General features: G+C 37.9%; 1 protein-coding gene across 1 annotated transcript; it reads left to right on the top strand.

Moving 5' to 3' along the window:
• The first annotated feature begins 38,618 nt into the window (after nucleotides 1–38,618).
• On the top strand, nucleotides 38,619–63,997 carry LOC117409597 (macrophage scavenger receptor types I and II-like). The gene is made up of 12 exons (XM_058997775.1): nucleotides 38,619–38,708; nucleotides 40,316–40,436; nucleotides 54,123–54,239; nucleotides 54,449–54,876; nucleotides 55,411–55,597; nucleotides 57,017–57,088; nucleotides 57,204–57,272; nucleotides 59,693–59,719; nucleotides 59,920–59,973; nucleotides 60,118–60,135; nucleotides 60,532–60,720; nucleotides 62,866–63,997. The coding sequence occupies exons 2-12, from the start codon at nucleotides 40,337–40,339 to the stop codon at nucleotides 62,997–62,999; spliced, it is 1,395 nt and encodes a 464-aa protein (XP_058853758.1). The 5' UTR covers nucleotides 38,619–38,708; nucleotides 40,316–40,336; the 3' UTR covers nucleotides 63,000–63,997.
• Nucleotides 63,998–72,089: the final 8,092 nt, after the last annotated feature.

Below are 72,089 nucleotides of genomic sequence, written 5' to 3'. Positions count from 1 at the left end.
TTTATCTCTACTAAGAATAGTGTGCAATGCATCAAACTGTGTGATTGATATCTGTGTTAAGACTGCAAGATTGATACAGCAAGGCCGTGGGATCAGTAATATCTTACTATTATCTCCTGTGTGTTCTGAATTTATATATAAGCTTAAAAATAAGGCTTTATTTGGTGCTGTGTCTGCATGCCACAGGTGCAGATTGCATTGCTTTAAAAGTTGCCTGTTTCTCCGGTGTTGGTAATTTTGTTATCGTATGATTTATAATAAATATAGGAAATAATCACAGAAAATGCTCCCGTAATAAGCTGATTTTTAAGTTTTTATCTGCAAAAAAACCAAGAACTTCCAGCCCCGCTTAAAGTTGCCCCCCCCCCTACTGAAATCGGAAATGGCGCCCCTGATTGTAGTCTTTTTCCCCACAGTATTCTTGTACTGTACTGTTCGCAAGTCTATCTGACACAACTACATGAATGACACAAACATGATCACAGATGGACTTTGATTAATATTAGCATGAACCACTAACAGAAGTACCTATATTAATTTATTTTTTATATTAATTTGTATAGCCTAATCATGAAAACAAAAAACATCATAAAGTAATAACATAACAATTACTAACAAGTAATCATTTTAAAGTAATAGGTTTAAATATTTTGTTCTCTACACGTGCATAAGTACAATTTTAAATAATTAAAGTTAGGTTTGAAGTTTGTTTAATAAGTGAACACACATGTGCTTCTGAACATGTGTAAATGTATTGTCATGTTTATTTTTCAAACGTTGTTCCGTGTGATTGTTTTTACACCTTTCTTTACTATTTAAGGGATTTGTCATTTCTAGTTATTTTTGAAAAGAAGATTCTGTAGCTTTTTCTCATTAGTCATTAGTATGTGGATGACGTTTTCTCAGTCGAACAAAAAACGAAGGTCAAATTCGACATACAAAAGCCTTTAAGCATGACTAAAATTATGATAAATCACTTCAAACTACCTTATTGTAGTACTTGGGAGGAAATCTATCAGGGAGAACAGTCTTGCTCATTTATTAATTGACATTAATACATGAAAATGGCTTGAGGGAAGAATAGGTTTGGGCAATAGAAAGGTTGGATATGAAGGCTAAATCACATCTTTGAATTAAAGCTGCAACACACTCAATTGTATACAAAACAACATTGTAGTAGGTTAAGTTACAGACATACTGTACAACACAGCCATTCAAACTGAACTGCTAAAAACAAGGGTGTATATCATCTGTAAGCTTGCTTGTTAATTTCATTGTGAATCAAAAAAATTCAATAAAAAAGGAGGATCTAATTTTTCCTGGTATCAACATCCCAGCCTGGGAAGTATCTGTGGGCGCTGTTGGTGCCTGAGAGAAGGGTTGTTGACGAATGAAGAGGCAAACTGTTCCTGGTCAATGCAGCTCTGTACTATAGGTGTATGTTTTCATTCTTATAAATAACTGAACCTTTTTTTCTAAATGAAGAATTCTGGGATCTTCTTTGCCCTGTGATTTAATCATACTGTACAGTTGCTACTCATGTATCCAATTTATGTCACTATCTGTATGAAGTAACATTTACCAAAACCATATTCTTAATTCGTGGGCAATAATAATGTAACCAACACTGTCTGTTGCCAGTTGCCAGGTAGCTGTTGCTAAAATGTTTTAATATAAAAATGTCACGGAATTGATCACTGTACAGTTAGATCTCTGTTGCAAGAAGTCACTGCTGTATCTCCATTGTTGAGTACATGGCTATGGCTGCACTACTGGCAGCATCTTTTTTACTGTGGACGAGAGCTTCTTGCTGGGCTCTCCCACTGGCTTTATGACAAAAGACGCTTTTGGTAGTAGCTGACTCCAATGGAAAGTCTGCAGAGTGTGTAATATAGGGAATTACATAATCGTCCCCCATACATGATCGACTGTTGCTTGATTGCAAAAACACTGGGTTCCTCACAGATGTAACTGAGTCATTTAGGGTGTACAATTATCCCATTTGAGCTCCTAATAAAGTGTCATTAGTCTTCAATTAATTAGTCAAAAAGAAACCTCATTTTCCTATTGTTCCTTTTAATTAATTACAGCATACAATACTATACTGTATGTAACATCTGGTTCTATGATCTTAACAAAAACAATAAAAACACAGGGCTGTTTGGAACAAGAAGGTTCAATTTCATACAGTCAGAACTGTCACTGCAAACAATTTACAGTTAAGGACAAAATATACAGTGGCTCTCAAAAGTATTCACCCCCTTTGGACTTTTCCACTGATCAACACAAAAAAGTCCATAATGTCAAAATGAAAAATAAAATCTACAAATTGTTTTAAATTAATTACAAATATAAATCAGAAAATAATTGATTGCATAAGTATTCACCCCTTTTGCTATGACACACCTAAATTAGCTCTGGTGCAACCAATTGTCTTTAGAAGTCACATAATTAGTTGAATGGAGTCCACCTTTGTGCAATTAAGGTGTTTCACATGATTTCAGGTTAAATACACCTCTCTGGGAGGTCCCACAGTTGATTAGTACATTTCCTGACAAAAACTACATTATGAAGATGAAGGAACATTCAAAGCAAATCCGGAATAAGGTTCTTCAAAAGCACCAATCAGGGGTAGGATATAAGGACATTTCCAAGGCATTGAATATTCCCCGGAGCACAGTAAAGTCCATTATTAAGAAATGGAGAGAATATGGCACAACTGTGAATCTGTCTAGAACAGGCCGTCCTCAAAAACGGAGTATCCGGGCGAGAAGGGCACTAGTCAGGGAGGCCACCAAGAGGCCTATGGCAACTGTAAAGGAGTTACAGTCTTCCTCAGCTGAGCTGGGAGACACTGTGCATATGGCAACAATAGCCCGGGTGCTTCACAAAACTGGCCTTTATGGGAGAGTGGCAAAAAGAAAGCCATTGTTGAAAGAAACTCACATCAAATCTCAGCTAGAGTTTGCCAGAAGGCATGTGGGAGACTCTGAGACCAAGTGGAAGAAGATTCTATGGTCTGATGAGACCAAAATAGAGCTTTTTGGCCTCAACGCTAATTGCTATGTTTGGCGCAAGCCTAACACCGCACATCATACTGAGAACACCATCCCTACCGTGAAGCATGGTTGTGGCAGCATCATGCTATGGGGATGCTTCTCTGCGTCAGGGCCTGGAAATTGCTGTTCACCAAAGGTCCCCATCCAACTTGACTGAGCTTGAGCAATTTTGCAAAGAAGAATGGGCATAAATTGCAGTGTCCAGATGTGCAAAGCTGGTAGAGACTTATCCAAATAGACTCATGGCTGTAATTGCTGCCAAAGGTGCCTCTACCAAATATTGACTAAAGGGGGTGAATACTTATGCAATCAATTATTTTCTGTTTTGTATTTGTAAATAATTTAGAACAATTTGTAGATTTTATTTTTCACTTTGACATTATGGACTTTGTTTGTGTTGATCAGTGGCAAACACTCCTAATTAAATCCATTTTGATTCCATGTTGTAACACGATAAAATGTGGAAAAGTCCAAGGGGGATGAATACTTTTGAGAGCCGCTGTACATAAAACCTCAAGTACTTGTCAATGACATCCTTGAGATTTTTGCAGGGTTATTCATTCATGTAATTTAAACATACTTGTTTTATCAAGTACTTACCACAATATCATTACATTTAAGAAGTATTTGTCAGGAGGTGTTAAACAAATTGAAACAGAACTACATTGTATTTATTAATGGGTAGATTTCAAAACAAGAAATGTTGCCCTTCCCTCACCTTTACAGTTGAGTATCAATCAATGGCAGTACACTTCTACATTAAGCGTTTTCAAAGGCGATTGGAAGTGAATTTTCCTCTCATCCAGGCCGCTGATATTTTTACTGCTGTGCTGCTGTACCGAGGCTGTAAACTGATAATGAAAATATGTTGCAAAACCAGCAAATGCAACTGACTCGCCACTTAAACGTTACCTTTTGTTGAACCTAAGTGGGATATGAATTTCTTTGTCGAGTTTAATCAGAAATAACATCTTGCCCAGGACACAATCCCACAATTCATTTCAGAGATTACGCATTTGTAAGGAAACTAACGACAGTGAAAAAAAATGGTTTCATATCAAAACAATAAAAGTAAGGAATATAATCATTCTATTCCATTTAATTATTACCTAACAGCGTCAAATTTCTAAAGGTTTTGTAATTACTCAGAGTTTCAGTGCACCTACACAATATAGCAAAAAAACAGAAAACATCTGCACACTAAGTATCAAACTGGTTAGATAAAGTATATTTTTGTACCTTGAGTTTTCTCAGCACTGCTAGGTTGTCATTTCTGAAAGAAAAATAGCATCCCAAAGACACTACTGAGGTGAAAGACCTTGGAACTTAAACAGTAACAGACTTACTGAGAGTAAGAAGCAAACTGAGAATGTCCTTCAACCTACCCTTGGATTAATACAAAATGATAACTTTGTGCAAGTGTTTTAGGATAACACTTACAGTATTTGGTACCTGTTAAAATCAGCAATAAGGAAGGTGGAGCCTTCATCAAAACTGAATATATTTGTTTCGGCCTTGTATATACAAAACTATAAAAACGACTTTTTTTTTTTAACGTTATTTATAAAAAAGAAAATAACTCAAGTCTATTATTACATTAGTTATCAATGCGCATTTGGAGTGTGTTTGCAGAGATGCATTTAAAATGAGCAAAAATATTTTTTTATCATTTTAACACCTTGAGCCCTATTTAGCAAACATGTGTGCAGCCGCTTCTGCTCGGGCAAAAAATGACAACGTTAGCGAAGCACCGCGATGCCGCACGAAAACGTGATTTAGAAGTCGGGTCTCATGCGTGGGCTAACTCACATCAAATAGCGAATCATACGCCCAGCCAATCAAAGCACAGTGGGGGGAGTAAGGTTACAACCAATAAAGATTCAACATTCCCTTTAAGAGCACCTGTGCATCTGCGATAGCGAACAGAGGGCATTTTGAAACTAAAAAAAGAGGAAGGAGACAAAAGTGCAAAGAAATAAAAAAATGTCCAGCAGCCCAAGTGAGGAGGATGGCCCAGCCCTTCAAACAAGGCTAATCTATAAGGCTTTGTCTGACCTGCCTGGCACTTGCATCATCTGCAACCTCCACCACTGGGGCTTCAAATTCAGCATCTGCATCCCTCAAACCCTGTAATCTTTCCTCTGTAAGTTCAACATCACATCCATTACGGAAACAAGCCAGGATGATATTGCTAACCTTCTGAGGAGTGTATTGTAGTGTTCCCCCGAGACATCCAAACATCAGAATCACATTTTTAGGATTTCAAATGTTCACTCAATTACAGTACGAGCATATTTAAAGGTACGGTGTGGCAGTGTGCCCGGCCCCTGTGTGTATTTTATGTTTATCTGTTGTATGTAGTGTGTTATTGTTGGTGTATGTATAAGTGCACAGGATATAATGTGGGGTTATGTAGCACAAGTGTTTTAAATTATGTAGTTGTATTTAGGCACAGGGATTGCACAATCACTTCATGTGCAGATAAAATGTGTATTAGTATGTGAGCACGGGGAATGCACAAATTAGTTCACGTGCTGGGATTCAAGTGGATAATGAATTAGTAATTGAATCCCGGCACAACTGTATATATAAGGGCACGTTTCAGTCACTCTGGGTTGTGTGTTCGAAAGTGGAGAACGGGTGTGGAGAGGACAGAATGAATTAAGAAAAATAAATAACAATTGCTAAGCGTGCTGGCTTTTAAACCAGCACGATACTTGTTATTGTTTGTTGTATATTTGTTTCGGCCTTCGCACTGTTTTGTTTGTTCAGTCAGTGTTTGTTCAACCTTTTATTTTGCAATAAACCAGCGCAACAACGCAATTCACAATTCACTCACCACTCTGTGTGTTTCTGTTCCGGGTCTGTTGTCACCACTGAAGCCATCCTGTGACATACGGTTATACATCTGTTCTGCAGGGGTCGTGGGGTTGAACAGCGGTGTCAGTTGCCACCGTTTCACTGGACACCTGTTGTCCCCTATCAAACAGCCTCTCAGACTGTCATCCCGCTGAAACACAGCTGCCAACTGCAAATTAGCGAGGATAAGCGAGTCATGAGCGGAGCCAGGAGAGTTTGCATACGCATTTGTGATGTAGTTGCTGGCATCACACACTACTTGCACATTGACGTAATAGGTCCCCTTACGATTTATGTAGAGGTGCCTATTCTGTGTTGGTGTGCGTAGCTGCACATGTGTGCAATCAATGGCTCCCAGGACACCAGGAAACCCACACCTCCCAAGAAAATCCTATTTGTATTTTGTTGCAGCTCGTGAGAGATGGATTAATTCTCCTGCCTGCTTTACTAAAGCTGAGGTTACATCTCGCACTGCACATGATACAGCCAACTGGCTCATGCCTGCAGTATAACCCACAGTGGAACGAGCCAGTGGCATAAAATGTTAGTGCAGCGGGTACCCTTAGTGCTACAGGCACACAGTGTGCTCTCCGCATGTCTCCTTCCAGGTCACCCTGAAGCAGTTGGCAGATGTCAGTGATTGTTTGCCTGTTGATGTGAAATTAATGCATTGTGTCAGACAGGCTCAGAAAAGACAGATGACTTCTAAATATTTGGGGATGTCTCCTCCACCTCCTCTCTTTGTCTGGCCATGTAAAAATCCAGTGCACACTCCATATTTCTTTTATTTCTCTTTTTCTTCTCTTTTCTTTGCCTGCTTCCCTGGTAATTTCAGCAGTATTTATAGTCGACCATGTAGTTTGCGCAGTTTAGAACTGGTTTTCACAAGTATTTGGTGAGTGAGGGGTTTGCAAAAGTTGCTAAATAGGGCCCCTTGTTTTGTAATTAAATGCAACAAATATAGATACATTTACTAAGGTCTTTACACCAAAAACAGTAGCTCACTTTTATTATTTTATTCTACGGTTGTGTTTAACACTGTACACTAATCAAAAGCAAAAACACATTTTCTTCATAAAGCGTAATTATGTCACTGCTGTTCCAAGAAGAACTGACACCAGAAGATTTATTAGTTTATGCGTTTTGTAATTAATATTGATGATTTGATTGAGCAAATGTTCTTTTTTTTTTTTTTTTTTTACAATTGTTAATCTGTCATTGGGTACTTCTGAACTTGATAATGATTTTCTGTAAATACTGCATTACCATTCTGTGTGTATGCTGTCCATAGCTTCTGTAATACACAGACACACGTTTGAAGTTTCAACTCAAAGTATATTTTAGAAATTGCATACTGTATCTTGGTTGCCGTTGTTCTTGAGGAATGCTGAGCAATGCAGAACTTCATTTTTTCTTGATTATCAGTTTTATACCTCCAGTCTGTTTCCTTCAAATAAAGAAATACATTGAAACATATAATGTGGGAAACTGTATGAGTATACATAACATTTAGCAGATTTAGCAGATGCTTTTATCCAAAGCGACTTACAGAGACTAGGGGGTGAACTAACATATTATTAGTATCTCGATTCAGAACAAATCCTATTGATTAGTGTGGAATTCTTAAAGTCATACATGCAGACAAGTCTACTGAGTTTCTGTAGTCTTGGGTGTGTGTATCTCTTTGAGAATCAAGCCTATTGTATGAGGCAGCAGGATGTCCCATAATTACATTATGTATAGAAAGAAGAGTACAGTGGTACAATTGCCTTTTATTATAATGACGGTGCCAAGGAAATTATACAGTGTTGACAGTTCTTGCGTTGAATCCACTTTCTCTAACTAAATTACTTCAAGAACATTTATGGAGTATTCTGTATTTATACAACAAGCGTTGATACATCTAGCATTAAATAACTTTTTTCATATTTGGTGGTCCTGAGTGAATATCTTTCTTACCAGATCTAATTTTGGAATCTCTTTTAGATTCATTCAAATCCCACACAAGAATGACCAGGTAAATTGCACTGTTCCAAATTATGCCATGTTGCTAAGCAGATGTGGAGCCTGAGTAAAGGAAAGTTTCATCCAATGGTGGATGAAACAGAATACTCCATGAATATTTATAGAGTGATGTGGTTATTTCATACATGAGGATAGCAGAAACAGCAACATTATTTCAGGGGCTCGTGGGTTAATCAGCTATCCTCATTTATGGAATAACTACATTACTCTATAAACGTTCATGGTGTATCCTATATATATATATATATATATATATATATATATATATATATATATATATATATATATATATATTCACCTTAAGCCAAGAAGATCCACTAGGTCAAATGGCCAAGTAACTACCAGGGGCCGTATTCTTAGGATAAAACTTAAGAGTTTGTAAGAAAATAGTTAAGATCTTCCTAGGATTTTTCTTAAGTTTAATTCTTCTTACGATCTTCCTAAATTTGTTCTTAATAACTTCTTAAGAAAGAAAAAAAATCCTGAGTAATATAGGCCTAAGGCTGCTAAATTGTGTTTAAAATACATGTATTGTGATTTAGCTAAACACATCACACTTTACATTTTAATTAATTCATTATTTATTTATTCCTGCATATGTATTACATAGCGTGTTACTAAAATAAATAAATAAACCACACAAATCAAGCCTTGTTTGCATAAATATTAACATGAACGCAGGCTTCTGTTAGTTCCATCTGAGCAATTTATTTTGATCCTCTTATACATTCGGGCAAATCTAAACAGAAATAAAACTATAATAAAATGACTATATCAATAATTGTTAGTGACAGGCTTTTTAACTAGATGGGAATGCTGTGATTTGTGCTGTTAACTCAATTTAATAGAAATATAGCCGTAAAAAAAAACTATCATGGTACAACTCCCAGCAGCAGCATGGAGCTCTATTTTTTTAATTGACCGAAAATCGTGCTTCTACCTGGGGAATCTCTTTGCAGATCTGTTCTTAGGACTACGGCTTTGGAAAACGGAAATAGCCCCGGTGACTAGATTGTAGTGCGGTGAATAGATCATTGTCTTCTTCTTAATGGTAAAAACAGTTACAGTTATAGGCTGTAGTTATAAGCAAAGAGTTTAATAAGTTCATCCCTCCTTGCACCGACCATCGGCTGCCGTGGGTGTTTATCAGGGACATGCAAGGCCTACCTACAAAAATAAATAACAGTAATATATATATATATATGTTTATTATTATTATTATGCATTTTCCTTTTTTGTGACTGCCTGTAAAAGCAAAACAAAGGTAATACGTAAATTGTGATTAGCTAGCTGCAGTGACCTGTCAATCACTGACTAAAAACGCGAGGTAATTTCACTGCATTTTTAAATCCCTGAAGTGATGCTGACACCTCACTCTCACTCAACAGGTAATAGAAATAAATGGAAGATAAAAAAATTAACAGACATTTTTCAAAACATGAATTGGAGGTTGTCGTTGAGGAGGTCACAGCAAGGAAAACTAAATTAATAGGGAAATTAGATTTACACAGTAATTATAGTTAGTTATAGCATGATTTAGGTCTATATTAACTGATTATGAAACATACCCATAATGAAAAACAACTGCATTTGGGAATTCATAAGATTCACAATAATATAAACAAATATGTAAACATACTTCAAATATATATATGTATATATTTACATGTCGTTATTAAACTATTAAAACATTTTAATATGTATTTCTCCTGCATACCTGCCAGGAGCTACTAATTTTAAGACAAGGGTTTAGTTATCTTAAAGTTCAGAAACATTTTAAGAAACAAATTGAGATTCCTAAGGATTTTTCTTTTGAGAATAGCTGTTCTTCTAAACTTTTTTTGTAAGTCCAAAGTTAAGAAAAAAAGTTTGATTTAAGAAGAATTTTTTTCTTAAGAACGTTTCAAGAATATGGCCCCAGGATAGAAACTGTAATGCTGATTAAAAGAAACTCAGCATTTTCCAGGAAACAGACAAGTGTCTTTATCATTTCAACACTTTTTAGTCAGCATTAATTTTTCGTAAGTAAGCAACATTTTATTTATACACATGCTAAATAAAATTAGGTTTAAGGTTAAGAAATATTAGATTTGTTTTTAAGAATTTTAAAAAGGGGAAGTTAATTACTTCCTGTGACAGGGTAATGTTGTGGCCAAGGCTAGTTACCAGCAGGAAGCAGACACAGAGTCGGAAAGCTGCAGTTTTAGTGCTTATGCACACTTCTATTAGCAATACAGAAACACAAAACAAACAAAAGATTTAAAGAAACAAATCAAACTGCACCCAAGCTGAGCTACCACAGTGCCTGAGAGCACAACCTACTACTCCCATCCTTTCCTCTAAATTAACACTCCGAACAAAGTGGATTTCTCCCCTTATATACGTTGTCATTCCCCAGTTAGCACCCAATTACTTAATTGGGGAATGGCCACACCTGTGATTGTTGGCAGAGATGCTTGGCACCCAGCCTCACTTTCATAATGTTATCATTGCATATGTGTGCTTCAACAATAATTTAACATTGTAAATGTAAGGCATACATGTCTAGAAATCAAATGCTCAAGAAAATGCCATTTGTCCCAGCATGCCTGTGCAGTTTTGGTTGGTGTGATCACCACATTGTCATAAGCTTGTTAATGCCTGGCATACCTATTGTATTAGAATGATTGTAATGCTATTCCATCATCTTAGAATAAATACAATATTTTTTGAGAATGCGAATTCCCAAATTTGCAACCATACCAAATTGTTTTCTATACAGTACATATTTCAAAGGCCCTGGTAAAGCAACTGTAGTTAATTATTGGTTCATTTTTCCATTTAGAGTGATAAATAACTGTGTGCTTTAAAGAGTAGAGTAACTAATGCTTTTGAATTGCTACTTATAATTTTATGGGAAGTTGGTGCTTTATAAATTATTCAAATACTTATTATTGTTATTTATAAACTGAACATGCAGATATAGTAGAGCAGTGCTGTCCAAACGTGTTGCAAAACAATAAACTACAAATGCTAGAATAAGAGTCAGAAAAACACACATAAACACCATACATATTTTAGTATACCGTCAATGAGAGTGCTCTGTAAAATCAATACATACTCAAGGCTATTTTCTAAATCTTGACAAGATGAATAAACATGTTCCATTAATAGTGTCAGTTCCAGGGTGATATGTGCAACTTTATGAGAGCTATTAAAAATCTCATTTCAGCATAAACAACTCTTCTGTGTTTTTAGTAAGTGTTACTATACATGATAGAACTTTGTTACTCGCTTGACATTTTTCTCTTTTTGTCTCTGTAATATGGCACCTGCTTTATCCTGCTACCATATATATGCCTTGAGCTTACTTAATGCCAGCATCTTGCAGAGTGCAGGGGTTTCTAATGTAGTAACATTTCTATGGAGCCTTATTCACAACCAAGTGCATGGAGGGAGAACCTGGAAGGCTTAACTATTACCACCATGACTACTAAAACTATACTAATCTTTATATAATTGTGACGGGGTGCCCACCCCTAGTGTGTATTTTATTTATGTATGATTGTTGTTGTTGTTGTTGTTGTGTTTGTGTGCAGACAGACGAAAGCCGTCCAACAGTAATATTTATTATTTAAGACCGGAGAAAAGCCAGTCTTGTAAAATGTGGTTGGCATGGATGAGGTTGAATCCCCCATCCTAAGTAGCTCGTGGGAATGTGGCTGGAGCCTTAATATGGTGATTTAATGGGTAATTAAGGCTCCAGCCACAGTATAAAAGACCTACTCCAGGCTCAGACAAAGAGAGAGTTATGAGGAGAGTTAAAGAGATTAAGAATGAATGCTAGCAGCCAGCAAACAAGGTACTCGTTGTTATAGAATAGCCTTACAGTTTTGTGTTTGTTTTACTTTGGCCCATGTGCCCTTTTGTTTGTTGTGTGTATTGTTTAAATCTTTGTTTTATTATTTAATAAAGATACGGCTGCGGCCGTTTTAGCCCGTACCGTCAGTTTGTTTTGTGCTGCTTCCTGTACCTGACGTCACCACCCACACACACCAATCAGGCCATCGGTGACAACAATATATTAAATATATTAAAATATATTAAGTGCAGCATATACTTGAAACTAATGTAATAAAAAGCAAAGTGGATAATAATGTATTTTATAATATAGTCTACACAAGGTTCCCTACTTACAAGACTTTAACTCACATTATATTTAGTCTATTTTTATTAATGCAAATAAGGCAGGCAGTAACATAGCTACATTATTAATATACTTTGTTCCACATATAGGGAGGTATTAGTTTATCAGTCCAGTTTCACCGCAGAAGTAAAGTATACTAACAGAGAGACAGATCAATCAGGGTGCCTGAGCAAGTTTCATCAATGAAAAAAATGCACTTGTGACCTACAGACTGGCAGTCAGACAGTTGCAATAAGCTGTAAAATGTCTTTAGCAAGTTTTGTAATTCATAACTCACAACTAGAGAAACAAATAGTTTTCCCACAAACACTTAGGCGTCTGAAGACTTTGCTGTGCTAGATTAACATGAAAAAAATTATAAACATTGAACTGACAGGCCAAAGAGGAATAAACAAAGGACAAATACGATATTTCAGTAATGATCTGGAAGCCATACTGTCCAATTTTGGCTTTATTTTTAAACTATTTTTAATGAACTTATGCTAGCAAATATAGCAAGTCTATTAATGGTGTGTGTTTGCACAAATACATCTAAAATGAGCACAATTGTTTTTAAGATTTGCATCCCTTTGACATTGCCAGTTTCTAATGCTATTGTATGGCAAAACTCTTAGGATTCTTTTAACTATGTGCTACCACTAGAACTGTCAGGCTTCATTGTTTATAACGCAGCCTGACATTTCTAAGGGTAGACCATTTGTTATGTTATACAATGATTTAGTTACTCGAAGCTGTAAAAAAATGTAACAGCTGGAGTTGGCATGAGGGCTTAGCACAAGGAATGCACCTGAGCTAATCCAAAAGGTTGAAATGTCACAAGTGAAGAATGAGTAGGATGTTATAAATGACAGAACTGGGTACATTCAGGAGATAGAAGGCATAGGTGAAAGCTGTTTCTGCAAAATGTATCTCAACAGTGACACAAACATCCTAGAATTAAAGCAATTTAGCAATTGTTTTACATTAATGGATTTTTAGCATGTCTTTACTTCTATTTACATTCACAACCTTTTCACTTTGTACAGATTAACATAAGCATTGATCTCTATAGAATTAATTTACTACTGCTGGATCGGGTCAATGAAAGTGGAGAATTATTGGCAGGGATTCCAAAAAGTGGTCCACAGGGCCGCATAACCCAAAATTAAGAAATGCAGACTTCGTAACATAGATTGTGAACACAAATGCAGAATTACACAGTACCGAAACTGTTCTGCTCCGGATTGTAAATGATCGCCTGCTTAATGCTGATGCTGCTGCTCCCCCTGTGCTTGTCCTCCGTGACCTAACTGCTGCTTTTGAGACCATAGATCATAGCATTCTTCTTGACCACCTTCAGAAGTATGCTGGGATCTCTGGAACCTGTCTCTCCTGGTTGTCCTCTTACCTATCTGGAGGCATGCAGTCTGTTTTCTATGATGGAAGCAGTGCTGACACAAACCAGGCCACTTGCGGTGTCCCCCAAGGGTCTGTGTCGTCAGGTGCAAGTGGTGTGGGGAACAGAGTAAATGTCCAGAAATTATTTCTCCCAAAAGAATGGTCCGTGTTTATTATAACACAAAAGAAAGAGTCCGCCCCTCTACCAGCAATGGTATTGGGGGGTACATGGCGGGCTTGCAAACCCCAAAATAATAATAACAATAATAATCCAAGGGACTATGCCCTTTCAGTGTCCTCTGTGCACGAAAGCGTGTGTGCTCAATTCCGGGGGGATCGTGATGCGAGTGTATGTGGTGCTGTGCAGGGAAGTGCTCAGGGTTACCTGCTGACTCTGTAGCTACAGCTCCGGGGTGCTCACTCCTCCTCTGCAACACAAAACACACGTAACAAAAAACAACAAACAATACTGGCTCCGGCCATCTGTTTACGTTTGTCAGCGCAAGGCGGTGTACTGACGTAGTTGCTTCCCCTTTGTACCCACAAACTCCTCCCTGAAATCAACCCATCACCATGGTTTCTCCAATAGAGGGTCGTCCTGCAGCGGATTGCAATGGAGTCTTTCCGGGTATGTGCAACTACGCGCTCCTCCTAATATGGTCACCTTCCGGTTTCCACCTACCGTAAAGGCGGCCCATCTAGGAGGCAGCAAACCACAGCGCCCTTTCTGGTCGGGAGGGAGATTTACAACATTGATCCTTTCTCTCTTTATCACAGTCTGTTCTTGGGCCTCTTCTCTTCAACATGTACATGCTTCCCTTGGGTCACCTCATTCACCAACATAGCCTCACCTCATTCACCAACATAGCCTCATGTTTCACTCCTATGCAGATGACACCCAGCTCTACCTAAAACTAGACCCTAGATGTCCCTCTGCCATGGTTGGGCTCTCAGCTTGCATCCAAGACATCGAGGCCTGGATGTCTGCCAATTTTCTCCAGCTGAACAATAACAATAACTTCTTCTAGTAGGATCGAAAAATATTGCTGCCTTGAACCTCGGAAACTGTCTGCTGCTGCCCTCCCCCACTGTAAGAAGCCTTGGTGTACTGGATAGTAGTCAAATTCTCCTTCTACACCCTCGAAACTTCTCAAAGGTCCGTCCCTACCTTTCCCTCCCGGATGCAGAGATACTCTGTCACGCATTCTTCTCCTCTCGACTCGACTACTGTAACTCTCTCTATGGTGGTCTTCCGTCATGTGCCATAAACCGATTGCAGCTGGTTCAAAATGCCACTGCTAGGATCCTTACCAGATGTAAAAAACATGATCACATCACCCCCTGTCTTGCCCAGCTGCACTGGCTACCTGTAAAATTCAGGATTACTTTCAAAATTCTCCTGCTTGCTTACAAGGCCCTTCATCACACAGGTCCAGAGTATCTCTCCAACCTGCAGACCCGCTATGTCCCTGCACGCAAGCTGAGGTCCTCTGACTCTGGCTTGCTTGTTATACCCAAGCAAAAGTGCACCATACTCGGAGAACGCTCTTAGCTTCATTGCCCCGACTCTCTGGAACTCTCTCCCAGCTTTAGTGCTTGTAGCTCCCACAGTCGCTCGCTTCAAATCAACTCTCAAGACCCACTTGTTCTTGCTTGCTTTCAATGCTCTTTAAGCCTGATATCTGTTGGGCTCCCGAGTGGCGCACTATAGATCTGGTGGCTACGCTGTGGATCCGTTGTGCGAAAAATGACAGATTGGCAGGAACATAGGATAAAAACAATAATTGGGCATTCCAATTGGGGAGAAAACCGGGGAAAAACCATTGGCGACCACTAAAAAAATAATATAAAAAGCCTGATATCTTATTTGTATGATTCTGCATGACACACGCATCCACAATGTTTAGAATTCACACCCTAGCCTTGTATTTAATGTATTATGGCTGTATTTAATGTATTTGCATTTTTTTAAACTGTTGGTATTTAATGTACTATGCCCTGTATTTCACTGTATTTAATGTATTATGCATTGTTCCTCACTATCCTGTAAAGCGCTTTGTGATGGTGGTCCTCTATGAAAGGCGCTTTTTAAAACAAATATTGATTGATTGATTGTGTGTGTTTTCTTTCTCCTGCCTTTGCAGCTAAACATTAAAAAAAAGAAACAAAAAAAAAAGAAAAGAGAGCGTGATTTCCTTTATATAAAAAATAAAGACCTTTAACTTGCTAATATGTGATGTGATCTAAGATAATTTAAAACGTGTTTTGGACACATTTTAAGTTTTGTGCACTACAGTATATATAGTCAAACCCATTTACAATGTAACTGGGATATAACGTACACACTGATATAAAAAACCAGTATCATGGAACTGAATAAAATCGTATTAAATCCTGTTTAAATTCTCCTTTTAGTACGTACTCTGATAGTGCATACTTCCTGTTATTACGCACGTACCGCGATGGTATGCATATTGCGTACTTGTAGGCCTACCTTGCTCTCTATTACTGTAATTTATGCAGAATTATCATGGCCACCGCTAAAAGATCGTCAATTTCACTTAAGGACAAACTGTACATTATTGCAGAAATCTTAAAGGGATGAAAGCAGTCAGAATTATGTTGTCAAAGAGCTCAAGTTTAAAAAGCAGCAGTCGCTGAGGCTTTCATCTAAGGCCTTGTCCACATTAGAGGAAAAAAAGAGTTCAAAAGCAATTTACCTGAACCCAAGCCCAACAGTGTTAGAGCGTCCAGATTGCCGTAATGAAACCAAATTAGTTTAACCCAGCTGTTGTTGAAAAAAACACTTCGCTGGATGACTGTATCCCAGAAACCACTGTAATGTATACAAGTTCTTTCTTTTTTCTCTCCTCATAAACAAATTTTGTTTATTTTCATTGAAGGGGAATAATTCGTATGGGGGAAAAAATGCCCACGCCATAGTAAATAAATTAGATGGGCATTTGCACAAAGGGAAAATCTGGGGCGGATAAGACGTTCTTTTATTTAATTAAAAGTCGAAAGACCTTTAACTTGCTAATATGTGATGTGATCTAAGATAATTTAAGCAACATAGAATTACTGTATTAAATAATTAAAATACATAATGTTACATACTGTATAGTAATGTACAGTACAAATTGCATGTTACATTGTTTTATATTGTTTCTTCTGTAATAAACCTTTATACTGCATTGTATATGTACATTAATCAATTAGTACATACAGTACTAGGTTTTGATTTTTGTGCTGATTTGGCAGGTATGTGCATGTATCTGGTTATTACATACATTACGGCAGTACGTTGTATTAGAGTTTCACTGTGTATATATATATATATATATATATATACACACACACTACCGGTCAAAAGTTTTAGAACACCCCCATTTTTCCAGTTTTTATTGAAATTTAAGCAGTTCAAGTCCAGTGAATAACCTGAAATAGTACAAAGGTAAGCGTTTACCGCTTACCTTTGTACTATTTCTGGTTATTCACTGCCAGAGGTTAAAAAAAAAAGTTTAGGTTACCAAAAACTGAAAAATAATGTACATTTCAGAGTTATACAAAAAGGCCTTTTTCAGGGAACAAGTAATGGGTTAACAACTTACAGATGTTCTGCAGCAATGGAAGTAAATTAAGCCTTAAATGTTGATGCTAACAATTCCTACAGGTGTCCCAACTTTTGTTGATTACTTACAAACCCTCTGTCTGTATAAAAGCAGTGTTGGAACAGACTGTGTTACTACACCCTCTTAAGCATTATTTGGACAGTATTGTACTGCAGGAAGTAGTATATTGCTCTCATAATGGCGAGAAAAAGGCAATTAACAAAGGAAGAGAGACAGACCAGTATAACCCTTAAAAGTGTAGGTCTTTCCTTTAGAGAAATTGCAAAGAAAGCCAAGGTGTCAGTGAGTACAGTTTCCTACACCATCAAAAGGCACTTGGAAACTGGAGGAAACTCTGACAGGAAGAGGTCTGGCAGACCCAAAGCCACAACAGAATCAGAAGACAAGTTTCTGAGAGTCAACAGCTTGCGTGATAGGCAGCTCACAGGACAACAGCTTCAAGCACAGCTTAACACTGGTCGAAGTAAGCAAGTCTCAGTTTCAACTGTGAAGAGAAGACTTCGAGCTGCAGGTTTGACAGGTCGAGTGGCAGTACGAAAGCCATTGCTAAGATGGCAAAATAAGAAAAAGAGGCTTGCCTGGGCCATGAAGCACCGCCAGTGGACTACTGAAGACTGGAAGAAGGTTTTATGGACCGATGAATCAAAATTTGAAATCTTCGGTTCATCACGCAGGGTTTTTGTACGCCGTCGAGTAGGCGAAAGGATGGTTCCTCGGTGTGTGACACCAACTGTCAAACATGGAGGAGGAAGCGTGATGGTCTGGGGCTCTTTTGCTGGATCCAGAGTCGGCGACTTGCACAGAGTGAGTGGCACCCTGAACCAAAACTGCTACCACAGCATTTTGCAGCGCCATGCAATACCCTCTGGTATATGCCTAGTTGGTCAGGGGTTCATCCTACAGCAAGATAATGACCCAAAACATACCTCCAGGCTATGTCAGAACTACCTTAGAAGAAAAGATCAAGATGGTAGGCTTCAAATCATGGAATGGCCAGCACAGTCTCCAGACTTAAACCCCATCGAGCTGGTTTGGGATGAACTGGACAGAAGGGTGAAAGCAAAGCAACCTACAAGTGCAACACATTTGTGGGAACTTCTGCAACAGTGTTGGGAAGAACTTTCCAAACAATATTTGATTTCCATTGTAGAAAGAATGCCACGAGTGTGTTCGGCTGTTATATCTGCAAAAGGTGGCTACTTTGATGAGTCAAAAATTTAGATTAAATTTTGTTAAACAAAACGATTCCATGATTTCTTTTTTATCTCCAATTTTTTATTTGTTCTATGCTTTAATTTCAGAGTACATTGAGACATTAAACTGCGTAAATTTCAATAAAAACTGGAAAAATGGAGGTGTTCTAAAACTTTTGACCGGTAGTAATATATATATATATATATATATATATATGCATGCTGGCATGTTAGTTAGGTCATACAATAGTTGATCAAATGCACACAGATCAGGGGAACTGAATAAAGTTGCCTAACCTTGTGTACTGCATACATTGTTATTCATTCAGTTATTTGCTCATGCAATATATCATTCGACAGGCTGAAGTCTTTAGATTTCAACAACATAGATATTATTTGTATATGACAGCTTTACAAAACATCAGTGACATCTAACGAGGGTCCCTCCATTTGCTTAACTGTATAGGCTAGGACTTCATACTGTATAATATTATGCCATCTCCACATAGCCCTACAAAAGACCGTTAACGCCTAACAGAGAGTAACCCTTGGTTTGCCAAAATTGCTGACTGATAAGGGAAATCCTGTAGTGCAGGTATAGTACATTTTTTGGTTTGTTTTTGTATCTTTATGTTCTTGTGACCAATGGTTGTTAATTCCAAAGAGGTTTAGATAAAAACCACATTTCTCCAATTGAGCTTTTTAAGTCTCCAAAGTGACACTGGACAGGCAGAATTACATAGGCCTAATGGCTTCATACATTTTACTGCTGCTCTGAAAGATTCAGAGAAACAAATGTTTTTATAAACAGTATAAGGCTCATACCTGTATGAGATAATGTATTACAGATCTTGTATTTTTTTAAGAGAACCTTTTCTTCGTGCGTTGGGTTGGGTTAGTCCTAAAGACTACACATAGCTAATGATTATGCTGCAACTTTATGTATGGATGTATGTGTGTATGTTTATATGTATGTAGGTTTTTATTTTGGCACACATTACCCTTCATAGTACATTGTCAATGGATCATCTTAAAAGTTGTGCAGGCAACTTTTAACACAATGTGTACAACAAAAATATAAGAAGCTGTCTTTAAAAACCCAAATGGCTGCAATTTTGCAGGAAAGACCCACTGGTGTACTTAGAAATCAAATTCCAAATATGTCAGTCAAGTTTATTCCATATAGTTGGACCTCAGTTTATTCCATGCCAGTTATAACTGTGACAAATGCAGTTTCGACTGCACTAGTAATTTATAATTACTTTTCTGACTGCCGATTCCCATTTCTGTGTTCAATATTTTTGCTTACATTAAAAAATATTCCCTGATCACTTATTTTATATTCAACACTACTACTGTTTTTAATTAATCCTTTCAATGCCTCATAAGGTGACTGCAGATCACACATAGGTTTTACTTCTCTGCAATTGAAAACTAAACCTTGGCAGCAGAAGCATTGAAGAAGTTTTTTTTCCTTGCTGTTTTTATAGATAATATATAATTCTGCCTGTTATCTTCATGTACTTGTGAGACTAGATAAGGGCACAGCATAAAAAACAGTAAATTGCTTGAGTGTTTGGGAATTCTTTTTATTTAAGCAATAATGTCCCTGAAGGCTCCATCTTCTGTTACTGGAGAGCGATGACAGTTAAGAGCTTTCTAATTATGAATAGCAAGGGATTTTCTACTCTCCTTTTAAATGTAATTAATTTGTTGCTAATCAGTCATGCTCAGTGTTTATCTACAGCCACCACAACAGGGAACAGTATACTAAAATGATGCTTTCCATCTATACATTCCTTCAAACTGTGTAGGTTAAAGAGGTCATTGTCACATGGGTTAACTAAGGTATTTATAAGGATTGTGGGAAAGCTTTGACCTCTGAACTCCAGTTCTTAGGTCACAAAATACCAAGCACATTTTTGACTCTCTCACAATAGGAATAATACAGATGTCCCAATTTGGATATAACTATATATGGAGTTAAACAGTTAGGTATGAACTTGGTTTTAAAGTAAATCTGGCAAGTACAGGTAGGTCAAAATAGTTACTGACAAACTAATGATTCTTAAAGCGGATACAACCACATTGTGGGTGGTCTATGAATCGATATCAGAAATATTGGGGGGGAGAGGGGCTCTTCACCCACAAACAGACCATATTGATTATTTTTTTTAAATGGTAGCATTCAATTTGACAGACTCCTGATTGTTGAATGTAGCCATGTTTTACTGTTATACCACAGTGCTAGCTAATTAAATTAAATTTGTAACTGTTCTGTAGACCATTCATTGTTGTCTGTGTATCACTTAAAATAAACAACAAAAAGGCCTGTCCATAGTTATTTAACATAAAATGTCAAGCATCAGTTAGCAAGCTTTGAAAACCAAAAACAGAAATTGAAGCTGAACAGATCTGTATCTCAAACTGTTCAAAATGATATCTGTTATAAGTGACACATGACGTATTGACTTCTTATAAAAAACGGTACTCATTAACTACTATTAAACATAAACACTTGTTGGTTTTTTAAATGTAAAACTACGCCAAATATTCTTTGTATAGTTAATGTTGACTATGCTTGAGGATAAACCATATCTTGAGGCAGAGTTGCTACAAGGAACTAATACAGGCCAAAATTAGGAGTGATGATAAAATATTCTAAACACCTCTTGGTCAATTGCAACAAACTTGAGAATGCAGTATTTAGTTCTGTACTAAGTTGAGTACTAGCTCGTACAGTACTATCTGCGGATCATTCCCAGCAATATAAAACACAGGGAACAAAGTTTGGGATCAGCTGATCCCCAATTTTAGAACAGACCACAGGGTTAAACTGACCATTTCTTTTTTGTGAATGGAAACGTGGCAGTGAGCAGGATAGGCGACAGGAGAGTAAGAGGAGTGCTGCATTCTGGTACTGTATATTCCATTAATGTATTATTTGAGGTGTTTGCTTACATTTTGTTAATTTGTATACAATTGTATTCAGGGGCAGCCGGCTAACAGTGCTTATTTGCTCGCCGAACCCCAAGTCTCTTATTAATGAATTGCGCTTCACTTCTTCTGGGTGATGTGCGTTTCATTTCCCCTCTCACGTGACAAATCAACCGTTCATCCCATCTGTTTAATAGGCTGAAGTCAGGCTGTTCTTGCTCAGAAATGTTAGCACCCAAATCTGCCGTGCACATGTGCAGTAGAAGCCAGCTGTCACCCAGGACTGGCTATAATTGGCTTATAAATGTCTGGCTGGAGCGCAGCTGGTTAGCGAACATGGAGATCAGGCGATCAGCACGCATGTGCCAAGATAAGAAAGGCTATAAATATGAGCAGCACGACTTTGTCTCTTCTCAGTCTTGCATGATGTGTTACTTTGCGGAAAGGCAGAAAACGTTTAAGCTGTTTAAATATTAAAATAAAATTCACAAGTCTAATTATCTTTGTCTAATTTTAAATTAATGTTTATGAATATTCTTATTTGTTCAACTTTGTTCTTTTCACAGTTTTAATCTGCCTTTATTTTAAGCCGTCTGTCCCTTTTTTATCCAGAGGCTGCTGCTCTTCAGCAGTGTTTTAACTTAAGCTCAGTAATACCTTGCTGTGTTCAGCAATTGTTCTTTGTTTTATTTTTTTGGTTAATTTACTGACCACTACTGCCTGTTTGGGGTAGTCGGTTATTAAATATACCGTACCGTATTTGTATTTTAATATTATTTATATAATATTTAACATTATTTTTTTTTACTCGTTGATAGCCATGCCAGGCTTTTTTTTCTAAGTGTTTTAAATTAGTATTTTGTTTTTTTCACTGTTTGTTTGAAGCTGATCAGTCTTTTATTAGGTCTATATAAATTATCTGCTGGTTCCTGAAAATAAAATAAAAATGTACTTCATTGTTAATTACAGTGTTTTTTTTTTTTCCTTTGGCCTTAACTGTGACTTCCATTTAAGGTATTTTTTGTCCTGTTCTTGGTCTTGAACTTGGGATTGATTTAGATTCAGGGACAACTTAAATTTAAATAAAACACATTTAAATTTCAGAGTACATTCAGTGTGTTTAATATATTTGTCTTTTTTCAACATCTCACTTTATATATATATATATATATATATATATATATATATATATATATATATATATATATATATATATATATTTAACGTATGAAAACCAAACAATTAAATGATTTAGCCATATCAATTGAAAAAAGACATGATGGCTGGCACTTCTGACTTTAATAATGAAGTAATCAAAAATGTTGCCATGATAAGACATCACAGAGCAAACTTTTTGTATCACTTCCAACAAGAAACAGATCCACTGGACAGTGCTTCTACCACTGAGGTTGGCCCTCTGGACCGCCCTGTCCGATGCTCCGAGGTAGGTTGGAATTTGAGAGACAGGCTTGATACAGATTGAGCTGAAAAGATGTCCTAAAGTAGCAAAACATGGGAGTGCAAATGCGGCGTTTGGAAAGACTGGCTTGCAAAGTATGAATGTTACGTTGTGATCCTGGGTTACGATAACGATGATGAAACAATTATTTTCTTTTTCCTGTGATCCTGTTGTGTGTGATTGCTCTCGCATTTGGCTATGCCCATGGCATTGATGCGTACTTGACAGTGCATTAGAAATGCATCAAAGGTCTGTGTCTATTGCACTAACAAGTAACTACGAAAATTCAAAGGGCATAATAATAGGGGCATGCTATAGATCGCCAAATTCAGGCACAGAGCAAAATAATCTGTTATACAGTGAAATTAGACATGCATGCAGCAAAGGAGAAGCCATATTAATGGGAGATTTCAACTTCACCCATATAAAATGGGAAAACCCAATGGGGGGCACGACGGACGAAATTGAAATGGTGGAAATGACAAATGACTGCTTCCTACCACAATTTGTCAAGGCACCGACTAGAGGGGAGGCATGCCTTGATTTAGTCTTTTCAAATAACAAAGACAGAATAACTAAAACAGAGGTCAGAGAACCATTGGCAAACTCAGACCACAACATGGTCTCATTTGAAGTGCTTTTTAAAACCCAAAAAGTAATGACTAAAGCTAAGGTTTACAATTTTAGAAAGGCAAACTATGTAGGTATGAAACAGAGACTAACAGAAGTAAAATAGAGAAAAAATCCATCGAAAAAGGATGGCTGTTTTTAAAAAAATGTAGTACTAGAGGCACAAAACAATTACATCCCACAAGAAGACAAATCTAAATCTAAAACAAAATTGCCAAAATGGTTTAATAGAGACCATGCTGACTGGGAGACAGTGAGCATGGTTTTAGGAAAGGGAGATCGTGTCTAACTAACCTGCTTGATTTTTTTTGAGGATGCAACATCGACAATGGATAATTGCAAAACATATGACATGGTTTTAGATTTCCAGAAAGCTTTTGACAAACTCCCGCATAAAAGATTAATTCTCAAACTGAACGCAGTAGGGATTCAAGGAAATGCATGCACATGGATTAGGGAGTGGTTAACATGTAGAAAACACAAAGTACTGATTACAGGAGAAACCTCAAAATGGAGTGAGGTAACCAGTGGTGTAACACAGGGTTCAGTATTAGGTCCTCTGCTATTCCTAATCTACATTAATGACTTTCTGGTAAGTAAGAAAACGTGTTAAATTTGCATACGACACAAAAATAGGAGGAGTAGGGGCTCCCGAGTGGCGCATCCAGTAAAGGCACTCCACGTGGAGTGCAAGATGCGCCCTATAGTCTTGACGTCGCGAGTTCGAGTCTAGGCTATTCCTTTGCCGACCGAGGACGGGAGCTTCCAGGGGGCAGCGCTCAATTGGGTTAGGTCAGCCAGGGTGCCCTCAGCTCACCGCGTACCAGCGACCCCTGTAGTCTGGCTGGGCGCCTGCGGGCTTGCCTGTAAGCTGCCTGAGAGATGCGTTGTCCTCTGACACTGTAGCTCTTGGGTGGCTGCATGGTGAGTCCGCAGTGTGAAAAAAGCGGTCGACTGACGACACACGTTTCGGAGGACAGCGTGTGTTCGTCTTCGCCCTCCCGAGTCAGCGCAGGGGTGGTAGCGGTGAGCTGAGCCTAAAAATAATTGGCCATTTCCAAACTGGGGAGAAAATAATAAAAATAATTGGCAACGACTAAATTAAAATAAATAAATAAATAAATAAATAAAGAACAAAACCAAAGAAAGAAAGAAAGAAAGAAAGAAAGAAAGAAAGACGAGCGGCCCGTTTGCACGGAGCCGCTATTTCTAAGCGACAGCGAGAACCACACAGAGTCTCACCTGACAGAGTTTGTACAACAGGGAACGCCGCCACCGCTGCCTCTGTGAGACCCAAGCCGGGAAGCAACTGAGAGGAGACTGCTGAGCACACTGTTCAAGGTGCATTGAGCATTTAAAGGGGAAGAGGCTGATATACCTCCCCCCTCGCTAAGTTAAGTGTTCAGTCTTTCCCTCTTTTTACTGTGGTTGCTGCTAAATTGCCCTGCTTCTTTTATAACTCGGATTGCCTAGCCGAAGTTTTGATTTGTTTCACTTTCTTAGACTCTGTCTCCAGTTGACGCCCCTACCTAACCACTAGAGCTGCTGTAGCCTACCCAGGTCTGAACTGCTTTGAATCACTGAGAAGACAGCTTCGGGACTTATTATTTTGAACTATTGATATTGCTATTGATATAGCTGAATCACTTATATTGCTATAGCGATTTCTTATATTGCTACAATTATGATTTCTAATACTATTGATATAGCTATTTGTTTATTATTGTTGCTACTGATACAGCTGTATTACTTATTTCTAGTGCTATAGTCATTGCCAATGCTGTTGCTGTTGATTTAACTATTGCTGTCATTGCTGCTATCAATGTTTTATTATTTTAGTGTTATATATATGTGCTTGGCCATTATTGGTACATATTTTAACTCGATTGTTTTTAATAGTTTTAGATTTCGATCAATAAATCTCCTTGTTAATTATTGTCTGGCTTCCTTGTCTGCAATGCCAAGGTGTTACTACCCCGGTATCCCGAACTTAGAACTTGTCCGTGTGAGGCACCTGTAACAAGTGAACCGGTGCAAATAGCAAATGCTTTCAACCATTATTTTACTAATTTGAGTGAATATACAGGTATATTAAAAACTCCTGATGTAACTCCTATTGACCATGACAAAGAGTTATGTTTTAAATTTAAACTGTTAAGCGAGGGTGAAGTATAGAACCATTTAACGCAAACTGATGTTACTAAAACAACAGGTGCAGATGGGATAGAACCACAACTCCTTATGTTTGCTGCTTACAATATGAAAAGTCCACTCACTATGTTAATTAATATACCACTGATGTCTGGTGAAATGCCTCATCATTTGAAACAAGCTATAGTATACTGTCCCTGGCAATTACAGGCCAATATCTGTCTTACCAGTCCTGTCAAAGATCATTGAAAGAATTGTCCAAATTCAACTGACTGATTATTTAACAAATAATTTATTAACTAATTATCAATCTGGTTTTAGAAAACCTCATTTCGACAACGACAGCATTGCTGAAATTAACAAATGATATATACTGGGCTATAGAGGAAAAGAAAATAACTGATGCGATCTTTATTGACTGTTCTAAGGCCTTTGTTTTAGTTAATCATAAAATACTTTTTAATAAGTTAATAAATCTTGGAGTTACAGATACTACACTGTTGTGGTTTAAATCATATTTATCAGAACATTCCCAAGCTGTTGTCTGACAGAAATAAATCTGATTTTATGCCTGTATCCGTAGGTGTACCTCAGAGGTCAATTCTTGGACCTCTTATTTTCTATTTTTATTAATGAAATACCTATTGTCTGCAGAAAACGTTCCGTACATATGTATGCGGATGACACTGTGGTTTATTACAGCTCTGACAATGTCCATGATTTATTTAAGACACTACAGAATTACTTTTTTGAACTTCAAGATTGGTTTGATAAAAATGGTTTGATTTTAAATGAAAAAAAATTCATGTTATTTGGTTCAGAGAAAATAATACAAAACAATATTTTTTTTTATTATTGTTACTTGTAATAATCCACCTTTGGAGAGAGTTTATACTTTTAAATACTTAGGTGTCAATATCTATACAACTCTTAAATTTGAAAAACACATAAAGGAAATATGTAGTAAAACTGGGAGAAAACTCAGATTTTTGAATGGCCAACGTCATTGCTTAAATTTTACATCAAGGTTTAAATTAGCTAAGCAACTTTTGTTTCCTATTCTGGACTATAATGATATGATTTACATGACTGCTAGTAAGGAGTCGCTGAAGAAGACTGATAGAGTGTTTAACAGGATTTGTAGATTTGTTCTTCAGTGTACTCCTTTAGAACATCACTGTACCTTGAATTACAGATTAAACTTGTTGTCACCTGATAATAGAAGGATCTTTCACTGGAATCAGATTCTTTTTAAAGGGGTGTTTAACAAACTGCCTGTTTATTTGAGTAATCTATTCCAGGAGTTTACCTGTGATTACAGCTTACGAAATGTTTGTGGAACCACATATTTTAAAATACAGACGGTAAAAAGTGCTACTGGAAGGTAATCTTTTGCTCTTGCTGTAGTTTCAGATTGGAATTTTTTGCCAATGGGACTTATTGGACAATTCCTTCTCAGGATGTTTTCCTGCCGAATCCTGGAACTGGGCCTACGATTGGAAAAGTTGAATCCATAATGCGAAGGTAAGGGGCAACATTGATATGAACTGGCGGGGATATGTAACCAAAATAAACGACTAATAGAAATTTGAAAGCACAGCAGGACTCTTGTTTGCGACGTAGGTTTATATACCATATAGGATGATGGAAACTTGCTGGTAACTGACTTATAGATTTGACCAATGTTTGAATTCGATGCTGTAGGAGCTTGAATTAATGGTACTATAGATTTCCTGCCTGAAAACCTTGCTAGCTTTATATTCTTTTTTTAGTACTCAATGAAATTCATCAGACAGGCTTTTTGCAAAAAATAATTTAATTGTAAGTGCAAAGTGTACCTGTAACATGTTTATTTTCTTTAATTTTTTTAAGTATCAACAGTTATAATGGCCATAATTTAAAATAATGGCAATATACTTTATTTGATTTACATGTTAAACTGCTTTATTAATTTACCAAAAATAACTGCTTTGTAATACATTGAAGATCTATTCATATGAGTAACAAGTTAGTACAGCTCTTAGTTTAAAGAACCACTGGACTAACTTAATACCTTGTGTGACAGGGAGTATCCTGTCGCTGGTTCTTGAGTGCATGTGCGCCTTTATGGAAGCAGCTGAGACGCACAACAGGAGACGCGTTGCTAGGCAACTAATTGAGCAGGTAGCCTCGCCCGGTGCCGAATTGATGAGGAGGTCCTGATTGACTGGAGGGGCGTGTCCAGGGAGCCTGCACGCAGCTCAAAAAGTGTCTTCGCCACAGCTCGAGGCGACTGCACCGCAATGCTACACAGAGTTTGTTCATATTCAGGAGGAGAGCGTCCGATCGGCAGGATAACTACTATGAAACACTGCAACTGCAAGACGTTGCCTGTGAAGGCTCTGCTCAGCCAGGACCGTCACAATAACCCGGAGTCGATGGGAGGCCCAGTCTTTGGGAGCAACAGCAGTAGGTTAGTTTTGGGGATGTTGATCCCAAACAGTATAGAGAAGGTTTCATAGCGTAGTAGGTTCCTGTAGCGGGACATCTCTTTTAATGAGGCTAGCGCTCGTCTTGTGTGGCAAACTTTTATTTTTAGCTTTGTTTTGTTTTCTTTTTCTTTATTAAATCCGACACTAGGATTACCATTGTTGGTACCCTGGCGTCAGGGCCTGTGGTGTGATTAAATCTACCTGTGCGTCGTGTCAGCACCCACTGATCTGTGTCTGATTCAGCAGTATTATTCAGAGACAACCCATGTATGTAACATCGCCCTGGTAAACTTTGTTTTACACCTACACGAAGACTATCTGTAGGCGCTCCATTCGTTGCATTAGAAACGATCCTACAGTCTTATCATTAGTAACCACAGGATCATCCCCAGTTAGTATACTACTTTTAGTTTGTTGCAGTTGACCATCTGTGACTAAATAACTACAGTATTAATTGTTTGCTATTACTTTACAAAGCATCTGCACATTGCCTTTCAAAATGGGCATGACTTTCCTTGATTCTACTATTTTGTGAATGGTGAAGATAAAGAAAGGACCTATGTTGGATGACAGTCATGGCATATTTTAATTTCATAGATTTTCTTCAAACCCAGTTGGAAACCAAGTTTGTACTTAAGTCTGTAACTGGACTATCCATATTAGTTAAATTGGTGTATTGTGAGAACATTGATAGAAGACGATTCATCCTTGTGGATATTAATTTACCTGTGTGGCAATGACTTCCATGACTTAGTTTGTGAGGTATGGAGCATGAATGATGGAAATAAAACATTTGTTATACAGCCCCCCTTTATAACGCCACCCTCCCATACGACCAGCTATTCTCTTTGAACAAATGTCACCAATATAAAAACAGTGCTATTTTTACCCGTTATATCGCAACCCCGCTGTCCACCATCCGCCAAATTCCCAAGCAAACGTAAATATAAGCATTGTAGTTTCCCCTCATTGTAGCGCCAGCGAAATAATCATGGCCAATTAAAACAAAGTTATGCAGGTAACCTTTGACTCGCTTTCCTAATACGTTGTTAACTGAATGTCATCAACACTCCTGCTCCCAAAGCAAAACAGAAAGTAACAAATGGTGAGTCGACCCTACATTTAACACCAGAGCAAAAGAAAAAAAATCTGCATGTATGCATCTGAAAATAAGAAAGCAAGACATCGCAAATGTTTTCTTGCCTAAGTGAGGCATACTGTTAATTGAAGGACAATTGGAGACATTTTAATAGATAAAAACAAATGGCTTACCTTGATGGAACAGGTCGATTTGTTTAACCTGAAAAAGACTAAAATAAGTGACTTTTAAAAACCACAGAAGAAAAAAAAAAATCATACGCCTTGTTTTTATGGAATTGTTGTTTGGGTGATTTGACACTAAATATATATAACAGGTAGGGTGACAGCGATAACCAGTATACTAAAAGAACTTTAATAGAAGTAGTCAACTACGCCAACTTGGGTTTCAGAAGGGCAAGGACCTTCATGGACGAAGAAATCTTTTATTTAACCCTACACAGGTAACCCGGCGTTCCGCACACACAACAACGGTAACAAGTTTAAAATTAATAAAACAAACTATATTAATTCTCCACAGGGTTAGGTCCACTTTAAAAAAAGACACACAAGAAAGATCCCACTAAACAAACAAAATACAAAATCTAAAAATACTACTTGGAGCTACCCTCCCGCGGGTAAAAACAGTCAATTACTAATCACAGCAAATCCAACAAAATGCAACACTAATGCAGTTCGTAATTAGTAGTCCAGAATCCTGCAAAGGAATAGAAAAATACGAAAAGTCCAAGGGACTTCAGATCGTCGTCCTCCAGGATGCGCTACACCTGCCGGTACTGTCCTCCAATCTGCCGCCGACTCTAGGGAGGGGAGATCCCAGAAAACCTGGGAAAGGTCAAAAGTAGCTTTCAGGAAGAGGAAATACAGGTAAGCAGGTTCACAATTCCTCCTAAATCCAGCAAAGCTGGTTACTTCCCTTTAGCTGGACTTGCGCCCTTGCGTGTCTCCACTCTTTGTCTCCCCAGCCCGGATGGAACCCACGTAGCTGCTACTCTCTCCTGGGCTCTGTAACCGGTAAGTATTGCCGTCGTCAACTGCCCCCAGTGGTGCCTCGGAACAATGCACACGGTAAGTAGCTGCTAGACTCCTCCCAGTTGTATACGTTAAATATGAAATCGCCCAATGAATGTAATCAAAAATACTACCCCCCTTGTTTGTGTCTTTTCAGTTTCCCAGTACTGTATCGCCCCAACCGAGCCTGCTGCATTTGTCCCGATAAGTAGTCCACCACCACCGCACAATACTGTGTCACTATCTCTTTCCTTCCTCCTCCCAGGTGGCAGCCCCGTCCCACCAATCTCGGAGAGCAGCACGAAGAGGAAACGCACACAACAAGAAAATATCGGGGCTACCACGACATAACATGTGGTGTAGCCTCCAAATAGTTTTCACACTTGTATCCAATCAGTAAAAGTTCTGTTAAAAACAACCCTTTTTCATAAAATCGTCCGTCTCTTCCTTCTGTATATAATAATAGTTATGTGCCAGGTAGAGTTAAATAAGGTGCAATTTATAAACTGGGAGAGAGGTATTACAGCCAAAAAAGAAACAAAAAAAAAGAAACAATTTTGACAAAGATAAACAATCCAACCATAAAAAAAAACAAAGTCCCGAAACAAATGGCCATATTACCTGTGCTCCGATGAAGTCCCAATATCCAAATTGATCCAAAAGTTACAAAGCTCCCATTCATATTCCACACCGCCACTCTTAGATCCTTCTTCTTCCAAATACCATTTCCTCAGACAACCGTCCTTCCATGCCTCCAAGGCTCTCCCTGGTGCTTCCCCTTCCTGGTTCTCTAGCCACCCCCTTTATACAACCCCTTCCTCTTGCTCACCCAATCACCGGTCATGCAGTATGCTTAAGACGGGACCTACTCAACAGTGTGAAAGTGCAGTGGGGTAGCACAGATAGTGCAGTCAACAAAAACAGTCCACAGTGCACACAGTGAAAAAACAAAAATTACAAAAACACAAACACCGCGGTTCATCACCTGTGACAAATATATATATAAGTATAAACTGTACCTCAAAAGTAACCATGTATGTTTCATACAGATGGAAAAAGATGATAAATGTCATGAGAGACCTACTGTTGTGTTAAGAACTAGTAGTTTTAAAAAAGATTGATGTTTTATTTAAAATGGCCTGGAGATACTGTAATTGTAAAACTAACAAAATAAAAAGTTAGAATTTATTGCAAACATAGAAGGTTGTGTGTGGGGTTTTTTTTGCTTGTTTTTTTGACCCTCACTATAACGCCACCCTCGCTTATTGCCTGTTTTTGCCCATGGCCCTTACCAGGCTGTATAAAGAGGGTTGACTGTATTACACATTGCTTTGCATTTGGGACTGCTTTGCTTTGGGATAAACAGAGACTCAAATTATTATGCTCAAATATACAAACAGTTTCTAATCCTGACCACTTCTTCCAAAACAAAGAGGAACGATTTAAAAGTTATTGCTCCAGTTTCAGGAAGTAAATGGAAACTGCTGATGCCCATGATTAAGTAGTTATCGTGAGAATGAACTAAATGTCTCTTCACTGGGGAAATTTAAACTGAAACTAGGGATGCCTGGATAATATTCAAGTGTATGTTATGTATCTTACGGTTTATGACACTGATTCTTTAAATACTGTAAAAAAAATGGAAAGACTTTAATTCATATATCCCTATCCCTGTATGCATTTCACTGACTTTAAATACTGTCTGGTTTAACTTTCTCTTTTGTATTTTTTCAGTACAGTATATAAATGTGAGGCAGTTATTCTCTCAAGCCCGGTGTTTAACCAAACTACTAAAATAATTAAGGGTTTGGGGTGAATTACAACAAATTGTACTGTAGTAATTTGGCCAACTCACAAAAATTACAACATACAGATAGCTGTTAAAGTGGGCCCCTTTGCAGTGCTGTTGTAGAAAAAAAAAGAAATATCCACTGCACAGAAATAAATGTGGCAAGTGTGTTTTTAAAATCCCCTTTATGATGTTTTATGTGTCTGAACTAGCATTCATTTGCATAGTGGACATACCCCTTTTCTAGTGTACACACACAAATATCTTCATCTCATCTTGTTTCATTGACAAGCTATTTTTACCACAATAATTATTATGTGTGCTGTTATTTGCAGATCCAAGATAAGAAAAAAACAATGTAATGCTACATCGCCTACATAATTGAGAATCATTGAGCGGCTGACACACCTTTGCAAAATGGTAATGTAGATTATTTGCACATGCTATGCAGCTTTACATCTTCTGACTTCCCCTGGTTATTCAGTAATACACTGAACTTCTCTATCAGCATGAAAACTTGCACTGCACATAAAAACACACATGTTGTTGTGTTTTACAGACCATCTGCAGTGAATGAATTCAGTGAACAAGGACATGGCCCTCTCTCCCTTGAGAGCCATCTTCATCTGCTCAAGTGAGCTTTGTTATGGTTATATTCTCATTCACATTTTAGACCAGATGCTTTTTAATTCACAGGGAAAGAAAATGACAATGCAATGTTTTCCGGGTTGAATTAGCTGCATAGTGACTTACAGAAACTACTAGATGTTAACCATAGGTACTATCAGAAGAGGTTGTTTCACAGTTTCATATTGTTAAGAATTATATTGGAGTAACAGGCATCTGATTTGTTGCCCATCATTGTGAGACACTGTGTCCCATATGCATAAAACTTACCTGCTCCTTTACTGTGCCAGTAATAGTGTTTAACACGATAGTATTTCATCTGTGATTCATAAAAGCCGTCAAAAAACACCACTCATCTCAACGTTAGAATAACGTGCCCTTGGAGACCAATTTTCTCATTAACATATTATCAGTCTGATTAATAAAGCTGTATTATGCCATTAATTGACACTTACCGGCATCATAATTACCACGTGCCTCAGACGAGGCGGAGAATAAGATGGGTTTTATCGGTCTAGTTTCCTAGCATAATTTATGTGTTTAGGAACATGTATTTAACCCAGTAGTAATAATAAAAAAAATGTTTAATTATAAAATAATTAGGTAATGTAAGTATTTTGTTATTTGTAATGCAAACATTAAATTGCATTGTTAACTTGTATGAACAGGATAGGCTACTTACTATTTGGAAAACATATAAATCAGGTAAGCACCCTATTCATTGCTCTACGTGGAGAAAATGGCAGGGTCCGGTGTGCTTGTGTGGGCTGTACATCAAGAGTAGGGAGATATCCTGGAAGATTATCCTCCCAGAAGAGTAAGGCGACACCTATTTTTTTTTTTTTTTTTTTTTTTACAATCAGATGTTCATCTTGCCAGTGCTTCTGGCAGTCTATGATCTCTTTTTTTACAATACCAACGGCATTAACCCAATCAGCTATTTCCTCTTACAGGAGAAAGTAGAAAGTACAAACTATTCCTGTAAAGTCTAGATGGCAGCAGGCAATTGAGTGCTTAGTTAGAGAAAGGAGGCAGCTGAGGAAGCAATGGAGGAGAGCAGAACAAAGTCAGAAAGAGGCACTCAATCTATTACAAAGGGTCATAAAAGATAAGCTTGCAACATTGCACTGAACACCTACGGAAACACTACAAAAAGGAGTGTGTAAGAACTAACTTTTATAAAGACCCATTCAAATTTGCAAAGAAGTTATTCACCAAGGAGAAAAATGGCACACTAAAAGCAACTAAGTCTGAACTGGAGAGATATCTAGAGGAAACACACACAGATTCAAAAAGGCAGGAGCCTATGTTAATTCCTTCAGACATCCCACCTATCAATCCACCAGAATACCAAATGGAGGACTGTGCACCTAAGTGAAATGAAGTAGAGCAAGCTGTGAAAAAGGCAAGGGTGTCATCATCTCCTGAGCCTAATGGAGTTCTGTACAGAGTGTACAAGAGTGCCCCTGGTGTTCTACGAATCCTGTGGAAATTGATGAAAGTAGCATGAGAAAAACAGATTGTACCAAGAGCATGGCACTGAGCAGGTGGGATCTTTATACACAAAGAAAAAGATTCTGTGAGTATCAGTAAGTTTCGCCCTATTTCACTGTTAAAGGGGAGCAGTGTGGAGTAGTGGTTAGGGCTCTGGACTCTTTACCGGAGGGTCGTGGGTTCAATCCCAGGTGGGGGACACTGCTGCTGTACCCTTGAGAAAGGTACTTTACCTAGATTGCTCCAGTAAAAACCCAACTGTATAAATTGTATGTAAAAATAATGTGTAAAAAAGAATGTAATTGTATGTAAAAATAATGTGATATCTTGTAACAATTGTAAGTCGCCCTGGATAAGGGCATCTGCTAAGAAATAAATAATAATAATAATAAAGATGGAAGGCAAGATTTTCTTCAGCATTGTTGCTCAGAGATTGTGAACTTACAGATTGAAGAACTGCTTCATTGACACTTCACTACAGAAAGCCGGTATTCCAGGTTTCCTAGGATGCAAATTCAAACAGCTAAGAAGGAGCTCCATGTGACATTCCAGGCTTTAGCTGATTCATACAGTTCAGTACCACATGAACTTCTTTGGACAGCATTGGATTTTTTTCAGCGTACCGAGGACAATAACAAACTTAGTGAAAGCCTACTTCGGAGATTTTCAATTTTGTTTTTCAACTTCAGAATTCACCACTACATGGCAATGTCTAGAAATTGGAATAATGGCAGGATGCACCATTTCTCCACTGGCTTTTACCATGGCAATGGAAGTAATCATTAGGGCATCAAAATGGGTAGTAGGAGGAGAGCGCTTGGCTTCTGAAATGCGACTACCACCAATTAGAGCATATATGGATGACATGACAATCATGACTACAACAGTAGCCTGCACTAATCAGTTATTGGGAAAACTAATCAATAACATTGAATGGACACAAATGCAATCCAAGCCCACTAAGTCAAGCAGCATCTCTATAATTAAAGGTATATTAGTAGATAAAATGTTCTACATTAATGGTGAAGCAATACCAACAGTGTCTGAGAAGCCAGTGAAAAGTCTTGGGAGATTGTACGATGGGGATCTAAAGGACACAGTTTGTGTGGGAGAAGTTAGACGACAAGCAGTGGAAGCGCTTTACCAGGCAAACTTTCAGTTTGGTGCTTTCAGTTTGGTCTACTGCCAAGACTTCTGTGGCCACTCACTGTGTATGAGGTTTCCATGACAACAGTAGAGAAGCTGGAAGCATTAATCAGTTCATACGTCAGGAAATGGTTAGGAGTTCCACGCTGCCTCAGCAGAGTGGGACTGTATGGTAAAGGAATACTGCAGCTGCCACTTTCAGCTATAACCGAGGATTTTAAGTGTGCCAAGGTTTGAATGGAAATGACATTGGTAGAATCACACAACGAATGTGTGAGGGAGGCAGCACCTGTGTTAAAAACTGGAAGTGGGTGGCAAAAGAAGCTGTGGAAGATGCAAAGGCTGACCTTCATATCAGTGATATCATAGGGAAAGTACAGCATGGAAGAGGAGGCCTTGGTCTCAGTTCAGCTCCTCTTACATGGCACAAAGCAGCCCCAACTCAATGGAGGAAGCTCGGAGTAAACAAGGTGCAAAAGCAAGGAGAGGATGAGGTGCGTAAAGACAGTTTCCCAGGCCAAGTAGGGAGAATAAATGAGATGGGAGAGTGTGGAACAACGCAAGATGGGAATGTTTGGCTGCAATGTTTGGCCTTCGCATTGGAAGACAAACGCCACATGACCAACAGGTTGCCACCAATTCCAGCAATATATGACACATGAAGAACAACATTCTTCCATTCAGGGGAGCAACCACCAAGAAAAGGTATTAAAACCAAAACTCATCAAGGGTCAACTGGAAGCTGCTAGAGACTGGAAAATGCTGGCAGATGTTAGACAACAGCTTATTTTCCCAGCTGAGATTGCCACCACTAACCTTCGACCTGATATTGTCTTGTGGCTGGATCAGAACGCCTTGTTCACCTGGTAGAGTTACCAGTGCCATGGGAGGATGCTGTGGATGAGGGGTATGAAAAGAAGAAACTTTGGTATGCTCAACTAGCTGCTAAAGCGGAACAGCAAGGATGGAGAGTCCAGGTTTACCCAGTGGAGGTGGGTTGTCGAGGATTTGTGGCACACTCCACAACCCGGTTTCTCAGAGACATCGGATTCAGTGGTGAAGAGTTGCGACGCATAGTGAAGAACTTATCTGAAGCAACAGAGAGGAGCAGCAACTGGCTCTGGTTGAGATGAAAGGATTCTGGTTGGGGATCTCAGGTACAGTAGAAAGAAAGCAACGTTGAGGTAAAGGAAGTAAGCTGGGCTTAGTTGAGTGGGGGACGGAGGGGGGTGATCCTGGGACGCCAGAATTACTGTCGAGCCCTCTTAAGGTGTCATTGGCTAGTTGACGAAACACCAAGGATGGAAGGTGCCCACTTGAAGACCCCAGAGAAGTACCCTACTCAGCTCAGTCTAGACGGTTGTCATGCTGATGCGCTAGGGAGGCTGCACTGTAGTTGATCCCTGGAGCCAGCACTGCAGCCGTTGTGTGTGCACCAGGGAGACAAAATCCCTGGAGAAAGCATTACACTTCAGCCATCAACACTAGGCAGAAGGATATCTACATCATCAGATGGAAGGAAACGGAGATGGATCACATTAGTTTACAGTAAAAGGATCTATGTCTTAGTTGGTGCTTATCTTGGCGAGAGCTGGGCCCAATATTAGCATGAAGTTTTAACAACTACTCTCATGTAATGGAAATCATATATATATATATATATATATATATATATATATATATATATATATATATATACGGGGGTCAATATTAACACCAGCCAACCGCCAAATGTGGGTTAATTTCACATACTTATACACCACAGTGGCGGGACGTTTTTGTACACTTAACATCTCTCGACTGGGGATCATCACTGCCATGTCGCTGTGCAGTTTATACTTTCTACCAGCAATCACGCTGCTCAAACAGCAGTCTCTGACAGTTCAAATCAACTGGGCTTTGACCTCATCGCTATGATTATTACAACGCCAAAGTGGATGACCAGTTGTTTGTCGAGGAGGTGCTCAGTGTTTATCCCTGTGTTTATGCAGTTGACAGAGCTGATTATAAAGATCAGATGAAAAGGAGAATGCAAGGGCATTAATTGCTGAACAAATGCAATCCACTTGTGAGTATTTTAACCTCACTGAAAGTGTAACTGGGGAAGTTTTAATTTTAATACAGTGACTGCTGTTATAAACACATTGTATATTACGAAGTGCCCCAGGTCCAACACGTTGTTATTATTATTAATAATATTATTACTGTGCTACAATATTATCTGTTGTTGTTTTGCGTGCTACAAACTCTGAAAAAGGGATTCAAATGATTGCTAGTAAACTATAATACAACCACGTTAAATAAAGTAAACTCTTATTTGGTATTTACGATAAATAAGGATACGATTTTGTCACGGTCACGGAAATCATGAAAATTGTGAATTTGAACAAAAGTCAGTGAAATCTTGGAAATTGATGTAAAAACACATTTGGTTAGGCACTGCCTTTATTTCTTTAAAATGCAGTATGTCATGCACTGAAAATACAAATATGCGAGTGTTTGTATTGTTTGGTTGCGTATGCACACAGCATTTATGTGTAGCTCTGTATGTCGGCGAATGAGATTTGTATTAGCTGAGCGAGCATGTAAATGAACAGATCATATGTTACTGTAAACTCCTGGTTGTATCCTGAATTTACTATTTACTAGAATCATTTTTATCTTGAAATGACTTGTTTAAAGCTTGAAAAAAACAGATAGTTAATGCTTAGCAGATCCTCAGTCAGAAAGTGTGACAATAGAAAATAGCGTTTTTAAAAAATATATTTTTAATAACATAGAGTTGATGAACAGAACAGGCTAAATCTAGGAAGTACTTACAGGAATGACAAATAAGCAAGAGTATTTATGCACTACATTGCTGAGGTAGAAAGAAGGCAGCTGCAAGAAAAAATAAAAGGTGCAAAGTTCCTGTCAGTGATGTCAGATGGTTCAACCGATAGCACTGTCATAGACGAGGAGCTAGAATATCTATGTCTCTGCCCCAAAGTTCTGGTGACTGTGCAGTTTGTGTGCATGCAGTCTGTGGAGAGGACATATGCCCAACCCATCTCAGAAGCTATATCTTCACTCATAAGGCAGGATTTTAACCTATCTACTTTTACCCTATCCAAACTGCAATACATTACCTCAATATAGGTTGAACCGATGAGGGCCAATTGTAACTTGTGTTTTTTATAGAAGTTAGAAGAAACAATTGGGGAAACCTCGGCCCCCATCGGTTTTTGTGCCTATTTCCTTTGTGTTGGGCAAGGCTGCTCCAATGGTTTCTTGAAACTTTTCTTGTATTTTTGATATCTCCACTTTAAATGGCTGTGCACTTTTGACAACTTGGCATTTTTTCACATTTCCAATGTGTTTTTGTTTTAGATAAGCAAATCAATCAAGATATTATATTTAGATTAGGGCAATATGCCTCCTCCCTCAAGAAAAAAGTCACAAGAAAGTTAGTCATTTCCTGAATCCACAGTAGAACAATAGTGATTTTTCAGAATATTCTCTTAGCTCCTTTAAAACTGGAAGTGTTTATAAACCAGGCAGACAACATTTAAAGTGGCAGCTCAGGTAAAAAATGCATAACCTTTATTTAATATATATAAGTATATTTGTGTATGTGTGTGCTAGGGACTTCAATCAAATTCTTTTTTTCTGTACTTATATACAAATTTAGGTTTGTAATATATCATTTACCAAAGTATAATATTTCTTCCTTGTAAAACAGTGTTTTTGTCTTTTGACAACATATTATTTATTTATGTTCTTTTTTATACTTTCCAATCAATTGAGCTGAAATATTCATATTTAGGGCTCTTCGTTTCGTGTTTTATTTTTGGTCACATGATGTCTCTTTAAAGTTATATTGAGGCGACTCTTAAACTCTTGGAAAAGCGTTGATTGTGAAACAAGTTCACTTAAGTTTTGTCTCCTGTAACTTGATTGAGACTATAATTCTGTTTCATTGATAATGTAAAAATCTCCTTATTTTTAAATCAAACCGAACACAAAAAGCCAGTTCAGTTAAATAGTTTTTACCGGATTTAAAATCTTAATGACTTGTTGCAAATGTGTTATAACTGTTTTTCAAATAATAATTTCCTCTTAATTACAAATTAATTAACTCAATTTAACTTCATTTGCTGTTTGCGTTTGGTTTGAATAAAAAATAAGGAGCTGCGTTTTTTTACATTATCAATGAAACAGAATCATAGTCTCAATCAACACGTTTCCAAGAGTTTAATTGAACAGAGTTGGCTAAAAAAAAAAAAGGGAAAATCACGTGATCAAAAGTAAAACCCCAAAACGAAGAGCCCTATTCATATTACAGATACAGTATTAGGTGTAGCAGAACAAATCAAAAAGGGGTAAATATACTGCTTTATGTTTTTCAGGAGACCCTTAAATATAATCTTATGTGGATAAGTTAAACAGTAGTAACAGCAGAGCTACAGTAAAGACACATGTAATAATCTGGCAATAGTGGAAAACGGCATGAGAATAAAAGAGAGTAGTGAATTTGGCCATAGCACCTATAAAGGGTGTTACAAACTGGAAAGAAAACAACTAAATGTATTCAATATGTTTTCATTATGTTCACTGCAACTAATAATATAGTTGGACAACACTTTAACACAGTCGGTGTGCCTTAAGCATTGATTTCATCTAATTATTAAGCAATGTGAACTGTATAGATCATGTAAATTATTGTAGGGTTTAGCAAAATCCTAAAGAAGCCTCCAATTGTAACTGTCTCTGTTGTCCATGATCATGATGTACCCTATAGTGTTCACATTTTCTAGTTCAGATTTTTTGAGTTCATTTAAAAAAAAAAAAAAAAAGATTAATAAAAAATGAATTACAATAAATTAAGCTGCAAAATTACCATAATCTGAATCTGATATGATAGGTAATTAGCTACCATTGCTGGTACATTTTGCCTTCTGATTGGAAAATAAGCATTTATAAATGTTTCTGCAGCATTATCATTTTTCCTTCCACAGAAATCAGCCATGAACAATGCCCTTGAGAACATTAGCATGTTGGAAAATCATAAAAAAAAATCTGTTTGGCAGTTAACATTCACACGTTGTAGCAACACTGTCCAAATATGGACACTATAAAGAGCAATGCATTTTCTGCTCGAACACATAATTAAACTTGTATTTTTTTTTCAGAAAGTGTATTTTATTTGCAAAATGGCAAAGTGGAAGAGATCATCTGAAGATACAGAACAGATCACATTTATGGACAATACACAGGACCAGTTAGATGATTCTGAAGTGTCTTTGTTTACTGGTAAGTATAATGTTAATGTAACTGACACTATCAGTATGGTACAGTACATACAGTATTTGTATACCACAGGCAGTATACAATACTATTGTGTGTTTTTTTGGTTTGCTTTTAACAGGTCAGCTTTTAACTTGTTTATTTCAGCATCAGAACCAGGGTGCCAGCGAACAGTTACAGCTCCATGTGTTTCAGCATTAGCTCTGAAGCGCATGTTAGGGGCATTGCCGACTAACACATAAACATATTCCCCAAATGCTATCAGCACTTTCAGTACATCACACCCCTTCCCCCCAGTTCACATAGTCCCCCAGTCGTTTAGGGCAAACTCTTTGGCAACTGGGTCACAGAGTTGTCGGGCTCAGTGCTTAAAATGAGAGTTTATTTATTTAGCAGACACCCTTATCCAAGGGAACTTACAGAGACTAGGGTATGTGAACTATGCATCAGCTGCAGAGTCACTGACAACTACGTCTCACCTGAAAGACAGAGCACAAGGAGGTTAAGTGACTTGCTCAGGGTCACACAATGAGTCAGTGGCTGAGGTGGGATTTGAACCGGGGACCTCTTGGTTACAAGCCCTTTTTTTCTTAAGCATCAATATAAAAGGGTCTGGGGCTTCCTCTGATTGCATCGACATGGGTGGTGCTGACTCCACAACCGGTGGGCAAACAAATCTCCCTGGCGATGCACGGTTTGAACCCTCAGGTAACTGCTGGGCTGGCAGTGGTGTATCAACAGTTTTATTTGTCCATCTTCTGAGCTGATCCATGTGGCAGCGATGGGCTTGACCATCAGGTCAACCAGCCTTTTAAGACACAAGCCAAAACTAATCGATTTCAAAAACAGATAGTTAATGCCTGATTTACAGCGAATAATGGGACCAAATGTTTGTGGGAGAGAGTGTTTTATCTTTAGTAACTTTTTAACAATACCACAAAGCAGTACAAAGCATAACATATCACTGTAAATGAAGCAATTATATCTCTCATAAGAAACTGTTGCTCAGTGCAATGCATATAGTGTGTGTATATATATATATATATATATATATATATATATATATATATATATGTGTGTGTGTGTGTGTGTGTGTGTGTGTGTGTGTGTGTATTTTGGAACCGAATGAAATAGTAAGAGATATTACAGCAAAGATAAAACAACACCTAAAATAAAAGTAAAGAACAGTGAAATTAAATTGCTGCAGTCTCAATGTCCATCTAGTCAACCAGGAAGATGCTTTGGGTGTATTAAAAGCCCATGGCAAAGCAGGATGATCAGTGACTAGTTCAAAATGAGGACCTTCCAAATAATGCCTCCATTTTTCCACAGCACAGACAACCGCTAGGCATTCCTTCTCAGAAGTAGTTTTTTTCAGCCCTGTTAAGAAGGCGTGATGCATCTGTGTTAGGACAGCACCTAGCCCTACCTCACTGGCATCAATATAAATCCGAAAAGGCAGAGTTAGGTCTGGGTGGGCCAACACATCTGGTGATTGAAGAGCTTTCTTGAGGTCTTCAAAACTAGCTTCACAGGCTGATGTCCATTCCCACAGCTCTCCTTTTCTTTTTAGATTATTTCAGTCGGGCAGCTCTATCGGCGAATTGTGGAATACATTTATGATACCTCCTGGTATCTGCATACCATTGAATGGCACTGACCATGTCAAAATCTACATGGACTCCCTCTTCAGAGACAATGTGTTCTAGGAACGTATGCAATTTCTTAAAGAACTCACAGTTCTCCATGTTAAGAGTAAGATGGTGTGACAGGCTAGCTCTAGTGATGATGTCAGACCAGAAAGGAGTACACAGACAGACAGTAGTGGTGAGTGAAACTGAGACGATGTTGTGCTCAGTGTTTTAATAACACACAGAAAATAAAAAGGTTGAACCAGAAAAAAGGACAAGGCACATGCGGCCAAAATAAATAGACAAACAAAACGGACTAACACTTAACCCTTTGCAGTCCATTTATTAAGTGCGCGTCAGGTCCAATTTATTTTCACACGTGCAGTTAATTTTAGACGCGCTGTTTAAAAGTATTTTTTTTCACAGTCAAATGGGTTTAAAAGGTCCTGCATATCAACAAAGCACTCACTAGGCATCTCCAGCCCCACCCCACCCTTTCGTTCGCTATGGCTTTCACATATGATAATAAATAAATAATAATAATAATAGTCGTACATACCGATCAATCATCTCCTGATCACTCGTTTTATCACCAAACTCCTCAATAATGCAATCCAAGTCATTATTTTATTACTCAAAAAAGCTCAAAAAAGCTCTGCAAATGTCTGTGATAGTCTCTGTGCGCTGATACAGTAACATCCAGCTTGTTTCCTTATGACCACCCATATGGGATGCCAATAGCAAGAATGACTATTCATGAGATACACCATTTTTTTTTTTTTTTTTTTTTTGTAAAATCGGCTTGTCTCGGCTCCTGTCGCTCCCACTCGGCCATTGAATGGTTTTCTCGGCTTTTTCCGGAGAAAAAACGACTAGAAACCCATTTTTTGCGTTTTTTTGATGATGTCGGACAGGGTCCGACAATGGACCGGATAGGAATAATTGCAATGTCGGACCAGGTCCGACAATGGACCGCAAAGGGTTAAACAAACATTGGACGAACAGACAAACAAGTACAGTGCTGGTGTTTCCAGCACGTTGTAGCAATTATTATTTTCTAGTTTCTTTTAGTTTACTTTACCTCCTTCTCCACACCCGTTCTCCTCTCACGAACACACAACCCCGAGTGAGTGCTTTGTGCAGCTATATATACTGTTATGCCGGGATTCAATTACTATTTAATTATTCACTTGAATCCCAGCACGTGAACCAATTCTGTGTAACATATTATTAAATACTTTAAATGCACATGAAGTGAAGTGCAATCCCCGTGCCTAAATACAATTTAAACACTTGTGCTCATTACCCACATTATATCCCGTGTACCAACTAAAATACACCAAGATTAACACACTACATACAACATATAACACAGAAATGCACACAGGGGCGGGGCACATTGCCACAGTTGGGCTTGAAATAATTTTTTTAAAAACACGTTCTTGATTATTTGGTGAATAAATGATAATGTCGTCAATGTAGACAAAACAGCAATTGCCCTTCAATTCTCCCAAAACATGCTCCATTAACCTCTGAAAAGTAGCAGCTGGCATAACCTTGAATTGATAAAGTCCAAATGGAGCAATAAATGCGGTCTTCTGTTTGTTACTTTCAGCCATAGCAACCTGCCAATAACCAGAGCATAAGTCAAGTGTGCTAAAGACTCCAGCGCCACTCAGAGACTCTAGAATGTCATGCACTCGGGGCATGGGATAAGCATCAAACACAGTTTTTGCATTCAAACGCCGATGGTCCACAGAAAACCTGTAAGTGCCATCTTTTTTAGGAACAAGCACTACTGGAGCTGCCCATGCTGAAGATGATGGTTCTATGAGATTTTTCTCCTTCATCTTCAAGTGTTGCTCAATCAATTCTTTCTTGAGTGGCGATGCACGGTAAGCCTTACTATGTATGGGAACTTCATCAGTAGTAATGATAGAATGTTTAGTCACTGTTGTCATTCCCAGATTGGAAGTACACACAGACGGCCACTGTTCTATCAGTTTCTGCACCGGCTCCTGGGACAAGGATTCTTCTCTTACAGTCAGCAACGTAGTTTGAAGTGGTTAGGTGGTATAGAGCTTCGTTGTGCATACCAGACTGCCTCCCACTCTGCCTTCACAAGGAATGGACAATATTTATAGCTGTCTTGCTGTCGAATGTGATAGGATTTTCTGTGTCAATTTTTGTATTAGTTCTCTGAAGGAAATCAAGCCCCAAAACCAAAAAGAAAATTAGATGTTGTTGAAACAGGTGTCAATTTTCCATCTTACACCATGAAAATTATATAGCAGGCAGGTCTTCCCCACAGCACCATAAATGCGTCCATCTGCCAGGACGAAAGCTTGCTCCTCACGTGGTATGAGCGACTCATCAGGTTTCCAAATCTGTTGCCAGAGTTGATTCTTCATTCCCACGCCGATCTGAACGACCAGAAGATTTAAAAAATTCATATTGTCATCTTTTGGAATCTCCACGCTTTGCAACACTCCTTCGTCTCATTGCTTTTTTATAAAACCTTTAGCTCCCCTCTTGTCTGAATGTTCCATTCACTGGCTGTTGACTTTACCCCAATATTCTTTTTGAACCGACCAATCTCTCCACCATCGTTCCAACTCTTACGAGTTCAGCAACAGAAGTGATGGCCCCACGCAGTGAGCTGGCAAGCTTTGGATTGCAATTGTTTAATATCCTGCGTATTACTTCTGTTTCTTCCATATCAGATTTCCACTTTATGCAGAGAGCGCAATAATCATAGGCAAAATCTCATATGTCTTCCCCTGGCGGTTGTACTCTGTCACAGAGCTTGTCTTCAATCATGATTTGAAAATCGTCAGGTAAAAATGCTTTCAAGGATATAGTTTTAAACTGACTCCAGTTCTTTATGTTCTGCCATTCAGCCAACCACCAACTCTTGGCTGGTCCCTTAAGAAATGAAGAGAGGGTAGCACTTATTTCAACATCAGACAATGGACGCAGGGCTAAAAATTCGAATGGGGAGCTTGCCAGTCATCCTACTGGTATTCTCTCTTTGTATTGATGCCGTGGTTTGATGTTCCTCCTCTCTGGCATGTAACACTGCCGGTTGGGTTAGAGGAAATGCTAGCGATGGTCCAAATGACACGCAGGGTGTACTAGCCTCTTTTGTTTCTTCATTTCCTCCCGCCATACTTTTTCTCTACGGAGCAAACATTTCACCACAGACCTCTCCAGCTTAGCAAGGGCAGTTTTTACATAATTTTCTACGTTCTCAAATCTCTGATCAATATAGCCTCTTAATGACTCTTCCCTATTAATCTGGCTTTTCTGGGACTTGGTTTACAGCAACTGATAAATTAAGGGCTTGATCTAACACCCCTTCATCTTCCAGTTGGGACAGGGTATCTTCTGCCTCTTCTCTTTCTGCTTTTTCTAAATTACCTTGTGACAGGGTGGCTGAGTGGTGACGTCACGGCAGGAGCAGGCACGGAAATAAACTAACACCAATACTGCAGTTGCAACAAAAAGGACACGGCGGTGCCATTTTATTTAAATAATACAAAAATAAATAAAATATTCAAACACAAAACACTGTGCTCACAGAGCAAAATAAAAAGGTTTAACAAAAACAGATCACGCACACAAAATAAATAAAACACAGGTCAGGCTGGGCAGATTGCCTTCACTGTTCCAATGTTAATTTTACCCTTGTTTTCTCTCTGTCACTCCTCTCACTCTCTCTCCGCTCCTAAAACACCCACCCGGAACATGGAGAGCTGCAGGCTTTTTATATTCAGGTGACCATCTCCCAATTAGCAACAAAATGAATCACTTAATTAATTTGGGAGATGGCCACCTTCTGCACAAGTTTAATTACTACTGTGGATGGGACTACCCATCCACGCTACAAAACAAATCAGCTACGCCGTCAAAATGCAAAATAATAACAAACCCCGCGGCGCTCGCCGTCATTTAAAATACATAAACAAACACAAAATAACACAGGGGCGGAGGGGGAACCCCCGTTCTAAAATAAAATAAACAAATCAATGTACAGGGCTGCTTGCCCTGTTACATACCTATATAAAGCCCATCCAGTGAATCAATCAACTCTGACACTGGTTCTCGTCTGGTTATAAACGGACCCGCAGCAAAATCAAAATGCTCAACATTTAATGTCACTTCCTAACACTGACATTTAAAAAAAATAAAGCACCACAATAAAAGGTCTATAAACAATAACACACAACTCTTAACGTAACCCAGATCCCCGTATGGGCCACAAATTCTGTAACAACCAGCCTTTTAAGACAAAAGCCAAAACTAACCGATTTCAGAGTTTTTTTTATCATTAGTAACTTTTTAACAATGACAAAAAACTCTAGAGCAGTACAATGCATAACATATCAATGTAAAGGAATTATATCTCTTAAACATAAGTACCCTATAAGAAACTGTAGCTCAATGCAATGCATATAGTGTATACATATATACTGTATGTGTATTTTGGAACTGAGTGAAATAGTAAGATATATCACGGCAAAGATATAACAACACCTAAAATAACCTCATTAACACTGGAGACTGCTAGTAAAATATTGCACACAAACGTATAATTCAAAGCAAAAACAAAAGAGCATTGATATAAAGGAAACCAGTCCATGTAAATTAATGAGCTACAAAGTTCTATTGCAAAAGAAAAAAAGAAAACCAAGCAAAGTCAATCATTCTTCTCCAAAAACAAACAAACTTGCAAAAAATGGATTTCAAGAAAAAATAAAGTATCAAAACAAACACTCATAACTCATAGTACTATGAATAAAAAACAATTATGATCCAGCAATGTCCACCGTAAAAGAAAATATTTAACAGACTCACCGCTCCTCCCATGTGTCTGATGACACCGTGTAACAAATTTTTTTTTTTTTTTGGTTCCTGGGTAGTAAGTGTTATTTCCTAATTGCTTATGCCTCAAAAGTATAGAAAATGGCTATTATTCCCCACAAACTTTGCTTATGTGACCAGGACAGTGATATTTTGAAATTTACCTATTTTCCAGAACATTCCAGATAGATTCAGTGCTGAGTAAACTTGGAGTAACTTCTAGAACTTTCTAGAACTTTCCAGTAATATAAATAGTAGTATAAATACAGGGGCCTTAAGCCCACCAGTTCAGTTTAGTTCCAGCTGCCTAAGTGGATACATATCTGCATTTTTCTGAGATGGCATCAAGAGGCTGCAAGCATCCGGCAGACGCATTTTGAGACTTCAAAATGGTGGCATTCCTGATGGGTCTCCAAGGCGGTTTTACCAAGTTTCCCTGCTATCTTTGCCTTTGGGACAGCAGGGACACCAAGGCGCACTACCACAGGCGGGACTGGCCACAGCGGACCGAGTTCTCTGTGGGGAGCAACAACGTCAAGTGGGAGCCACTGGTGGACACCCGGAAGGTGCTGATGCCACCGCTGCACATCAAATTGGGCCTTATGAAACAATTTGTCAGAGCTCAAGGAGTCGGCAGCCTTCAAGTACCTTCAAGACTTCTTCCCTAAGCTGTCTGAGACAAAGGTCAAAGCCGGTGTCTTCGTCGGACCACAGATAAAGAAGATCCTGGAGTGCAATGAATTCCCCAAGAAGCTCACTAGTAAGGAGAAAGCGGCTTGGAACAGCTTTGTCGCAGTGGTTCGGGGCTTCCTGGGCAATCACAAGGCCGAAAACTATGTGGAGCTGGTTGAGACTCTGGTGAAGAACTACGGCACAATGGGCCGTAGGATGTCCCTCAAAGTCCATATCCTTGATGATCATCTTGATAAATTCAAGGAGAACATGGGAGCGTACTCGGAGGAGCAAGGCGGGCGCTTCCACCAGGATATACTGGACTTTGAACGCCGCTACCAAGGACAGTATAACGAGAACATGATGGGAGACTACATTTGGGGGCTGAATCGTGAAAGTGATTTACAGTATAATCGTAAATCTCGAAAAACTACTCACTTCAAAATCTTTTGTAGTCATTTTTGTATTACTTTAGTATAAATACATGTTAATTTGGATTCATATGTTGTTTTTTTCTGACTTTATGTGAACGAAAAGACACAAATTCGCCCATTTTCTCATTGGAAATAGGTACATTTCAAAATATCACTGTCCTGGTCAAAAAAGCAAAGTTTGTGGGGAATAATAGCCATTTTCTATACTTTTGAGGCATAAGCAATTAGGAAATAACACTTACTACCCAGGAACAAAAATTGTGTTACATCATCAGCTGCATGTTGTTCCTTGGTTGTGAATCGATCTCCGTTTCCCCAGTTTGAAACCATTCAGATAAAAAAAGAAACGAACAGCACCCCAGAATTGTGTTTGTGACAGGTTAGCTCAGCACTGTTCCAGAAAAAATGACATTGTTTCTAAATACGCTTTATTATTTTAAAAGCAAAAAAGAAAGTGGACCACACTTCTCTCTACCTAACTATTGCTTCCTGCGAACACAAATCCGCTCTCCTTCAAAGCCACTCCCCCATTTCTCGTAATACTCTCTTTCATCACCTGAAACCAGGTGGCTTCAATGAAGACAAATGACTGTAACTGGCATAATAGAAGAGCTTTCAAACAGAAATAATAATCATCATAATACAATGAACCCTGAAAAATCCCCCCTCAAGCCTGGGCAACTAAACCAAACAGGAGATGAAAGTTGTAAATACGGCAGAAACGAACAATCTATTTTAAACTGGCCAGATTTAATCCATCTTAATTAAAGAACAGAAAATTATGTATTTTTGACACCATTTATGTGGCAGTTGCCACACTACTTCCAAAATGGTAGCAGGAACCCATCATCTCATTCCCTCCCTTGTCCCTTATTCCATTCCCCTCTGCCCATATCATATTCAAACTCCACCGCTCCTTCCATACCTCACGTCTCCTCCTCCAGCTACACTGGCTCCCTGTCTATTATCGTTGCCTGTTCAAATTCCTTACCCTTGTGTACAAATCTCTCCATGGTCCTCTGGCCCTCTGCTTTCATACTAGCAACTAATCTGTATCTCTCCACCCCAGCCCAATAACTTGCATTCTTTTTTCACCCAGTATTCTTGATTGTACCATTTTGTCTAAATTTGTAAAGCTCCTTGGTTAAAGGTGCTATAAAAAATGTAAATAAATCAATTAAAAAAATTGTGGACTAAATATACGAACAGTGCCCTGATTCTCTGTTGAGCAGCTCCTTCTTGCTTCCGGTGCACGTCAGCCTGGAAATCAGAATGTAAGCGATCCAGGGTCGTTCTTAAACACCTGTTCATTAGCAGCTCCTGAGCTACTGTTGACACATGGACTGTTTCTTCCATCTCAGCCATGGAACGCTGTAGGTCTTTCAGAGTTGTCATTGGCCTCTTGCTGGCTTCTCTGACCAATGCCCTTCTTACCCGGCTGCTCAGTTTGGGAGGACGGCCTGCTCTAGGCAGATTCTGGGTGGTGTCGTATACCTGCCACTTCTTAATAATCGACTTGACTGTGCTCCAAAGGATATTCAATGTCTTTGAAATCTTTTTATACCCCTCCCCTGATCTGTGCCTTTCCACAACTTTATCCCGGAGTTGTTTTGAAAGCTCCTTGGTCTTCGTGGTAGTATCTTTGCTTTGAATGCACTACCCAACTATGGGACCTTACAGAGACAGATGTATTTAATCTGAAATCATGTAAACCACTTTTATTGCACACAGATGGACTATATTTAACTTATTGTGTGCATTCTGAAGACAATTGGTTGCACCTGAGCTTATTTAGGAGTGTCATAGCAAAGGGGGCGAATACTTATCTAATGAAGACTTTTCAGGTTTTTATTTTTAATTGATTTCTTTTTTTTCCTTTGTGTAAATCAAAGGAAAAGAAATCCCATTTAAATGCATCAAGATTTCAGGTTGTAACACAACAAACTGTGAAAACGTCCAAGGGGGGTGAAAACTTACTATAGGCACTGTATATATATATATATATATATATAGCTTGCAGTGATTTGCATAACTCAGTTGATGAATCCCACAGGTAGTATGACTTTTAGCCCTTTGTGGTCTGTTTATTCAGCATGTCTCAGGCGCGTCAGGTCCAATTTATTTTCACATGCGCAGTTTATTTTACAAGCGCTGTTTAACAGTATTTTTTCACAGTAAAACAGGTTTAAAAGGCACTGGACATCAACAGGACACTCAGTACTGCATCTCCAGCCCAGCCCCACCCCTTGTTCGCTGTATTTTTCACATACCTAGTCGTGAATACTGATGAATCATCTCCTGATCACTTGTTTTATCACCAAACTCCTCAATAATGCGATCCAAGTCATTATTTTATTACTATAACATCTCAAAAAGCTCTGAAATTTTTTCAGTTTTCAATTTACTAGGGTCATCTTTTTTATATCTTAGACTGTGCTCTGCTCTGCGTGCTTATGGGGTTCTCTGGGGATCGGAACTTAAAGTGCATAGTATAATAGACTGGGTCTCAGGAACTGCCTCTAGAGGGCTGGTCTCTGTGATATACTCACATCTGCTAAAAGCTTCATATAAGCTACTGGCTTGTATCAAAATATGGGAAAAAAGATCTAACCTCAGAGGATGGGCCAATTGATTAGGATATAATCTGGCATAATATGTTTAATGTGTCAAAAAATCCTAATCATCAGATAATTAATTTCAAATTGTGCCACAGGACATACTGGACGCCTCATAAGAGATACTGGGCAGGATTTTCAAAAACCAGTGTTATTTTATCGAACTCGTGTTATAGTAACGAGAGCTTTAGTAGCAAGTGATTTTCAAACGAAATGTGTTAATTAAATCAATCCGTTAATGCTTTGAAATTGAGTCGATGAAGTCGTTAATGAACACATGTCTCATTAAAAAGCTTAATTATCGCAGGTCACGTACATCACTTCCTGTCTCAATGACTAAATAAGGGGAACTTGTTAATCAAAATGCATGTAACGAGATCAAGAAAAATTAATTGAAGCATAATTTGCTGTTATGGAAACTAGTACTAGCATACAGCGAGACGGCTCTCTCACCTGCTAGCAGCAGCCAAACGGAAATGAAATAAAAAATAATGTGACTATTTTGTGTAGAATTTGTAAACTTAATTTAAAATTGTGCATTTGTCATGCAGAATGTACATTTATTTAGAACACTTCACATATACAATGCTGATTTGCGATTATCTGGTGTGTGGGTAAAAATTGTAGGGCACAGATTTTAAAAATAAATAATAATAAATGGGTCAGGGGGGAAGCTATCTATGTATATTGGTTGAAATGTATTTTGTTATGTTGACATCTACTTTTGTATGTATTTTAGTATGTACGATTGTAGGCTATAAATAAATTAATCCGACAGGTCCATGGCGATATCTTTTGAAAGCAAACCCCATATTGCACTTTTTAACTATTAGACATAATGTTTACATAACACTGACAACTGCTATTAGAACCATGCTGCATGATTTGTTAATCATTAATAGCATTATAATTAAACTATACCAAATCATGTTTTTATTTAAAACAAAGGAAAATATGTTTTTGCTGACTTTATAAGCATTTGGGCGACACAGTGTAAATCAAACGTGATTTGGTATAATTTAATGATAATGCTATTAATAATAAATTAATCATGATTATAGCAGAAATGTTTAAGTATTCTGTAAATATTTTGTCTAATAGTTAAAAAGTACAATGTGGGGGTGTCAGGTCTTGTTTTCATAAAATATCGGCATGGACATAATTTATATACAAACCAATGGAATACCATGTGTGTATGTATGTATGTGTGTATGTGTTTAATAGAGAGAGAGAATACATGCATGTCTCCAGTCATATGTGGTTTTCACGATCACATCGCATTAAGTTCTAGCCAAAATTGTAGATATTTATTACTGCCATAGCCTTATCCTTTAGCCCCATTGCCACTGTACTTTATGCATCCATGCATCCCTTCCTGCGATGTCATCGGGCAGTGTGTTCCGGGCTTAAGGTTACAAATTGTTAAAACAAGTGAACAAATCTCATTCATAACCACAAGTATATAAAAGTCAAAAATATTTTCATAACTACAAATACTGAATTATGTAGGTAGTCTCTGTATCATCTGCATCATAGCCACGGTTTGTTAAATTTCTGTTTCAAGGTGAGTTATAGTCTTTCGTTAATTAAAACCCTCCTTTTCCAAGTGCAAATTAACTCCTGATAAATTATGATAATTAACACAAATTTGCTTTTAAATTCCCACGCAAACAAAAGAAATAGTCGCAAGAAGCACTGCTCGTTAAGATATTAACATTATTTCATAAATCAACATAATTTCGTAAATAACGTTAGCATTATTATTTAATAACTAGATAGGCATAATGGCCTCTTGGAAATCAGTGCTACATAACAATTTGTTGTTATCATTTACACATTTTTGAAAATCCTGCCCACTGGGAATCACATCAGACCCACTTAGTAACCTCTGTTCTCTTAAAACACCTGGCACGTTAGTGCACATACTTTGGGAATGTCCAGAGGTTAGTTCATTTTGGGGCCGAGTGACATCTATACTGTCCAACATAACTGGGGGAGACTTGCCATTAGATCCAGTTGTACTATTACTTATGATGACTTAATGATGTTTTAGCGCCAGTGGAAAATTTGGCTTGCTGGATTGACAGCGGCAAAGAAACTGATAGTACAGCACTGGCTCCCTCCCCATAAAAAATATGTAGGAAGAATGCATACACACATTTCCCAAACATTTATTTATAGACAATATATGCTGTTCCGTAACTTATAGGCTAAAAAAAATGCATATTAAAGGATTTCAATTAATTCCTCTCTCTCTCTCTCTCTCTCTCTCTCTCTCTCTCTCTCTCTCTCTCTCTCTGCCTTGACACACTTTTGTCTGAAACGTTTACCAATTTCAAGTGGTGATGTTTTTCTATAATTTGTATGGGCTACATAGTTTTGTTTAGAGATACATTATTCCAGTTTATTAGAACACCGGCTTTAGCAAGATTTGCACAGGACTAAAAATCAGGTGTTCTCAGAGTTGGTCAAAAAGCGGACACGTTAAAGAAGCTAGCTTGCAATAAGGCTTTCAGCACCCCCACTAAACATTATTCCACTGCTTCCAAATGCAAAACATGGATTATTTACCTTAAATGAAGCAGTCTATAAACTCTCTCCCTTCTCCTTGGATGTTGTTGTTTCACCACAATAATATCAGCTACTACTAACATAGGATCCATGTTGAAAGTCAGGGTGACTCGACCTGAAGTGCTTTCACTCTTTTTATACTGGTATGTATATGTACTGACCATTCTGAAGCAGGCAGAAAGCTAACTGGTTTTCTGCAGCTTTAGAAAATACAAAAACGGTGGGAAAAAGAGGTGCAGAAAAAACGGTCAAAATAATGGCGTATAATGCCTCTTTTCCACTGTACAACCGAGTCGCGCCAGGGCCATAGTTGTATGTATGGTACAGATGTACAGTATTTTGTTCGACTATATTTGTATAAGTTTTTTCTTTATATATATAATAAAGGTCAAGGATGAGAAATTTGGTGGAATTTTGTGTTTTTGAGTGTGTGAGTTAAACCCATAGTTTATGTCCATTTGCTTCAAATCGGCAGAAATTCAGGCATAAGCTTTTTCATTTCTGACACACGACTCCAGATCTTTCTGAACACTTCTATCTGCCCACAGAGAAACTACAGCCTGCACTTCCTCAGGGTCCCAAGGCTGTACTTTTCTCTCATCACACTCGCTGCCTGCCATGTTTGTTGTTTTTCTTTCTGGAGTGTACTGACTGATGCAGTGTAATGATGAAAAGCCTTAACCCCACCACCGGCATGGCTCGCAGGCGGATTCAGATGTCTTGTAAGGCCAGAGTTTCAAGGGTTGGTTCTCACTCGGCTTGACAAATAGCCAGTGGAGAACCACCCATACCCGTACCGTACCGAGCCCTCCAGGATCAGATGTGCCAGTGGAAAATGGGTATAAGACTACCCTCCAGCGGATATCCTTTGAAAATAACCCCTGTGTGTTTTTGTGTATATTTTAGATCTTGGAAAGGACACCGCTGTTGAGATTAGAAAAAAGCTGAATTCCATGAAAATTGCTATAATTGCACTCTATGTGATCGTTCTCTGCATCCTGGCAGGGACTGTCTATGTAACAGGTAAAAAAATATATATACAGTATATATAAGTGTTTAGAAATAAAAGACTGTTCTGTTGATAGTACTTACATAAAGTAATGTATACTGAAGAAGTAAAGTGGAATTACTTACAGTGGTGTAAAATTGCATGTTGTTTGTTTTTATTAAGTTTATCTACACACTGGTAACTGTTGTTGTTGTTGTTGTTGTTTTCTTGTTTTAATGTACAGTGCAACTGTATGAAAGTCAGACGAGCATTTCCGATATGGAGGCCAGAGGCAGTGTATCTAAACAAATTGGAGAAAATAGTGTTGGTGAAAGAGTCTGGCAGGATGAAACCAACTCTGACTCCCTGAAAGTACTTGCCCAGAATATTCAAACTCTAACTGACAACGTTACCCTCTTAGAGGACTCAATAAACAGTTCCTTATCTCTCATGGAGGGTAAAATCCAACAACTGAATATGAAGAGTGAACAGCTGACATATATAATAGAGCACAACATGAACCCTCTGATTTCTCAGATAAAAATGAATGAACAAAATCTTCAGGATTTATCAAATCGTATTAATATCTTTGAAGATGATATCCGTGGTGTTCTGGACACAGTAAAGTCTGTGAATAGCAGCTGTATGGGGGACATCTTCATTCACCAACAGGTAAAACATAAAACACTGTGAATTACAGTAACTAGAAACTGGTTTTCCACAGTATTAATTGACTGAAGCATATATTTTGATTTAAGTGTAAAACATTTAGCTAAATGTAATTCTGTACATTTTACCTTTTAGGGTGTAAATTGAGCTCTGTGCCCTCTATAAGCTTTCAACATTTCAGCACCTAGGCTGTTGCTAAAAAGATTGATAATTTATAGCCCTACCAAATAATACTAGAAGAAATAATCTTTCTTAATCCAAACCCAGTCTAGTTAAACTATAATCTGAAATGCATACTTATAGTAGCTGCGAAAACCAAACATCAATATCACAGTTCTATGATAAGTGTGTAAAACATTTATAGCTGCTGCTGTTATTCTTATATAAAAAATAGACAAGGAATTTTTATTATGGTACCTGATTACTGTCATTATTCCAAACAAATTACCACAGGGTCTGCTGTAGTTATTTTCTTAGTTTGATGAAACAAAAAAAAATCAACCCTATATATTTATATAATTGCAACTCAATTAACAGGACATTATTCAACTGAATATGGCTTTTCTAAATGTGACCATGGCTGCAAGACACTTGGAAGAAAAACAGATAAATATGGATGCCAATATGAAACAAGAAATAGACATTTTAAATAATGTCACTGAGGACCTGAGACTGAAGGACTGGGAGCATTCACTGGCTCTAAATAATATAACCAAAATTCAAGGTAAATACAATACATTTGGGGTTATTTCCAAAGCTGTTTACTAAAAAAAAACTTAGTAAAAATAAGAAAAGACACCAGTTAAAATTACATTAGAGCTTTACATAATTAATGATTCATTTTGCTTGCATATAATAATTTTCCCAGGAAAGAAAACAAGGGGGTCATGTATCAAGCGTTTGCAACAGCATTAAGGCCATAGCGGCGAGTTTACTCCGGCCTTAAAATTGCCCCGTATGTATCGTGACTCTTTTGGCAAGTTAAGGCCATGTTCACACCACCAAAATACGTTCTGCTGTGCAATGCACTCCGCTGCTCATTAGTCATGCACTTTAATATGTGTCAAGCCTTAATTATATGCATAGGCAAATTATACGTGGGGCGTATTTGTGTCTGTGATATTAAAATTAGATTTATGAAGCGACCGAACAGCTGCGTCGACTCTAAAAGGGTCCACAAATAAGAAAGAGCATCATGGCAGCAGTCATAACGTGCTTCTTGCGATGGAGAGTGCAGGCTCCTAACCTTCCTGAACAACCCAGGAACAGAGGGAGAGTACTGAGAAGAAGGGAGAGTATAAAGAAAAGGGCTTATAACCAGGAGGTCCCCGGTTCAAATCCCACCTCAGCCGCTGACTCATTGCCTGACCCTGAGCAAGTCACTTAACCTCCTTGTGCTCCATCTTTCGGGTGAGATGTAATTGTAAGTGACTCTGCAACTGATGCATAGTTCACACACCCTAGTCTCTGTAAGTCGCCTTGGATAAAGGCGTCTGCTAAATAAACAAATAATAATATTTAGAGTCCGCATTACCCTTTTTGATCTTCCTGAGAATTAAATTATAACTCGATACCAGCTATTTCATTGTGTACAATTGTTTGTATTCATTGTATAATAAAGTTGATTCATTAAGTTATCCTTTTCATTATGTATATTTGCTTTTATGCGTTGTATAATAATAATATAATATAAAGTCAAGACACTTAGTCCACACAGGGTTGTTTCTGCCTCTCTATATGAGCTACCCTGGCTTTAGTGGGTTAAAACCTGTACATTTTATTTAAAACACAGGTTAGCCCATTTTTAACTGTCATTTCTGCCTCTCCAAATGATCTACCTATTGTTCAATTGAGGTAGCCCATTTGGAGTGGAGGCTCCTTTTTTTCAGATTAGTCTGTTAATCTGTGCTATCTGTAGCCCATTTTGAGCACCGGCGTAGCACAGTTAAGCATTTAAATGTGGCAGCTTACTCTGTGCCTTAATTTTGTGCCAGTTAATACATTCGGGATGGGGTCAAATTTGTGCAGCGGCAGAGCAGTACTTTACACTCCGCCAATTTAGCGCTGAGTCGGTCGATGTTGATACATGTCCCCCCAAGTGTTTATTGTGATTATTGGGAAAATTGTATCTTCTTTTCTGCAGGTCCTCCTGGTCCAAGAGGGCAGAAAGGGGACATGGGTGATAGAGGACATAATGGCTATCCAGGACAGCCAGGCAAGTACTATAAACAATATCTTTATTTTCTAATCTGTGACTTAATAATGTACTATCTGTGCTATATTAGGAATAGTGTTTGTGCAATACTGAGCAAAATTGCTTTACTTTTCAGGTTTGCGTGGTATTGCGGGACTCAAAGGGGAAAAGGGCCAAGGACTCCCTGGATCTCCTGGGAACCCAGGTATGACACAAACAGCTCATGTATTCACATTGTAGTTGTATCATTAATAAAACTTAATAAATGTTGGTATGTTTCTTTTGTTTCTTTTTCTTTTAAAGTTAATTTAAATCTATTTTTCACCTACATATGGGTTGTCACACTTTTCTGGGTGAAACTGTTAATTTGCTAATAACAGTTTTTAGAGAGGGGCGGGAGTAACATCAGCCCTAGATGGCCCAGTAACCTCGCACTCTCAGTCACAGTGCGTTCCGACCCCCTTTGACTGGCGTTTGTTACCACTGGAGCATTCTCCCACCAAACCCCAGCCTTGTCTCATTAATGCCCCCTCCCATTTTCGTATCCGTCTCTCTTTATTTGTTTTTCTTGGACGAAAAATGGGGGAAAACATTTCAGTTTGAAAGTGAAAAATATTACCAATTATTTCCCTTTTTCTTCTGTGCCACATTTATGCCATTAATTTGACCAATTCTTTATAATTTTAGCCTTTCTGCCACCCCAACTACTAGGTGGCATTTTATTGGTCCTACTGATAAATATACTTTTAGGGTGGGGTATGTCGCCGTATCTCCATGGACGCAGGAGATCGCCACCTAGCCTCATGGCTGCCACGACACACCGCCCAAGAGAGCTGCCTTAATTAAGGTATACCCACACCGGGTGTCCACAAATGCATGGGCTTTCACCTTACCCAAAACTGCATTATCAATACATTTTCCCCTTGTTTGCCCACTTCAGATGCCCAATTGCACATCGCCATGTCACACTCCATCGTCGATGGGCATGACCTGGCCTGGTGTCCCTGTTAATTACATCTAGAACAGATAGGGGGGAAGGAGGAAACATTGGTTATTTGTCTGTCCCGTTGCTGGTATGGCAATGGTGCCGGGGCAGCAGCTCTAGCCCCACTGGGGGCCAACCTTGACCTCCATGAAGAGGAGGCAAGGTTGCCCATTGGCGCCGGAGATCTAGGAGCTCTGTCCCAGTGTTGTAGGTGGAGCAGAGAGAGGAGGTGGTGTACAGCTGCTCCGATGGACGGGACCTGTGAGCATGCTGGTGTTGGCTGAGACCAGGGAGTCCTCAAAATCCTCAGCCAGTTTTATTGCTGCTTCCAGGGTGGTGGGGTTGTGGCGCCGTATCCACACCTGTGTTTCGGTGCCAACCACATGACAGAATTGCTCCACTGCTATTGCTTCACCCATTTGGAAACCTGTTTTCTGGGCGGGGCTTAGCCAGTGCACCATGTGGTCACACAACTGCTGCACAACCACCCTGGGGCGTGTATCTGGGGATGTTGAGCCGGCGTAGGATGGCTCGCTTTACCAGGTTGTAGTCAGCGGCTTCGGTGTCCGTCATGGCCTGGTAAGCTACCTTAGCCTCCCCGATCAGGCAGGATCCTAGCTGGCTCGCCCAGTGCATTCTGGGCCATGACGCGGTGGTAGCCAGCTGCTCGAAAGTGACCAGGTAAGCCTCAGGGCCATCCTCTGCTGTGCCCTCGCCTTTGGGGCCATCATCACTGGTGCCATTAGTACCGTGGTATGGATCGCCAGACCGACCCTCTCAACCAGCACCGTGTACCACTCCTCTCCATCTTTCCACAGCCTCCTGTCTGCTGTCCAGCGCCCCCAGCAGCGCTGCAAGTCATGCGTGATCCATCCCGTGTTCTGATACCACGTGTGGCAAAGTGGTTAGCAGTATGCAGGTGCAGGTGATCAATAAACAGACAGACAATTATAGTCCAGGTGCAATGTTGTTTAATGGTTTTTTAAATCCAATAGCTTGATGGCAAAACAACAGTAAATAATAACAATGGTAATGAAGCAATACAGCGGCGTGTATTGCTTATTTGTAATCCTCGGGTTGGCCCCGAAATAATAACAGTGTCGTTTTTAGTTCACCCACACGTAACACATACATAAACACAAACACCAGTCCACAGTGCATGCTCTAATGCTCGTGGTGAATACAGTTCTTTAGTGCAAACAAAGTGCAGTGTTGTTGATCCGGGTTTAGTGCTGGCCTTTGGCGACAGCTCTGGATCGTGTTAGCCATCCAAATAATTACAAACAGTATTATTAAAAACAAACAAAACACTCACGTTTCACATTCTCCTTCTGGTCCTTTAAAATAACCATTCACAAAGGAACAGATCACATCACTACGTCCTCTTTTTATAATGTCACCCATGACCCCTTGATCAACGAGCGCATCCACCCCTCCAATCCGCGGATGCCACGCCGTTTCCCGTCCGCGTCATTGAGTTTGTATACCGTAGCTTTGCCCCCTTACTAGATGGCTGACTTCCACCTAACCCTGGGAATAAACTGTCATGCCATTTAGTCCAGGGTATTCTATTCCCAAGAATCATTCGATTTCTGTCACACTACTGTATAAAACCTAATAATTAATTGTGTTTGTTTTAGGAGCTGCTGGTCCAAAAGGGGAGAGAGGTACTTTAGTTACATTATTAAAATCTTTAAACTTTTATGTGGTAAAATAAACCATTTCATTTTTGGGGCAGGGGAGGAGGAGGTGGAGGGGGACAGTAATTAAGAACACATGTCCAAACATGTAGAGTACTTTAAACTTTGCAAACAGTGTATCTTTATTAAAAAATAAAGAATGCAAATAATTGTATTGGATTTTTCAGGTCTTCCTGGTCTTCCTGGATCACAAGGATCAAAGGGGCAGAAAGGGGAACCAGGTAAATTGTATTGATACAGTATATATATATATATATATATATATATATATATATATATATATATATATACTGAACATGTCCAATTAATCAAGTTCTTAATGTCGGAAATGTAACGTTTTGTTATTTTTTCCCTGTTTTCTTAAGGCACAGCAGCACCTGCAGGTAAGAGAAGTCATATAGGACAGCACACAGTATATCTATAGTACCAACAGTAACAAAGCTTTAATGGTATAAATTGCAAGTGGGTGTCAGTACTATGAATTAAAATATACTGTAACTTCCTCATGCAAAGTTTCATAACATATGGGTAAACAACTACCAAGAAATAACCTTCAGTAGCACAGCCAAAATGGAGTATGTACCTTTAAGAATGTATAAGTACTGTTAAGAAGTTACATTTACAGCAAAACATAACTTACAGCTCTACCAGGCAAGTCCCAAAATAGTTCCACAGTAGCCCTAGACCTACGTGGCAGTCCATTTCTTGAATATTTCAGTAATAGGTGGTGCTTTTAGGTTTATGCTCATGGGGAATTATTTTGCATTTGTTTTGTCCAGGGCGCCCAGTTTCTGTACGACTGGTAAATGGATCTACACCAAACCAAGGCAGAGTGGAAGTACTGCATGAAGGGGCATGGGGAACCATTTGTGATGATAGATGGGATGTCCTGGATGGGCTTGTTGTTTGTAAAATGCTTGGATACAGCAAAGTTGTTAAAGTTTTCTTACATGCTGCTTTTGGGCAAGGTAATTATAAATATAGAGTTCATAAATTAGGAGATCTAACTTAATGACAAACCTTACCTTGGGGAATTCAATCAAAATACACCAGTTGTGTTATGTCTTTGTTCCACAGTGACATTCAGTTAAGCTTTACAGTACTAAGGAGCTGTTTAAATTTGTTTGAAATTAGGGGCTTTTTTAATGTCTTGCATTTTTGTTAATGAAAGGGCAGGTTGAGGTCATCTATGAAACCGTTGCTTAAGCTACCAATCTGCATTCAACACAAGCAGTGCAAGTGTGGCAGGGCAGCAGTAGATTTAGACCTTAGACACACCGGTTGCTGCCTCCTTCACTTATGGAACAAACATATATTTTTAATATATGGTAGAAAAGTATGATCCTTATATTTTTCATATATAGAAATTGGCCCCTTTTTTATATATTTAAAATATATGTGATATAATGTAATGCATTTATTTATTTGATATGGATTTGTGACGTCACGGACCAGGAAGTAACTGAAACCAAACAGTGGATGGGCGGTTGAAGCTGAGTGTAATGGCACTCAGCGTATTTATTAATAAACAAAAGATTTAAACAAAACACAAAACAAAAAGGCACAAGGGCCAAACGAATAAACAAACAAACAAGTAAGTGTCGTGCTGGCTAATCCAGCACGTTTTAGCAATTGTTAATTTTCTTATTCTCCTTGCGCTCTTTCTCTCTCCGCTCTCCCGTACTCTCCTCAACACTCCCCCAAGTGCAGAGAGCTGCAGGTTTATATACTCTGGCCGAGGGATTAACTAGTTGTTAATTATCTTATTATCCCTCGGCCAGAGTCTGCACGCGTTTGGTAAGGATGCATGACTGTCAGCTAGTTAAATAATCAGTAGCTGATCAGCCATGCATCCTCACGGGGTTTTTAAATATAATAATAAAAGACGCGGCGCTTTTAACCCGCCCCACAAACAAAAATACAAATAATAATAAATAGGGGCGGGACACTCCACCACAGGATTACAGACTAATGAATATATATATGGTGCACCATATATTTTCAACATATAAAATAAATATATAGATTACAGACTAAAATATATTTTAAATATATCCCGTATATTTTAAATATATAAAAAAGGGGCCAATTTCTATATATGAAACATAAAAGGATCATACTTTTCTACCTTATATTTAAAAATATATGTTTTTTCCATAAGGGTTGTGCCTTGCTTTGTGTTGCCGCTGACCCCTGTTCTCAACAAAGGTGGCAAGGTGGAAAGTAGGCAGGCTTTGTCTATAAACATATATATATATATATATATATATATATATATATATAGACAGAGATATTTTTCCACTTCAGAATCTGTCATGCAAATTCAGGCTAGGTGGAAAATTGGTGCAGGGCAAAACATGTTGTGATACGTATTTTTTAGCAATTGTGTAATTTCTAGAGGACATTTTTTTTTTTTTGTCTTTGAATACATGTAAAAAATGTTCGTTCTGATATTCGGATATTTGTACCACTAGTAGTGTAATCACTTCGCTGCACAACACTAACAATATAAGGGTGGTACAGCTTTGGATTCATGTAGCTAGATGTGTGATTAGTAAACCTGTTCTACTTTATCCGAATAAATGGTCAAGTTCTAACCCTCAAAAGCCATTGCAGCTCTTCTATGCTTTCTCAGTAACTACGGTATTGTATTTTACTGCCACTTCAGAAGTGTAGGACTGAAATAATATAATAAAATGTTTCTTCTCTAACTGGTACAAACAACATATCATTATACAAGCAAATACAGGTTTACCAAGAAGTGGTGGTTTTTCAAATTGGAAATTTGAGACCTACATGTAAATGAATTATTTAATTAATTCTGTGTCTTAAGTAGAAAGTGTTTCTAGATGGAATCATGGGAAAAGGGCCCAAAAGAGTAACAAATGGTAAAGCAAGACCTTTATTTTCCCCTATGGGAAAATTTCAGACTGATCGCCCCTTCCATATTACACGTATTACATAAAGAAATAGCCCAGAGTGGAAAATCAGGCCCCAAGTGTTTCAGTTCCAAATAGTTTGAAATAAATAAAACCCAAGGCTCAATAGGTTTATTTACAAACATTTAAAGTTTCAGGTTGTTGCTTTCTTAAAATGTTCTGTATTTGTTTTAGGTACTGGGAAAATACTGATGGATGATGTTACATGTTCAGGACGAGAGACTTCGATTTTTGATTGTCGATTTCCAGGATGGGAAAAAACTAACTGCAAACATAATGAGGATGCTGGTGTGTCTTGCTCAGCCTAGTCAACAATTAAATGACATGAAACTCTTTGTACACAATTATCAGCATCAGGTCTGTGAAGACTGAATGACCAATTGAAGTTATAATGTAATAATAATGGAAAGTAAGAGTTGCTTAATCAATGATAATTATGTTCTTTGATAATCATTAATAAACTATTGTGATTTTTTTTCTAATATTTTTTTATTAAAAGGTGTATCATTTATTAAAATGTATTGCAACCATATATACAAATAACATTGCAGACTCAATCCGACATGCAGGGGATAAACAGCTGTGACACGAATGGATACAGTATATATATATATATATATATTTATGAAAAATATATTGCTTAAATCACACAAGGCTAAATACAGGGAATCCAGACCATTTGTAAGGACCCTGGTTGTAGAGGAAGAATATAAAGTTGTTGGCTGGTTATTTTATTGTTAAATTGTCTGTCCCCCAAGGATTGAAAAGGAAAACAAAAAGCTCTAGTACAAAATATTAATAAAAAAATGATTCAGTTTTATTAAGCCATGAAAGCAGCATTCTACATCTGCCTGTAGTGGTGGATTAAAGCAAGAAAAGACAAATGTTGATGCATTGCTTTCATTGCTATCTTAGTCTCTGCTGGAGCTATTTACAAATATCACAACCAAAATCTGAGATTTAGAACAAAGAAAGACAGATATGCACATAATCCTGTTTGTTATCCCTTCAAAGCCAATAAGGGAGGAGAGTACTAGGTATGGATACATTTTGGGGTACTACTGCACTTGAATTTATTTGAAGAGCTGATTATCTATTTAGGGAAACCAAGATATTTACTCAAGTTTGTATTTTTTTGGTAGGAATGTTATTTATTAACCAAAACTGCATATTTTTGGAGCGGGATACATAGACTTTTCCATTGTCGTGGCTCCTATGACAGCATGATGAATTTAAACAATTTTCAAACTATTTTGACAGTTCTCTTCACATACTGTATTTAAATTAATAAAATGACTACTCTTGTTGCCTAAATTATTTCTTTCTTCTTAAAAATGTTAACATTTTCTGTGGTTAAGAAAGGGCAATATCATTTTCTAAATTACCTCAATTACAAATGCTAATTAGATCTAATTGGAATCTGTCATTTGTATAATGTTTCTCGCAGAATAATGAATGCACCTATCATCCTAGTCTGAATTGTATAGGGTTATAATTAACAATATCCATGAATTAAAAAAATATGTAATGTTTAGACATTTTCTGTGTAACTATTATAGACAATTTAATAACATTCTTCTGTGAAATATACAAAATAATCTTCCTGCTATTTAGTTCTCCATTTACCTGATTTGGCCACCTATGATTAAGATATACTGTACCAGTACTTCTTTCTAAGTGTTAAAATAGAAATGGTATTATTTAAATGATTGTTAAGTATTTTAGTGATTGGGAATATATAGACTACAGCAAGCATATAAATCCAACACATTTTGACATAACATAACAACATATAATAATAACTGAATTCTGTAGGCTCTGAAATTAAATGGAGAATTAATTATTATGATTATTATTATTTATTTCTTAGCAGATGCCCTTATCCAGGGCGACTTACAATTGTTACAAGATATCACATTATACATTATTTCACATTATACAGATATCACATTATTTTTACATACAATTACCCATTTATACAGTTGGGTTTTTACTGGAGCAATCTAGGTAAAGTACCTTGCTCAAGGGTACAACAGCAGTGTCCCCCACTGGGGATTGAACCCACAACCCTCTGGTCAAGAGTCCAGAGCCCTAACCACTACTCCACACTGCTGCCCATAATGGAATGAGTGTGTAGATTTGTATAGAAACAATATATTTAGTAACAATGTATTAGTAGTTTTTAACACATTATAATATATATATATATATATATATATATATATATATATATAGGATAGGTTGGGAGATATCTGCGTCCTGATTGGCTGATAGGCATTCCAAGCCATTGAATTATACAGTACAACCAACGGGAAAAAAAAGTCCCAGCAACTAAGACTTTTTACAAACAGATATTATTGTGCCAAGCGTTTAAGAACGTTTTAAAAAAATTACTTTGAATTGGTCGCCATTTTTTCCCCAATAAAAACAAAATAATAATACAATGTCAGACTTCCTCCATCTAAATTTGAACTTGTTTGGTGACTCCAATGTCCACACGTTCCTGGAGGATTTAGACCGCAACAGTTTAGTAACAAACTGACAGTAATAATTTTTAAAAAAAGCCAGGAAAAAAATGAAACTGTGAGTACTGGAAGACACCTCTCTCTCAGTACTGCTGAAATGAATACAATTGAAGCCAATAATGAAGAGCGGAATACTAAAAAAAGTAACCGCTTGGGCTGTGTCAGTTTTTAATGATTGGTCAGCACAAACAAAAACAGGAAAACTGCACCTAAGATTGAAATAAACACAGTTTTTAGAAGTTTCTTTGCAGAAGTGAGCTGGTACACAGTATTCAGTTAGCAGCTACACAAGCTTGCGAGCTGGCCTGAATCATTTTTTAAATTCTCCCACAGTGGGACGATCTATAAACCAAATTTCAGATACCAACTTTAAAACAGCAAACAGTGTCTTCATTTCTGTCCTGAATACTTACACGCGACAACAAAAAGACAAGTCACAACATCACCATGGCAATAAAATGTGATTCCATTTGGCATATTAGAATTAGAATAAAACCAGAATAGTTTAGGGCCTAGTCCTATCATATAACACAAAACACTAACATATATCCAAGGACGCATGGATTCCGCTAAAATACAGCTCAATATCTTGAACGTATTTTAACAATTCTTGGAGGGTAGTCCCTGTAGAATTATATGGCAAATGTTAGCTGCAATGAAAGAGAGTTTTACTCTAATGGCCTACCTGCACAGTGGTAAAGTGACCAGTAAAAGTATCCCTGATGAAATGTATGTAAGAAATGTATTTTAAAGCTTTGATTATTTTACAGCTTCTTTTAATGTTATATATGTCTTTGAGGCTGCTGTCATAGCCTATACATTTGCTCCACTTTTTTCCAGTTCAACACATTGTTGTGCATCTATCAGCTTTTCAAGGCCTATAGTATGCAGCATGCTGAAAGGTGTAATGAAATTTCAGTGCTGAAAGGAGTAATTTAATGGGGATATAACTTGCTCCTGAGAGCCCTGCGGAATGCAGTGAATATCACTGGGGACAAGGGAATATTGCATGATGACGGATAAAGATGGCTAACAAGGTTTCATAACATAGTATAGTGAAGCTTATAGCAAATTAATCTAACGTCATTGACATGCCATTTGTCATGGGACGCTAATCATAATTCAAATGGCACTCCTTGACAAGGTCAAGATTTACCATTTTCATCATAGAAACACTGTCAGCAATGTGGTTCCATCACATTCTAAATGAGATTCTATGTAATGCAAAAAAGATAAATATGTAAAATGATGACCTTACTAAATATAAAATGTAACAAAGCTTCCACTACAAAAAGTTACTGTATGTGATGAAACAAATATGATTATCTCTTACAATATCTTTCATGTTGGATAGCATTACTTTGATATTTAAAGTATCACTGTCAATGTGCATGACACCCCTGTAACGCCTATAATTTATGACCTTCATTTATATCATCATGTTTATCTGAGGTGGTCTAAAATTATTTATGCAATTTAAATTAATTTTTGAAGAAGTTTCGGATCATTGAAATTATAATCTTAAAATCACAGGTTTTATTGCCATGTAATCTTTCCTTCTTATGTCATCCACATTACATTCAGGTCATTCTCTTGAAAACGAATGATCCAGAGAAATGAAGTGCTCTGATAAATGTGCTTCAGTCCAGTTTTCAGTGGGGGGTATTGCTAGCCTTAAGTACTGCTTTGACTTTTACTATGGTAGATAAACAGGGTTCATACTGTCATGTAAATCCTGGAAAAGAGGCCTGGAAATGTCCTTGAAAATAAAATAAAAAATCGAAAAGTTTTGGAAAAGAGCAAAAGTTACAATTATTTATAACAAACTACAAAAAACGCAGTAAATACAAAATAACATATTCAAGTAAAAAAGTGATAAAAAAGAGGGAAACAACATTCCAAACATATTGCTATGGTAGACTCCTTTACACATTACTTTCATGACAGTCAACGCATTGCAATGGAGTTTTTTTTCTTGCACAGGGCATAATTTCTTCTTCCTTCAGTTGCTTTCAAAGTGCTATCAACAGACTCAACATCTATGAGAGGTTCAGGAATATGCCGTTTCTGTACAACACCTGAAGGACCAGGTACTGGGATCTCCTCTTCACACAGTTCCAGTAGTGGCGCACGGAGGAAGTCCTTCTGCCTTTCTGGTTTATTTCCATGTAGCTGATCTACTTCTTTGTACAACAGGAAACTGTTGGCAATGGCAATGTCTATAAAATAATAAAAAAGGTCTTGTACCATTTCTGGGTTTTGCCACTTGATAATAGGTGAGCATCTGGTCTGACAAATCCATCCCTTCCATGTACTTATTGTAGTCCTTGATGGCAGTGGGTATTTTTACATTTGTTCTCTGCCAAGCACTAGTACTTTTCTCCTTTATTTGTACTGTGTCTCCAGAAAAGGCCTTGTGATTGGTGGAGGACACGGACACTTCTCTGGCATCCATCCACTTTACAAACAGGAGCTTGTCTTTTCTAATCCACCTGATGCTGCCTCTTTCTGATTTCTTTGTCAGAGCATTGACCTTTGTCTTCGGAAATCCTTTTCTGTTTTCTCTTACTGTTCCGCAGGCAGCAAATTTGTTTTTATCAAGGTCTTCAAAAAGTACTGGGCTTGTGTAAAAATGATCACAATAGAGTTTGTAACCTTTTCCCAGAACAGATGCTTGCATTAGAGACATTACTGAATCGTAACTCAGACCCTTCCCTGTAGGACTTGCGTGTTTTAACGTGTAAATGTTGAACAAGCATGTGAAGCCATTACTGGAGTCAGTGAGGCCACAATGAATACTTTACAAATAAATAAACTGTGGACTGAGTTAGTTAAACAAACAGACACACACCTATCAATAAAATTGATCAGATAGGCTTGCTGACTCCTGTGAGTGCAGCATTCAGGTAATGATGGCAACGTTGCAAAGTATTCCGTTGTACAACACAGAAGCTCAACAAAAATAGAGGATTTTTTTTTTTTTTTACTATATGTAAATACATATATGTGTAATAAATAAATCATGTATTATTTTATTATAATCTTTTTGGGATAAAGGCATCTGCAAAATATCTGCAATAATAATAACAACAATAAGAAGACGAAGGAGAATAAGAATAAAAAATACTTTAACATTTCTATGCGCACGCAGGATATTTAGGACAGAACTCTCCAAATATTATTATTATTTTTTATTATTAGTTTATTTAGCAGATGCCTTTATCCAAGGCGACTTACAGAGACTAGGGTGTGTGAACTATGCATCAGCTGCAGAGTCACTTACAACTACGTCTCACCCGAAAGACGGAGCACAAGGAGGTTAAGTGACTTGCTCAGGGTCACACAATGAGTCTGTGGCTGAGGTGGGATTTGAACCGGGGACCTCCTGGTTACAAGCCCTTTTCGTTAACCACTGGACCACACATATATAATAAACATGAAGTATTACACTATCAGAGTAATATAAGAATATTATATGTTTACAGCATAATTTACATCTACTTGTCAATCACGATATCCAGTCCTTCAGCAAAGTCTTGTTCTTCCCCAGAATCGCAACTGTCCATCTCTGATCCTGAAGTGTCCTCGATATCTTCAAAAAAATCTAACACCTGTTGGGCTGAAGATCTGTTGAAGGACCAGGCTTTTTTTTTTACTATCTGAAGCCATTTTTCTAGTTTTGTTTTGTTTTGTTTTGCAATGTTTTGTTTACTTTCTTCTTCAGTGCATGTGTGCTGCTCTCTGTCGCTTCTTGGACGCGTCACTCACAAACAGCCTGAGGGCTCAGTTGAGTTTTTGGAAACCAAGATTGTTCTGGGGGCAGAGCTGCCTCAGGGGCAGAGCGAATGCTTTGCTTCTGATTGGTTACTCATCTTTTGCCGAAGGCGGGTCTAATATGTTTAATAGAGCATTTGATTTGTCAGATTATTTGACAAAAGACTGGGGAAAGACCGGGAAGAATTCAGATATGTCTTGCTGTTGGAACTACCGTCTTATTTGAATCACCAATTGAAATGTAAATAACTTTCAAGATTAATCAAAAATATTGTATAGAACTAGCAGCTGTCTCAAACTACCAATACAGCATGCAGGTTATTATTAATATTTTGTATTTTGCAAGATTCATAAATATAAAATATTTACAAGACCTGGGGAAAGACCAGGAAGAATTCATATCTGTTTTGCTGTTATGACTAACGTTACCGTCTGAATTGCTGTTTGAACCACCGGCTGACATGAAAGTAACATGCAAGATTAATTTAAAATATTGTATAGAGTTATATAAAATATTGTATCAATCTACCGAGTGAGAAGAGGCCTGAGAGCAGGTCTGTGTCCCTCCTGCCCTGAAAGCAGGTCTGTGCTCTCCTGGCCTGAGAGCAGGTATGTGTCCCTCCTGTTTTGGGCAGGTCTATGCTCTTCTGCCCTGAGGGCAGGTCTGTGTCCCTCCTGCCCTGAGAGCAGGTCTGTGTCCCTCCTGTTTTGAGCAGGTCTGTGCTCTCCTGCCCTGAGAGCAGGTCTGTAACTTTTGTGGACATCTGCCTTTTACACACTGAAATGTTGCTTTATTCTTTGCTGTTCTTCTAGGCCACGTATATCAGTATTGTCGATCAAATGTCTAATGTAACAATCTTTTGGTTTCCAGTCAATGTGGTAAAGAGAAAAAGAAAACAGAACAAAACAAACCGAGGAAGTGATCCTGCGCTGAGGTAAGTTGTGAAGTTTATTTTTTCATATAAAAACAATTGAAAATTAATGCTTAGCCACTGTTATAGGGGTAGCTACATAGAAATTAAATATTTAATGATTTATTCGTTGCCTGCAGTCACATAAATAAATCTGAAAAGACTGGATACCTACATATTATTCAGTTGACCAACACAGCTTAAATATTGTCAGTGGATGTCATTTGCTTTGTTACATTTTTAAAAGGACATTAATTATTATTAATGTGTAAAGCTGGGTGGTTATGTTGATGGTTTGATTATAATCTTATGAATCAACATATTTCTTGTTTATATTTTAGCTCCTCAGACCAAGCAGTTGGCAACAATTGCCAAGAAAATGAAAAAGGTAAGACCAATATACACAAAGATTATTTCTGTTTCCATCATTCAAGGCTACAAGGCAATTCAGTTTCAAGGTTATTCTACAAAGTCCTTGGTTTTTATACCATGGGGTACAACAGATTCAATTGTTAGTTCAAGTTTTTTTTTTTAAAGCAAATGTTCTCCTTCATATCCTCATACTAAATAACCTATGATGTAATGAAGCATGATCCTGTTATTACCTCAATCAACATAGTAATGCACATCATTCATTTGTTTTGTGCATGATAAGTAGACCATATTACATTTTAACCACACAATGCTTTCTCCTTTCAGAATATTAATCATATTCACTTTTTAAAATTGTAAACAGTAGGATATTTAATGCACTAAATGATGTTTAAGCATATTTTTCTTGTAGATGAAGAATGCACTGTCATAAATGGACAGAGTGGAAGCATTGTGGAGAATGGTAAAGTTGTAACCTGTAAAGTTCAAAGTAAAATACAAATCTAAAAGTGCACGTTTGATTATTGACAAAGCTTTTAAACTTTTTTATAGACAACAGCATATGAGAGGACAGCAGTGGATTTATGGTTGAATCTTTATTAAAACCACCTAATTTTAAACAACAGAAAGGGTATGAAAGATGTATCTGATGTAGGATACTTTCAACTAATACAACTTGCAATAGGTTACAAAATTTCATGTGTTTCAGCAGTGTGCAAGCAGCTGTTGGCAATTTTTATTTCTTCGCAGATGCCCTTATCCAGGGCGACTTACAATTGTTTTTACATACCCATTCATGCAATTGTGTTTTTACTGGAGCAATCTAGGTAAAGTACCTGCTTGTTCAAGGGTGCAGCAGCAGTGTACTCCAGTCAGGAGTCCAGAGCCCTAACCACTACTCCACACGGCTGCCCTGTTGTAAAACTGATATTTCAAAAGCTAAAGTTTGTTGTGAATAATAAAAAAAAGTGCAAAGTTCAGCAGATATGTTTTTAAATGTAGTCAATGTAAAAGTCAAGTGTTTGTATGTCTTTAGTACCATATGACATGTGCCAAGGTATAAGGCTGGAATTTGACAAGATAAGTGCTATGTATACAGCTATGCATGTTGTCATTACTGCTACATTTCTTGATAGATATGAAGTAAGCGTAGATGAACTCAGGAGAAGATGCAGCAGAATGGTGTGGTAGCCTACCTAAGGCGAGCCAAAACAAAAAAACAGCAAATTAAAGCTCTCAAAGGCAGGGGTAACAAGTTCACCAATATCCAGGATTACCACACTATGCACCAAAATCACTGAGGGTATAATCAGCTTTTATTGAATAAAACATAGAGAGAGTAGATATGTGTCTAGAGTAGGGAATGATTTCTCACGAATAAGGGACAGGGGATAACAACTGTATTAATTGTGGTTGTTCATGTGTATAAATGTGTGGGTTGTTTAGTATACTGTTTAAACAGTAAATGTATACTTCTATGAAAACATCAAACTACAGGTACTGTGTATTTATTTATTTATTTATTTATTTATTTATTTATTTATACTTTCACATATGGAGCAGTTTTGATATATTTTCGTATAAACATTTACTTCCTAATTATACATTTAGCATTACTTCATGTGCATCTTCATTTCTTTTCAGGTGAAGCTGATGATCTTTCAAAAGACATTGACATCCTGGCCAGAAAGTTCATGGATTTCAAAGATGTTGCAAACCACCTTCCACCTCTAAATGCTAATAATAATGCAATTGAACAACTTGCTGAAATACACCAATTCAGGTTTTAAAATTTTTAAAAATACTGTTTTATAAA

The sequence above is a fragment of the Acipenser ruthenus genome, chromosome 2, assembly GCF_902713425.1.
Source record: "Acipenser ruthenus chromosome 2, fAciRut3.2 maternal haplotype, whole genome shotgun sequence".
Classification (NCBI taxonomy): Eukaryota; Metazoa; Chordata; class Actinopteri; order Acipenseriformes; family Acipenseridae; genus Acipenser; species Acipenser ruthenus.
This window is presented reverse-complemented; position numbering and strand designations above follow the sequence as displayed.

What these genes read in the sequence shown, in the direction of transcription:
- LOC117409597 (XM_058997775.1), top strand. Translation starts at nt 40,337, where the DNA reads ATGGCAAAGTGGAAGAGATCATCTGAAGATACAGAACAGATCACATTT. An exon ending in TGAAGTGTCTTTGTTTACTG is followed by an intron (nt 40,437 to 54,122) that starts GTAAGTATAATG and finishes TGTATATTTTAG; the next exon opens with ATCTTGGAAAGGACACCGCT. An exon ending in TGGTCCAAAAGGGGAGAGAG is followed by an intron (nt 59,720 to 59,919) that starts GTACTTTAGTTA and finishes TGGATTTTTCAG; the next exon opens with GTCTTCCTGGTCTTCCTGGA.